Genomic DNA, 63504 nt, shown 5'->3' with positions numbered 1-63504 from the left:
TTCTAGTGTTTGAATCGGGTGATTATTTTTAATTTCAGATAACTTTTTGAAATTTATACATTGAAGGAATTATTTTTTATTATTGTAAAGTAAAAATTAAACAACATCATTTAAAGAGACAAAATATACTAAACGAGGCACAAGAAAGTATTTTTTGGGAAACTTTTTTGACCAAGGATTTGCCCTCCCGTAAATCTTGAAAAGTTACAAGAAATAAAAGAAATCATCTAATTCAGACACCTAAGGCAAAAATTATGGTTTTTTAAAGTTTTATGATAAAATTTCCAAAATTTTATTTCATGTGTCACGAAATCATAGGTTATAAAAGTCGTTGTTATCGTTGATAGCGACTTTAGTAGCCTATAATTTCGTTACACAAGGCACACTTTTGCAAAAAAAAGTTAATTTCTTTTACCACTAAACTCGTTCATGTGTCAACGAGTTTGGTGGCCTTAGGCAACGTGCCACATGTTCTAACCAAACTCGTTGGCAATTGCAACGAGTTTGTACGCGTAACAATCTGAAAAATAAAACAATAAAAATTTATCCAAACAGAATATACAATCAACAACAATAGTAATTTCGTAAATATTTATAAATTCAATGTATATCCAAACATCATAATATAGAACAAAACTATTCAAAAGGTCTATTTAACCAATAAAATATGGTGAAGTAGATTCAGGAGAGAGAGAGGGCTATTACAAGTTGTATAAAAAATTAAAATAAAAATAAAAATTAATATACTAGGCCAGTCTGAGAAGTTCTAAGGCCAAACTTTTGAATTGAAGTCTGAAGCCTTTTTATTAAACGAGTTTTTATACAAGTTCAAACCTGATTCCAACAATAAATTATAGGCATATAAACTCAAGTCTTTACGAGCCGAGTCAAAAATCTTAGTTCATTTATCACCCCTAAAAACAGCCTTGTTTTTTTTTTTTTGATAACATTAAGGGGCGAAGCCCCAAACAAAAACAAACTAACAACCAGAAACAAAAAATAACTATCCAGGGTCTATATCCCTACAAGAGGAGATTCCCTGAAGATCATGATCAAATAACTGAGCAAGGTGAAACGGCATAACTCTATGACTCCAGAATCCAGTATCTTTGTGAAGAGCAGACTTGGCTAACCAATCAGCACAGGAATTAGCTTCTCTTGGAATATGAGAAAGCGTTACCTCCCAATCCTGACCGATGAGTGCTTGTATCTTAGCCACTATACGAGGCTGACAAGCTGCATTGCAATCAGCAAGCAAAGAGAATACTTCAGAAGCATCTCCTTCTAGTTCCACCTTCTTAAATCCCAGTTGCCAAACCAATTCCAGACCTTTTAGAGTTCCCCAAAGCTCTGCCATTAAAGGAGTGCAAGCACCAATATGATACTCAAAGCCTCCCAACCAAGAGCCATCATCAGATCTGATAATCCCACCACAAGCAGCCACCTCAGTATTCCTTTCAACTGCCCCATCAATATTAATCTTCACCCAATTTAACCTTGGAGGTTTCCATAAACTCATACGAGTTGGATGAATGCTAGTAGTAGCCATAGCCTTCCTACCCATGCAGTTACGAACTTCCTCTATATACATAGCAATTATGTGCGTTCCATGGGTTGGATGCTTGAAGTTAGTATCATGGACACTTTTGTTCCTCCATCCCCAAATGAACCAACAAGAGATAAAAAAGACATCACGCCAATCATCTGAATTACTTTGATTCCAAGCTTTTGAGATATTATTTTCAACCCAATCTCTAAGATCCAAGCTGTAGAATAAGCTTTGCCGATTAGCTGAAACCAGAGAATTCCAAACACTTCTAGCATGCTTACAATCTCTTAGAACATGGAGGTTTGTTTCCAACTCACCAGGACATATTTTACAATGACCAGATTCCCCACTCCATCTAGATGTGCGGTCTTTAGTAAGAAGGCGGCCATGCATTATGATCCACATACAAGATTTAACACGTTGAGGCCCATGCCATTTCCATATGGTAGTCCAAGAATTTTTCAACGGCATGAGAGGGAAACCAAGCATGTTATAATACGCGGTTTTAACTAAAGAGCAGCCAACCTTTTGATTTCTCCAAATAATGCGGTCAATTCCATCCGATGCGCTAGGAATGAGAGCAGCTTGGATCCTTGTTTTAAATAACAATAATACCACCATTGGGCGGTGATGCCGTGTTACTAAAAATGCGCTCCTCGAGTGATTCTGGCTTTGAAAATATGCTATTTTGGGAGTGTTAACCCAGCTCCCACTAAACAATATAAAATCAATTCCGAGAGGAAATTGTTGGGTAAATCGAAGTCTTGAGATTTGGAACTGAATATGAGAAGAAAAAAATGGTCACTTCTATTGTAGCTATAAATTAGAGATTTTGCAGTAATTAAAATTATACTAAGATTCGCATCCTAGCATTCAAACAAAAAAAAATTAGAATCCGCACGTGTATTCTAATTTTTTATATGTTGTTATAAATTTTTTTTCTACAACAACAGAAGTACATTTGCTAAACAAAAAAAAGAAATTGTAATTTTCAACAGATAACAAAAAGCAAAGCTTTGAATGCCATATATATTTTTACTTAAAGAGAAACGGGAAATATTGTATTTATAAAATTTTTATTATAAACTCTTACAAACTATACTATGTCTTATTAGTAAGATACTTTTGAATGAAATCTTACCGATAAGACATAGTGTAATTTGTAAGTTTGTAAAAATAAAATAAAATTTGTCAATATAAAAATAAATACAGAGAGAATTATAGACAATGATAGAGCAAAACATTAGAGGAACCTTATTGTGTCTCTATCACTGGCGGTGAACATATATAACCTACGTCTGAATCAATACAGAATCCAACGCACATTAAATTTAATTTTCAAACTAATTTTTCACCATTACCTTGAACAGATATAGTGTACTATAATCCATGCCATCTCCAAGCCTCAAACATAAGCTTGTTCACATCCCTTAAGGCTTAATTCTGTGCATAATGATTACGTACTAAGACTCATTATGATGATGTCACTTGCGCTAATGTTATAAGTAATCTTGAAAATTAACATTCAGTAAAACCATTCCAAAAGGTGTCCAATTATTCGACACAGAATGTTTAGAAAGTTTAAGCATAAAGGTGTTCAATTATTTCCTTGGGTCAAAATTTCCCAAGCTGTGCTGAGCAGAAAAAAAAAAGGGTGGGGGGATGGTGATTACTCGCCACCATATGCCATCATTTGCTCCCAAGTAAATGCATCCCTACGAGAAAAAATAAAGATCTTAACATTGACAAGAAAGAAGGAAAATAACAGTTCCTTTTGCATCGGTGTATATTTAAAAATTAAGCCTGTTTCATTTTGCGTAGGAAAAATATAGTTATTTTACTAACAATATTGTCCCTCTTACCATTGGGATGATAGATGTGAGGTTTGATCAAAAGGCACAAATTGTGGCAGCATTGTGTCGGGTTGGCCAAACTCATAGTTTATTCCCATCACATGCTGCAAAGGAAGTAAAGGAAATTTCATTATTTAACCAAATTAATTTATCAACATATTTATGAGTAAGAATAATACACTTTTTTAAACTAATTTGAATTTAACGGAAGACATAGAGTTAGACTAAATATGTATAAAATCCAATTTACTTCATACTCACAACTGCCATATTCATGATAGGATTTCGCATGAAACCTGCAGTGCAGTGTAAGTCATGGCAGCTTGGTTTCCTTCTCTAAACATTCTAACATTCCTCTTCCTTTTATAGTATGCCATAACTTTGAATTAAACATATTCTAAATCTTAATAAGCCATGAACCCAACAATTAATATTTCTTGAGCACCTTATTAGGGGGAACTAGGGTGTAAATAGAGTAGCAGCCTATCAAGGACTTATAATCTGACCTCACTTATTTAGTGAAATTAACAAGGCTTAGGCCTAAAAATAAGTATATTTTAAAATTAAGCCATGAACCCACTTTTAAAAGACCTCACCTATAAGTCTGTAAGTCTATATTTATTTAAAATTATAACATGATTTTAAATAAAATAATAAACAATTATGTGATCTAAAAGGCTTGATAGGCCTATAGAGCCTCAAAGTTTAATTAGGCTTAAAAATCTGGGGGCTTATTACAGTTTTTATGGGCTTGAATGAGGTAATAGACCATATAAGCCTTGTGTTCTTTAAAAATAGATTAGGCTAATAACTCAGACTATGCTTAAAATATTTTATATATATCTGACTTATTTACATGCTTAAGGGAGTCAAAAGCAGAAGAATTTCTACCAATAAGCTAAGGAACAACATATTTGAACTGCAATAGTAGATTTAATAATTGTTTTATTCTCTACCAGAGTCTCTGAGTTTTTTTACTTTACTTAATGCATTTCTAACCACAATAAGATTTGATGAGAAGACACAAACATGGGAATATCATGCAGGATTGAGGAAATTAATGGTTTGTTGCCACCAAGTCTTGCGAAATAAATATAGGTGATTCCATTCATTCAACCAAATCATTTAACACATATATCAGTAAATACAACACACTTTTTTAGACTGATTTGAATTTAACAAAAGACAGAGTTAGACCACATCAATATGACATCCAATTTATTTCATACTTGTTATTGAAGACAGTGAGTGATGTTAAATCACTAAGAGGTTTGAACCCATGTATAAAGCAGAGGAGGAGGAGGAGGTAGATGATCAAAATTATCACTGTGCAATTATAAACAATTAAAAACAGACTTACTTGTCAGGTATTAGAGAAAGACAGAATGATGAATCAGATATGCAAAATCAGAAGAATATAATCCGAGCCCACAAAACGTGTCTCCTTAAGACAATTTGTCCCCTCACTGATGCCTAAGGTAGATGGACACTTGTCTCCTAGGATAGAACGGATTTCGTCTGAAGAGTGGCGGCACTACCAGTCAACAGCCCAAACAAACACAACAAAATGCCAGAGGAAACTACACCGGAGTATGAAAAGGAACATGCAAAACCGGAAGGAGAAAAATTGCAGCAGAGTTTCAGTGCAGAAAAATTGGATCCATTTTCTGAAGGTGTCAGTATCTATTTATAGACAACGTAAAGTCACGTTCCAAAAGGCACTTATTTGACAACGAAACAACACATCCGTTGGACACGAAAAGACACATTCGTTCAACACGAAAAGACACATTCGTTCAACACGAAAAGACACCCATTCAAGGATGAAACAACATGTCCGTTAGGATGAAACAACACATCGTTTAGGATGAAAAGATACATCTGTTTGTCGACGAAAAGGCACACCTTTTTACTACCAAACTTCTTATTCATAACCAATAGATTGTCTATACAATTTATATATATATATATATATATATATATATATATATATATATATATATATATATATATATATATATATATATTCCAACAATACTCACATTGCCCATATTCATCATAGCCGCAGGGAAGGGATTTCCTTCTATGAAATTTCCAGCCATAGGTTCCTGCTATAACAAGTATACCGTAATTGTCAATTACACATTCCGAATCTGAATTGATAAAACAATAAACCATGTGCTTGGGTAATTTACCTCAGGATAACCTATCTTTTCACATCATTTTTCTCACAAGATAAATTAAACATAAAGATCCATATACACACTAACACACATAGCTTAAGAATTGATTTTACCAAATAATCTAAATCATAATTAAACTTGTACTATTGGTGTACATAGATGTGTCCCATGGAGGGTGAAATATGTTGATATAGGGGGTGTCCATAGTGACAGAGGTAGAGACCAAAGCACTAGTGAAACTTTCCATGGTGCAAAAAGGGGGGGGGGGGTGTGTGAGAGTGGCTAGGATGACTCTCCATCGTCACAGCAGCTGGAGCTGAATGGAGGAGAAGAAGCCCCTTCCTCAATGTGAGAGGGGGTATTTAGAGTTGGAGCCTGGTCAACCTAGCTTTTTCAGGCTAGGCATGCTGAACCCTGCCAGTGTGCAGGGGCAGCCATGTGCCTTGAGAAGAAGGAAAATCCTAAGTATTAGTAGTGTTTTTTTAGATTGGACCCAGTAGTGGGCCTATGTATGTGGGCTATCCAAAACAAAACTAAATCTTACAACTTTATCGCATGCTTATATTCAAGGAATGCACATAAATGTAATGTGTGATAAATATAATGTAAAAAGGATGAAAAAGAAAGAAGTGACCTTGACAGCATAAACAAAGTCATGCACGAGGTCACTTGGAACAATATCGATCAGGAAATTAAAGACATCAGTTTGCATAATGGCCTTGAAAATGTGGCAAGGCTGCACGATACGCCTATCGTTCTCTTCAGCATTCATCCAAGCGCGAAGGGTGAGCTCCTCAATGAAAATCTCACATGCTTTTGACATCAGCATTGGACATTCAGCACTTACCATCTGCTTACCACACATTTCATCATAAAAAGTTAACAAAAGTATTACCCACATTTGCTTTCACAATCATATTTTCCCCTTCAAATTAGGAACCTTAAACAAAGTGTTGTGAAATTGACGCTGGACATGTCTTGATGTATAAACATGCTAATTTAATGAATTATTTAATAATTCACAAGTAAGATCTTAGTTGATATATTTGAAAAAGACGTTAGTAGCTAACATATATGTTTTGTGATGAAATTACAAGGGAGCAAAGTGACAGTTGAATAAATCACCTAAGATTAAAATGAGAGTTGAGGGACCGAAGCAAAACCGAATTTAGGCCTTATTTTTTAAGGAGAATGATCCGTTTACAAATTTTATTTATAAATTACACTAAATATGACCGGTCATACACTCTTAATTAAAGTGTAACCGGTCAGACATAATGTAGTTTGTAAACAAAAAGTTTGTAAATATAACATTTTTCATTTTTCAATAATAATGGGATGTGCAAGGAAAGATGGTAGGTGGCCTAGTGATAACCAAGTCCCTAACATCATCATTTCATCTTAATACTATTCAATTTAACTCTAATACACATATATATATGATTGGACTGGTTTAAGAGACACACAAGACTATGCAATTCCTCGTGTGAAAAAAATAAATAAAAACGATATGAAAGTAGAAACAAAATTGTAAACCTGGACCTCCCCGTTTGCTTTCATGATCTTTCTGATTCGAGAAAGAGGCAACTTGCTCTTATGTTCTGAAACATACAATTAAATTAAGTGGTTAATTGAAACCTATTTATTATTTCACTTAAAAACCAAAGAGATAGAAAGACAAATTAATCCAAGTTTGTCTTGGTCATCTGTTGAAGATAGAGAACCTTCAGTGAATTGAATATTAAACCATTGCCTCTCCCAAAATTGTTGGAGTATCATCTTCTGCACTTGTAAGAAAATAATAATAACAACAATCAAATTTAAAAATTATGTGGAGGAGTAAGTAATTGACAGTAAAAAAACAGGGAATGAAACGATTTTGCTAACATAAGCTCAAATGGCAGTCCAAGATTTCATTTCAGAAAAAAATAAAAATAAATTAGCATACACATTTAGTAAGTATATTAAATAAAACCTTTATTATATTATTTTTCAGAATACTCCTTAATTGGAGTGTTGAGATATATAGTCTCGTATTGATTGTGTGGGCAATTAGTGTGGTCTTTATAAAGCCTTGGACACTCTCATCCTTTGAGCTAGTTTTTGAGTGGTGTATCCTAAAGTTCTTTTCATGATATCAGAGCTTGAGTGACTATAAGATCACAAATTTAGATGCTTGACCTGAGTAGACCAAAGTACCAAACTGTGCTCCTTGGAATTAGCCAGGTTAGGACCTCTAATTAAGTTAAATCCCTTCTTCTTAACAATTGAATGCATTTTTCAAAATTTCTAAAACCAAAACCGCAAATGGAAATGAAAAAATTGAAGGAAAAAGAGAGAGGAGAAATGACCCCATTCCATCCTTTTTCCATTAAATTCTCTGCAATTAAATTTAGTCAAAAATTAAGCCTATGAGAACAGCTTGAAAATAGCTATCGCGTAAGCGTATAGATGTCCATGTATAAAAAGTACGAATAAAAGATAAACTTTTGCCAACAAAGACGGTTACAGTTAGTTAAGGATTTGGTCCATATTCCTTAAAGACGTAGGTTCAAACCCTACTGGTCGATGTGAGTACTTTGTTGGTGGATGATATGTAATTCCTCCCAGAAATTCTCAAAGAAATTGGGGGATCTTTCCTGACCCTAGTGAGATACCGGTGTCTCTGCCCACTCAATAACTTTTCTTTCCGGATTTCCTGAAATCCAAACACAGTGTTCCATTATTCTACCAATGTACTTTTTTTTTTCTTCTTCTCTGAATAATTGCTGCCAGTTTTTGCTTGAAATCTCTTTCCGACTTGGAAAATTTTAGGTCGAGTTGGGTACACTCTAAATGTAACTAAGTCTTAACCTGATACTGTCAATTTTTTAAACCCGATCCAAGTCCAATATATAAGTGGAATAGGTCAAACTTCACTCTAATAACTTGGGGTTAGGGTAAGTCTTTGGATAAAGCCACAAAGCCATGAGCACTCATAATGTCCCCATTTCACTATTCACATGATAAATATATTATCAATAGAGGAGATATTTTTTTGGGTCCCTAACATAAAATTTGATTCCCACTTTAGTCTTTTATAAAAAAAATTAGTCAGTTGGTGCTTATGAAATTCAAAGTGGATCCATTTTAGTCCTTTTGAGAGACTAATATGGGTCTGTTTTGAATTCGTGAGGGACTATAATTTTAACTAAATGGGTCCACTTTGAATTTCTTAGGGACCTCGAGTCTAATTTTTTTTTCCCGAAGGGACTAAAGTGGGAACCATGCATGTTTTTTTGTTAAGGACCAAAAAGAGTATTTACTCTATCAATAAATGATTTGTTAAGTTCGTAGCTTAATGGACTAGGCCCAATATGCAATGTTGCCCTAGTCGTTTGTTTAAAAAAATACATTCCCATTGTTGAAAACAAACACAGAGTAAGAGACACCTAAAGAAGAAAACCAGCACAATCATTGAAGAAAAGAGAAAAAGAGAGCCTATAGAGAAGGAATCTTACTCTATATGGAGGGATATCCTCTTTATGTGAGAGAACCCAAATTTGTAAGCTATCCTATTAAAGAGTGAGTTAATCCTATTGAGTCTGTTCGAGCATGTGTCAACTACACAAACACTTATGAGGTGTGGACAAAACTTGAATCCATGATTCACAAGAAGACGCCATGCAAAAAAGCTCACCTAGTGTCCGACTTGTGAAATTGAAGTACAGCGATGGACAAAGCATGATTGAGCAATTGAACACATAGAGGGGCTTGTAAATCAACTAACAAAGATTAATATAAAGATTGATTACAACTTGAAAACCCTCTCACTTCTTAGCTCGTTGCTTGAGAGTTAGGATGTTTTGGTTGTGACACTTAGCAACTCAGCCCAAAAAGGGACGATGACCATGGACTCAATAACAGACAACCTGTTGAATGAAGAGACTAGGATAAAAGAACGAGGATGAGCAACCAGTATGATGCAAACATCATCGAAAATCGTTATGAGATAAAAGTAAAGGCCGAGAATGAGATAGTCTCACAGTCGGTTAATGCCATTCTATTGTGGGAAACTGGGTCACAGGAGATCTAAGTGTCAAACTTTGAAAAGAGATAAGAAGACAAGCAATGTTAAGCAGAATCTAATATATCCTAGAAAGAAAAGACGAGAAGATGACCACATCCATACCAAATAATGCCAAGGTTGATGTATTCCTGATTGGCAAAAATAATTATCAAAATGTAGCATATGATGACTGTTTGTGGTTTTAGAGCATCATTTCGCTTCACCCCTCATGAACAATTATTCTCATTGTGTTAAAGTAGGGACTTTATTATCATGAAGATGGGTAACCATATCACCAAAAAAATAATTGGCATTGGTGATGCACCATGATAACCGACATGGATTGCTAATTAATTCTGAAAAAGATCAGACATGCGACTCATCCTCATCTTGACCGGTAAACTTGATCCAGTCGGATTAACGAACTACTTATAAATAGATAGAAACTCACCAAAAGGAGCTTGGTGGTAACTCGAGCAATAAAGGAAGGTTCTCTTTACGTTATGCAATGAAAAGTCGCAGTGGAGAGACTAATATTGTTCAAGATTATTCAAACCTAGAAATTCGGCGTATAAGACTTGGCCATATGAGTGAGAAGGGACTGTAAATCCTCATTAAGAAAGAATAGTTGTCAAACTTGAACGGCCAATTCCTAGATACTTGCACACACTGCTTAGCCAGCAAAAAATGCCGAGTATTATTCAAGAGGCCTAACCAACCTAGAAGAAAGGGGTATGTTATTCACCTAATTTACAGTAATGTATGTTCTATGTCAGACATATTTCTACATAGTGCATATTACTTTGCCAATTTTATTTATGACTACTCGAGAAGAATGTGGGCATCTTTGTTGAACATGAAAGATCATGTACACAAAGCATTCAAAGAGTTCCATTCTAGAGTAAAAAGATAGGCCAAGAATAAGTTGAAGGTCATCTGAGCCAATAATGGTTGAGAGTACTGAGGTCCATTTGAAACGTATTAGATGATGACATGCATAAAGTTGGAGAAGACGCATCCAAAGATGCCATAGCTAAACAACATTGCTGAAAAAATGAACCGGACAATTGAAGAGTGAGTTTGTAGCATGTTGTCTCATGCTAAGCTGTCCAAGGTGTTGCGAAGAGAAGCTGTGAAGATGGCGGTAGACTTAAATATGAGATTGCACACGAGATTTGGTGGGTCTGTAACCTATAATGAACCAAGCTCAATATGCAATGTTGCCTTAATCTCTTCAAATAGACACATTCTCGCTTCTAAAGACAAATGCAAAGTGAGAGACACCCAAACAAGAAAACCTATGAAGAAGAAACTCAACGCAATCGCTAAAGAAGAGAGTAAAAAAACTCGTAAAAAAAGAATCTTATTCCTTAATAGAGGGATATCCTACTTTTGTGAGAGAATATTATTTTGTAAGCTATCCCAATAGAGGTTGAGTTAATCCTAATAATGTCCTTTGGTTTTCGTACTAGAGAGATACGTTTATAATCCAATTTATCATAGTGGAAGTTTTCTGGACTAAGCGTATAACGTCCGGCCGCTTTAAGAATCAGTGACTATCCCCACATACTAACACGAGACTTTTCAGTATGCTTTTTTCTCACTCGCACACTTCCTAGGAAGTCTCCCAGGAGGTCTAATTACTGCAAGTCAAGCACACTTAACTATGAAGTTCTTCTATTCTGAGCTACCGAAAAGCAGGTGCATCTTGTTAGTATAGGTAGTACAAATTAATTCTTATAAGTTATCCCCAACTGTGCAATCTCATGCCTGCACAGTTTTTGGAATCTCTCTCTTTCGAGTATCGATTCGATTCATTCATGTAACCCCCCGCTGGAAGCTTGTCAAGAGCCGCTCCATATCTGTGCCTTTTCGCACCGGCGATCACTCCCCGCCCTCGTCCGCGCTCGGGATGTTACAAAGTTATATTATTTTTACTCTTTACATTAAAAAAAAAAATTCAGGTTAAATTTTTGTGTGTTTTCTAGACTGCTTCATCTCCATTTTCCCCCCTCGCTTATTGTTTGACACTTTTGCTAGCCAGACTCTAGGAGTTGGGCTCCTTACACAACATGGTTTGCATGCCTTTTCTCATTGAATTTATTTCTATTTATAGTTTATTAAATTCATTTAATATTTTTCTCACCTTCGCCCTTCTCTTGAAATTTCTTTTGCACTAGTTCTTTATCTTAACCAAATATCAAAATTTTCATACGACACAATATATTTCTCGTTAGCATTTAATTTTTTTGTGTATATGTAAAAATACTTATGATTCATCCATAGATATAAATATGATATGAATATATTACTAATTTTGAATTATTTCTTGTTGTCAAATTGCAATTCAAATATTGAATTGTTAAGCTAATTTTTGAATCATATATAACAGAATTTGTAAGATTTATAGACACAATAAAAAATAACTAGAAATATAACATATAACTAATGTATACACTCAATATAACAATTTTAAATTTGATATTAGTAATTGACAAAACAACTTCACTATAAATCTCGCAAAAACAAAATTGTAAGATATAATCATAACTTAATCAGTTAATGTGATCACATGAAGCCTATATTTTAGAAGATAAAAACAAGACAATAATATTGCAAAATAAGGTGCATGCATAAGTGACAAGGAATTACACTGATTCATAAATGTTTCATATGATTCAAAGCCATCTTAGATTCATAAGATACGAATCGCTGACTTGTTAAATCATAACGAATCAATTAACAATAAAGTAGGCATCATAAATATTTTGTTATATATGAAAATAAAGTGAGAGTATCTAGGAACAACTTCAAAATCCAAAGAAATCTCTTTATCGATATTCAACAAATAATATCTCTATTTAGACCTCATTCGTATCACAAAAAAACATAATGAAAAAATATTTGTAAATGATAAATTATTTTGCAAGAAAACAAGTGTAAGTGATTAAAACTTATAATTAAACTTTGAAGGGGAATCACTTCACCTCTCTATCTTCTGGATGATACCAAGACATCTGATAAGGGGGAATCGACATGAAATTAGGTAGCTGATTTCCTGACACTAGATTATTATTGAAATCCATTGCTGAATTGAAATTGGAGATCTGATTTGATGGAAATGGATTATTATTAAAATCCATTGCTAGATTGAAATTGGAGATATAATTTGACGAAAATGGATCATTAGTGAAATCTATTGCAGGATTGAAATTGGAGATCTGATTTGACGAAAATGGATCATTAGTGAAATCCATTGGGGGATTGAAATTGGAGATATGATTTGACGAAAATGGATTATTAATGAAATCCATTGGGGGATTGAAATTGGAGATATGATTTGACGAAAATGGATTAATATTGAAATCCATTGCGGGATTGAAATTGAAGATCTGATTTGACGGAAATGGATTATTATTGAAATCCATATCGGGATTGAAATTGTACAACTGATTGGATGAAAATGGATTTCTATTGTAATCCATTGTCGGATTGAAATTGCGCAGCTGATGATTTGATGAAATTGGATCACTATTGAAATCGGTTACCCTAACTTGTTAAGAGGAGGCTCTTTAAATAAGCCCGAACTTATTTTTTTAATCTCTATATTTAATTACGTTTGTATATTTTTTATTAATTAAAACTGAAAAAGAGTATTGACTACATTTAATGAAATAAAAAAATAATAATATTCTTTAGAATTAAAAAAATGAAAATTAAATATAAAATAAATGTACTTTTTATTTTCTCGATTGGTCATCCGTGTTTGTCATACTATAGCCAATTATGTCAAAAAAAATGAAAAAATCCACTGAAAATTAGGATGATATAAATTTTATTTTATTTTTTTAATAAAAATTTAAAATAGAGGGAAATCATTTTATTCTAAACATAGGACATGTCACAAGTTAGGGTGGCACTTCATGTTTGCATATCGGGTTCGTCCGATGTTATTGTTTGACATGGAGAAAAGTAGATGCAACCCAAACATGACACTAGTAATTCTTCGTGTCTAAATCCTCTAACACAATCTATTGATTACAAGGGTTTGCACAACATGATACAACACAACATAAGTAAATATATAAGTATAAAACTGTTTAATTTAAGCAGCTTAAGTGTGGATAAATATAAACACAAATATACCCCAAACAACAATATGAAAATTTGGTTTTCTGATCAATTTCATCAGCAAGCACGTCGTCGTTAAAGCTCGTCGCAACTGTAGCATTTTCTAGTAGTGTACCCCTAACTCCAATATGAAAATTTAGTGCTGCGTTGACGTATTGTAATCAAAATTTTCATCTCTAATCACAAGCGTTAGGGAGGGCTTACGCTTCTACTTGTAGCAAATTGTCATCCCTAATCATAAGCATTTGTATATAATAGTTTAAGCGTCAGTTTGGATGAGATTTTTTTAAAAAAAGTCATTACCATTATAAATTAGTGTTTGGATGACTACTTAAAAAAAAGGAGAAGTCACAAAAAAAGACAAAAATCTATTTTTTTATTTTGAAGCTAAAATTTCTAACTTTTAAAAAAAGCCAAATTTTAAAAGCCAAATATTTTTTTTTCAAAATCCAAATTTATCTCAACCTCAACCAATCTCTTATCCCCCGCTGCCATTGCCACTGTCCCCTCCACCAACGCCGCTAACACTGCTGCTGCCACCACCATAACCCCAGCCCAACCTTCACCTCCTCTAACACTGTCGTTGCCACCACCATATCAGAACACCCCATCATCACTACAACCACATTATAATTGTTGCCACTACTTGTACCACTATCACTACCACTCTATCACCACCATCACATTGTCGTTGCTACCACCCCGCAATCATCTATACCACTGTTGTCGTTGCCATTGCCACCACCACAAGCCCCACCGTCGTTGCTATAACCACCGCCTCTACCTTAACCAAGTTTGCTTCCATGATTTGTTTTCACATGTCATTTTTAGTAATTTTATACATGAATAATGCTTTTTAATTTTAACATACAAATAATCTATTTAGTTAAAAGTGTTTTCCATGTACTACATCCAACTGTAAAATAGCTTTAACTTTTGAAAAAATCATTCTATAATATGCAAGGCATAAATCACCCTAAGAAAAGTGGTTTTTAGAGCGGTTATATTTGCATTTTGAGGCGGTTCAAACCGCCTCTAAATGCTTGGTTCGGCGATTCATAAATCGCCTCGATTACCACCATCGCGAGGCAAAATATGACAATTTTCACAAATCGCTGGATAACCGCCTCTACTTGACAATTTGAGGCGGTTATTTTCTAACCGCCTCCAAAACATATTCGGAGGTGGTTATTTTAACCGCCTCCACAACTGCCTCAAAAAGATAATCTGAGGCAATTATCTTAACCGCCTCCAAAAGAAAATCTGAGGCGGTTATATTAACTGCCTCCAAATAACGTGTAACCGCATCCAAATAGTTAAAATTATATAAATTTTAAATTTTTAATATTAAAATTGTTATTTTTAAAAGTTAATATACTTTTTATTTTTAATATAATTTTCGATAGTGATTAGTTAATATACTTTTTTTAAAAAAATTATTTTTAAAAGTTAATATAATTTTATTAGTTGAATATGAATAACTTATTGAATTTTGTATATATGTGTGTTAGTATGGGTTGTTATATAGAAGGGAATGGAGAAGGAGGAACAAGTGCCATCCAATGTGGGACTTCAAAGTGAAAGTGAGATGATTTTTTTCAATGTGCAACAGTTATCTTTGAAAATTTATATATAACACCAGATAATTCAACTTAAAAATCAGAACGGTCAGATTAAAGTATTACAAGAGAAGAACACATTAACCAAATTTGAGGACGATCCAACGGCTGAACAAAGAGATTTTCCTCTTTGAATCTCACTGTCTGATAGATCATGAACCGCCTCTAAATATGCTTTGGAGGCGGTTATTTTAACCACCTTTAATGTATATTTTGAGGCGGTTCACATGAGATAGCCTCCAAATGTCTATTAGAGGCGGTTAAAATAACTCTCTCATTTCCATTCAGAGGCGATTTGCTACATTTAGAGACGATTATATGTCAACTGCCTCTAAATGATCAATGGGGTCAGTTATTTTAACCGTGTCTAATATACTTTTGGAGGTGGTTATGGTATAACCGCCTCTAAAAGTAGTAATTAGAGACTGTTTTAATGTAATCGCCTCTAAATGGTAAATGGAGGCGGTTGTTTTAACCGTCTCTAGTACACATTTGGAGGCAGTTTCACGTAAACCGCCTCGAATCAATTAAACCGTCGAAAATACCGCCTCTGTGTACAAATTGGAGGCGGTTTAAGTGAAACCGCCTCCAAATACCAGTTTTCTTGTAGTGAAAAGTCATTTTTTATAAATCTCTTCCAAATGGGCCTCAATTTTTCAAAATATTAATTATCCACATTATATTAATTTCTCTATAGTTAAATACCTATGAGTTTGATCTTAACTTTTTGAATTCTTCTTATAAAAAAATAAATTTTAACGTGACATAAATTAAGTACAATACACTATTGTATAAGTGATGCATTATATATATAGGGGTGTTCGCGGTCTGGATTAGATCGGTTTTTGAAGCAAAAATCATCCGATTCAATCCCTTCGGTTTGATCATATAATCATCCATTCGGTTTTGATTTTTTTTCAAATCCGATCCGATCCGATCCAATCCAATTTTTTTCGGTTTGGATTGGATTGATTTTCGGTTTTTTGAAAATCTTAAAATTTATTTCATGATTATTGTGCAAATAACATCTTTTGTATATATTGGCTTTGTAAATTTATTTTTTTTGAAATACAAAAGCATTAGTAAACTATAATATAGTTTTTTTTTAGCAATGAGATATGAACCTCTACAAAGATAAAAATTTTGTTGATGAGATGTAACTAGATTTTTTCTTGGGTTTAGAAATTTTTAGGCTATGATTAGGGAAAGACCCAAGTAGGTAGAGAGGAATTAATATATTGGATCTGTTTGGATTGGATCGATTTCCATCAACCCATCCAAAAACTGATCCAATCCAATTAAAATTTGCGGTTTTTAATCGGTTTTCGGTTTATTCGGTTATCGATTTTTTGGTTCGGTCACTGCGGTTTGAATCGGTTTGGATCGATTAATGAACACCCCTATATATATAAATATTTATTTCAATATGAGTAAAGTTATGAAAGCGATAAATTTGTGGGGACCATGAAGTGTACCTTAATTGTTTTAATGTACATATTTACTCGTCATTTTTTCCTTAGTTTAATTCTTTATTCAAAATTTAAATCAATTACATTATATGGAAATCTAATTATTGTGGATTTAACTCAATTAAAAAAAAATCACGTAGGGTTCAAATATATTTCTTTTCTTCTCTCTTCACAATAAAACTCATTTATTTTTATATGAATGTGACGAAAAAAAAAAATCAAAAATATTTTTGCTTAACATTAAAGCATCGGATTTCAACAAGCCAAATAATACATGTTTAATGCTTGATTAAGCAAAGGCTAACAATAAAAGGCTCCTTTTAAGGTAGACTACACCATGGAATCTCAAACTCAATAATTCTAGCACACTACCGAAAAACCTACTAACCAAGGAACCAATTTTACGATACATTTTTTAAATTTGACAACGTTTCTAAAGCACATAATTAAAATTTATCAATAAGGTTATGTTCACTCTTAGAACATGATGAACAAGCAACATGAAAATAAAGAGTTTCAAGAGGAAGTGGGGATGAGATTGTTAATTATGAGGCACATGTGAGTAAGAAATAAGAGAACTATATATGGTATATAGTTCATGATCAGAAGCTACCGAGGCCTTGGAAATCTTATATATGAGCCTGACCTCAAATGCATGACTCGAATATCCCTTACACACTTGGCTACCATTTGGAGCCCGTTAATTTCCCATCGAAGATGCAATATTGTTCGTGTTCATGGCTTTACATTTCCAGCATTCCCAAGCTTTGCCAACAGCTTCAATGGGGACCGAACCACCCTTCTCAGCCACCGAAGTGCTTTGAATCTGATCCTCCCATACATACGTGGGCTTCTTCTGATCAGCCGCTTGATCCTCATCTTCTTTCCACCGGTGGCTGTGCTGCCACCGCCGATAAGGTGGTAGCGCTGCCTTCTCCTTCCGCTGTAGGGTGGCTTAGGCAATAGTGTCTCCATTTCCATTTCCATTTCGATGATTTGAAGAACTTGGAGTAAGTGAAGGCAATATCCTTCTTCTAGTGAGGATTTGTGTTATCATTAGGCATTGCATGTTGTATTATTTCAAGGGATTTGCTAAGAGGAAGAGGAAGTCAACAAAGATCGATGGTTAATTAATTAACCCAATATGGCATGGCTCATGCATGACCCAATATACGGCTTGTCTCATGACCCAATAAGAGTGTGGTTTTGACGTATATTGATGGAATCTTAAACTTGAGGAAATGAATATTCTTCCTTGTGGATGAGGCGTGGTGTGTGTAATTATAGCTCGGCCAGCTTACACATTTTGGTTTAAATACAAATTTAAAATATTTATCTAAATTATTTTGAGCATGCCTAACTTGTATAATTTGATGTAGGCTAAATTAAAGGCCCGCACCAAATTTTGAAAGATTAATTTATCCTATGCCTATTAACTTATTTAAGCCGGTTATATTTTTAATACTTATAAGAATTAAAAAAATAGTATTATTTATTAATTAAATTATTTAAATAATTATTTTTCTTTATTTTAATTAATATAAATAATATGATATAGGCTGTCCATTAAACTTGTAGATTAAACCTTGCAAAAATAGATCCATGATCCGGTTTCTAAACAAGTATCTTGAAAATAAGCTCGAGTCTACTGTATATTTCGTAATAAGTTACTTGCTCTATTTACACCCACACAAATTGTCTCCTGTTAGTTAAGTTTGTCAATTTTTTATTTTTATTTTTGGGATACTTTACTTTGTGAACTATTAAACTTTTCATAAATTTTTGGTCAAAAATTGAAAGTAACAGTGAGGTGATAAAGATAGTCCATTTGTTATTAAATTATTAGTACCAAGTCAAGATATCTATCGACAACATTTCAAATTTGATAGTATCCGAGAAACTACTTAATTAAACTATATATTGGTCAAAGGAAAATACATTATTCGGGTAGGACTATAGTCTTGGTTATGAAAATTTCGTTACCCAAGGATTTCAAACCATTTGGCTGCTAACGGATCAAAACTTTCACGGTCATTTCTATACATATATATACTGTTACACTTGGGCTTTATCTTCTTCTTTTTTTGTCAAAATACTTGAGCTTTACTTGCTTATATATCAACATTGATCTATACCCTGAGAGATGAAGGCCCAACCTAGGAGCCGAAAAGACCCAAGAGCCATCGCTTAATGATGAAGAATATGCGCACATCCCGCGTAAAGGCCGCAGACATCTTACGTTCTCAGCTGACATCCATTAGCAAAGCTGCACAGGCAAATGGGACTTGATGAGATCAGCTCTTCAGAGCCACTTGACCACCACATAAAACTAATGAAAGACAACACCAGCTTGCCTCAACACAATTTGTGAAAGGCCACCGGCCACTCTTCATCAATAGGAATGAAAACCGTCATCGGCATAAGCAAGGCATCCATATTCACTATAAATACAGATGCATTCAGCTTAGGTAGGATAATCTATTATTGAATACTTGAAGTACTTAAATACCGAACTAACTTGAGTGTCGGAGTGTCTTACAAATACATCTCATCTCCTCAAATTGCCCAAATTAACACCACCACACAAGCCCATGTTGAAAATAATCAAGTGTGAGTGAGTAGTGGTGAAGTTCCACATAGGCTAGACATAGACCAAGTGATGACCATATAAGTGCAAAAGAACCGTAAACCTACAGTCTTAAGGTTTTGGGTTGAGATGTGATGTCGGTCCACTTTGTGGTTTATCGCTTGGCCCATTGATAAACAATCCTTTGCAAAGAGTTTTGGGCTCCCTCATTCCATTCCTAATAGCCCAGACATCTCGGCAACTATCATGTCGACATCATTCTCTTCATCAACATGATTTACCTCAATCCTGTGCAATCCAGCCCAATAATTATTGGCCGATCAAACATCAACTCTCTTAACTGTTGGTCATTCTAATTACTCTAGAGATTTATGTTTTGATGACTGATATATAAAATGGGTAAATTTTTTGATGACTGATATATAAAATGGGTAAATTTTTTGATGACTGATATATAAAATGGGTAAAATTGACAGTGTAATCTTAATGTAAAATGATCTTATATATATATATATATATATATATATATATATAGGGGTAAACAGTTCTACAACCACTTTAGATAAGGTTATCTATATCTACCCAAAAATTACGTCGTTTTGATTAATGAAAGGTGTTTCTGTAATTAAGATGAATTAATAAAATGTGTTTCCATAATTTTGTTAATTTTTTTATTATATGCATTTTACTGAAACACCCTTCATTCATTCACCTAAAATTACAGAAACACCTTTAATTAATCAACCTAGTTTTTGAAGTAGTTGTAGATAATCTTATCTAAAGTAGATGTAGAAATAGTTCGGGATATTAATCAAACTCTTATTTGCCTGATCCCGAAGATAACTTCACCTCAATCCCTTAAAGATTTCCGGCCTATTAGCCTTTGTAATGTTATTTATAAGACTATTACTAAGCTTATTGCTAACCGTTTGAAATTGCAGATGGATAAAATTGTTATGCCTAACCAGTGTAGTTTCATCAAAGGAAGGCAAGGGACAGATAATGTAATTATTGCTCAGGAAATTATTCACTCTATGAGGTCAAAGAAGGGCGCCAAAGGTTGGATGATGATTAAGGTGGATCTGGAGAAAGCTTATGACAGAATTAGCTGGGACTTTCTCCGAGATACTCTTCAGGATGTGGGACTCCCTCCAAATCTCATTAATCTTGTTATGTGGTGTGTTTCTTCTTGTTCGATGAATGTTCTTTGGAATGGTTCTACAACTCAGGAGTTTTTCCCATCCAGGGGGCTTAGACAGGGTGACCCTTTGTCCCCATATTTATTTATTCTTTGTATGGAGCGACTTGGTCATCTCATTTCCCATGCAGTTAGGCAAAAGTGCTGGAAGCCGATCATGTTGAGGAGAAATGCTCCTCCCATTTCTCACCTCTTTTTTGCGGATGATCTTATTCTTTGTGCGGATGCATCCTTTGATCAGGCCCAAACCATTTCCAAGGTGCTAGATGATTTTTGTCTTTCTTCTGGGCAAAAGGTTAACCATGAAAAAACAAAAATTCTCTTCTCCCACAATGTGAATCATATTTTGGCAGAGGAACTTAGTGGTGAGTTGGGCTTCTCAAGGACGGTGGATCTTGGAAAGTATTTGGGTATTCCTCTTCATCATCGCAGAGTTGGGAGGGCGGCTTTCAGTCATATCCTCGATCGAGTTCAATCTAGGATTAATGCCTGGAACCACACCAGTCTTTCTCTAGCAGGAAGAATTACACTTTCGAAAGCTGTTCTCTCAGCTATTCCAGCCTACACAATTCAAGTTTCTGTTGTTCCTCTCGGAATCTGCAATGATATTGAGAAACATATTAGGAGGTTTTTGTGGGGTTCTAATAGAGCATCTACTCGTCCTCATCTGGTTGCGTGGGATCAGTTGTGCATGGATAAAGATCATGGAGGGCTGGGTCTGAGGAAAATGAAGGAAGTTAACAGGGCTTTTATTATGAAAATTGGTTATGGGATCCTTTCTAATCCAGACGCGCTTTGGGCTAGAGTTTTAAAGAGCAAGTATAAAGTTCAGTCTGATTTGGTTCCTAATATTTCTGCTACTCGGAATAGCTCCTCTCTTTGGAAAGCAATTGTTTCGTCTTGGCCTGTGATATTACAGCATTCCAGAATTTTGCTAGGTAATGGAAATTCTACTCATTTTTGGGATGACCCGTGGGTTCCGGGTTGTGGTGCACTCTCATCCTATGCTGCTATTTCTGATCCCTCTCAGATAAATCATCAGCTAATGGTCTCTGATCTTGTCTCATCCTCCGGAAGTTGGATGTGGGGGGCTTTCCAGCATAGTCTTCCCGATCACGTCAATGCTCGTATTAATAACATCCTTCCTCCTTCAGATGTTAATGGTCATGACCGAATTTTGTGGACAAGGACATCTGATGGGAGTTTTTCGCTGAAGTCCGCTTATATGGCCATATCCAGGGGTAACGAGGAATCTACCAATTTACCTTAGAATCGCGTTTGGCAGTGGCATGGACCTGAACGGATTCGTACGTTCCTTTGGCTGTTGTTAGGAGATAAAATTTTGACAAATGAAAGGCGTTGCAGACGACACATGGCGGGTTCAGATATATGTCATATGTGCAATTGTTTTACGGAAACTTCCTTACATGCGGTTAGAGATTGTATTGCAGCAAAAAAAGTGTGGGAGATTGCAGTTAAGCGAGAGGCTTGGGAGGATTTTTTCTCTCTTAATCTTCAGCAATGGGTGTTGTCCAATATCTCTGAGGATCGTAATTGGTCCAATTTGCCATCATGGCCTCTTCTGTTTGGTATCATTTCCTGTTTCATTTGGCAAGCTAGGAATAAGAAAATTTTTCAGGGATCTTCTGTTCCTGCTTATGGCACTTTTAGAGCTGCTATGGTCTATGGTGAAGATTTTTCTTGGTCAGAAAACACGCTTCGGGTTGCTGGTCTTGAGACTAACTCGAATAAAGAGAAATTAGTTTATTGGGTTTTTCCTTCGGACCCTTGGGTTAAGCTCAATGTGGATGGGTCAAGTATGAATAATGGAGAAGCTTCTGCTTGTGGGGGTGTATTTAGGAATGCTAGTGGAAGGTGGCTTGTTGGCTTTTGTAAAAATCTTGGCTGTGGTAATGTTTTGTTAGCAGAACTTTGGGGTTGTCTCCTTGGGCTTGAGATTGCATGGAGGAAAGGTTTCCGTTTTGTCTGGCTTGAAGGTGATTCCTTAGTAGCCCAGTTTTTCATAAAAAAGAAGGGTGCAGCTCTCATCATCCAGCCTCTAACTTGGTCTTGCGCATAAGGAATATGCTGGATTGGAATTGGAGGGTTAGAATTTCCCATATTCATAGGGAAGGGAATGGGGTTGCCGATTGGATGGCCTCTTTTGCCTACTCCTTTGATTGGTCTTTACAAGAGTTTGACTCGCCTCCTTCTGGTTGTCGTGACAAACTTGAAAGGGACTATGTAGGAGTAGTTTGGTCTAGGAGGTGTTCCTAGTTTCTTTTTTTGTTTTTATATTTCCTGTTTGCTTTTCAAAAAAAAAAGTAGATGTAGAAATATTTTTTTCTATTTATATATATATATATATATATATATATATATATATATATAGAGAGAGAGAGAGAGAGAGAGAGAGAGAGAGAGAATTTGATATTAAAAGCCATATAAATTATGACGGAAAGGAAATTGACAAAAAAAAAAATGTGAACATATGGCTTATATATATGAACAGATTCCAATCAAGTGCGTTCAACAATGAATATAAACAAATGTATGAAGAGAAGGAAAATTAAAAGGTGAACAATTCTTGGTGATTCCTTAACATTTTCTGCGGAAGCACATGGGAACGAAAGAAAATTTAACAGGAAGAGAAAAAAGAGAAAGAACCAAAAAAGAAACAAAACATATGAAAAAAGACAATCACATGGGATATAGTTCATGAGAAGCAACCAAGGCCTTGGAGATCTCAAAAATGAGCCTGGCCTCAAAGGCATCGCCGGTATAACCCTTAGAGACTTCACTAGCCTTCGGAATCCGTTTCCCACCAAAGATGTTGTCAGTGTCCATGGACCTCAACATAAAGTTCATATAAACATTCTTAAGCTTTGTCCACATCTTCAATGGTGACCTAACCATCCATGTCAACCTTGGAACTGCTCTTATCCTCCAAGACCTACGAGGGCTTCTTCTCAACCTTACGGTCTTCATTTTCTTTCCACCGTTGTTGTTGTTGTCGCCGCCGCCGCCATCGAGGCGCTGGTAGCGCCGCCTTCTCCATGACCTCTTTATGCCACCGTAAGTTGGCTTAGGCAGTAGTGAATCAACTTCCATAGCTTTTCAAGAGCTTGAAGTTGATGGAGATGGAGGTGAGCTTCTCTTCTTTGTTTATAGAAGTAAATTACTCCTGTTTGCATCAGGCATTGCACGTTGGAGGATTTAAAGGGATTTGCTTTTGAAAAAATAAAATAAAATAAAGAAGTCAAGAAACTACGCTTTGACCTGAGATGGTGGGTGTGACCGTCTGAGTCAACATGTGCAACATAGCATTTTCTTCCTAACAATTTTTATTCTAATAAACTCCTATTTCCAATATATATTTATCTATCTATATTTTTTTCATAGTAAACTTTGATTGAGAGACAACTAAAATAATTAGCTAAACGTGATAAGGTCATAATACCACGGGTGTGTCCTTAAGGTTGCTTGAGCTGAATTTAATATTTTGGTCTCCACTGATGCAAAAGTTTAAAACATGTATTAATTAAATACTTGACTGTTAAATGAAAAATTTATTGTTACGAGCATGAAATTTAAATGGCTAGTGCAACCCATGGTAAGATAACAAGTATTATTATATGGGCAGATCGAAGCAAGGGTGAATATTTTTAAAGCATGAAATTCATTTTATTCATTTATTTGCGGTGTACGTCAAATTAAATAACTTTATTCATGAGTGCAACACGAAGACACGAGATTGCAAGCACCTGATCAGCACCTAGAAATTGAATCAGGAAAAGTAATATAAAAAAACGCATGTATCTAGAAGTTTGACTGCTCTTGAATGTGTTAGATTACTTATTAATCCGCCGAACACACATCAGACCCTGTTTTTATTTATTTATTTATTTTTGAAAACTAGAAAAGCCGCCTTGTTTTTGTCCTTATCTTGACAGTGTGTTGCTGGTTGACAAAATTTAAAAAGCAACATATTTCTTAATTACACTTACAAATTTTATGCAGAAATCTCATGTAATGTGATGTCAGAAACAAAAGGAAGAAAAAATTATACATACTGATCAGTCCAGTAACAGTTGGACTGAGGCTGATCACAAGATAAAAGATATTGATGAAGAGAAGTGTTGTTGAAAAGAGGGTTGGTGAGATGATGTACTGCTTGGTGAGATGGTTGATTCGGTCCGTCTGGATTTTGTGCAATTTGAGAAGACCGCAAGATATTCCAAAGCTCAAATCAGTTCTGAGTTTAATATGGTTAAAGTATTCAAGGATAGATAATTTTAAGTGCTCTGAAGCCTCTCCATTTATAGTGGAAGGGTGTCTTGTTTCCAGGGGTGTTCATAAACCGATTCAAGCCGATTTAAACCGCAAAAATCGAACCGAAAAATCGAAAACCGAAATAACTGAAAACCGAAAAAAATTACTGGATTGGATCGGTTTTCGGTTTTGATGTTGAAAACCGATCCAATCCAAACCGATCCAAACTTTTTTTTACCAAATTATACCTATTACCTATCCCAAATAATAGCCGGCCCAAAGTTTTAAACTCACTCGTGCGTTAGCCCATCAGTTTTAAACCCACCCAAAGTTCTAAATCTAATCCATCCAAACTCACTTTTGCCGTCCTCTTAGTCTCTCACTCTTCTCAGTCACTCACGCTCTGGCACCAGTAGCATATCTCTTTCTTCTCCAAATTCAACGTTTGTCTCTTCCGTTAAACAACCAAATAAACATATAACAAAGGTACTATAACACTTGATTTTATTTGCATCAAGGGAATGATAAAGGTATAGCAAAGCAGATTTCTAAATTTCTTCCCGTTATTCGTGTGATGAAGCAATAATATTTTCCTTCATTTTTCGTTGGTTTCAAACAATCGCTTTTTATTTTGTGTGGCTGTGACATAACGTTTTTAAGATCTCTCGTGTTCTCTGCAGTTCTTCTGCTTCTAATCCATGTGAACCAATTCTGATAACCGTTTCACGTAATCTTTGATTTTGTGTGGCTGTGACATAATCTTTGAGCCTTTAACTGATGTACAAGACATGTGAACCAATTCTGATAACCGTTTGAATTTTGAAATGTTTTGAAACATCATCACTTTTTTAAAAATAATTCTTTTAAGTTTTGTTTTTTTGGTTTTTCAAAAAACCGAAAACCGATCCAATCCAAACCGAAAAAAATTGGATCGGATTGGATCGGATTTGAAAAAAAATTCAAACCGATCGGATGATGTAATGACCAAACCGAAGGAATTGGATCGGATGGTTTTTTGCTTCAAAACCGATCCAATCCAGACCGCGAACACCCCTACTTGTTTCATACCGCCTTTCGAATGGTGGAGAATTATGATATCCTTTTACAAGCTATTCCTTGAGCAAGAAGCGTATAATCAAGCTAGTTTTGATAGATGTAGCGGCGAGTTAGTGTTGACAATAATTTATTGGATTTATCATGTAGAGGTCAAGTTGTCAGAAGAAGCTGCTGATCTTGACAATGATGTTTTCTTATATTCGAAGTCATTCTGGTTGTCAACTTGGCCAAACGCCCATGGTTCATACATGTGATAATGATTTAATTTTTTTTTAATTTTTTAATTATAATTGAAATTTATAAGATTTAAAAAATTTAAAAGGAAAATAAAAATTTATAAGATTTTAAAAAATTATATAACTTTTATCAAATACTTAAAATTACAAGAGTAAATAATTTTTTTAATAAATTCACGTATTTAATAAATCAGGGTTATTAAGATTTAGAGTATAATTTATATTGATGTAAAATTATCTTAATCCTTTAAAAATTGTTATTATGAAGAAAATAATTTTTATAATTTATTTATTTGAAAAGTAATATAAAAAGTGATTTACAAAAATATTACTTTATTACAAAATAGTTAAACCTGATATATATATATATATATATATATATATATATATATATATATATATATATATATGCTAATTCGTTATGATATAAATCTAACATATATTTCTGAAAGTCATACTAGCTATATTTTCATCAAATTTATAAGAATATTACAGTATTTCAAATTATTGTTTATAAGGATTATGGAGCTTAAATAAATTCAACCGTTGTCATCCACGTACGACAGAAGTCTTATAAGAAATTATTCTTTTTAAAAGAATATATACAATAATACAAACCGGAGTATAAAAAATATATAAAGAAAAGATTTTATAACAGTTATGTTGTAGGAAAAGTGAAGTGATCATATTCATATTATAAAGATTCGTATTTTGTGTCTTAGGTTTTTTTTTTTTTTTTTTTTTTTTGCTTCAAAAAATATGATGCCACAAAATATTGTGTGTATAAAAAACTATCTATTTTTCCGGTTACATGTAAGATATAAATCCATAAAGAAATTATTTCCATTTCTCAGTCTTTTTCGTCTCTTTTTCGGAGCGACGTAATCCCTGACGTTGTCCACCTCCTTTATCTTCTTATCACCTCTCTTTCTTTTTCCACCTTCTTTCTTTGAATATTCCCACCACTTGTAGTTTATGACTTTAATCTACATCTTAGCAGCAATACATGCACAAGAAATTTATATAGTCAAAACAACCTTTTAAAATTCTTTTATTATTTAATATTAAAATATATTTAATAATTAGAATAATTATTTAGAAATCTGATTAGAAAATTTAAAATAACTCATATATATATGGGAAATGACACTCTTGTGATATTGGGAAAAAAAGTTATCTTATGTCAACTATTATAACTATGTATTTCGGGAGGTTTATAGGTATAATATTAAAGTTCTTTTTTTCTCTCTTAGAAGTTGTCAGCTGACGTGGGAGAGAGAAAAAAATATTTTTAATATTATAATTATGTATTCTCCGGAGTACATAATTATAATAGATGACATAAAATAAATTTTTTTTAGCAACATAAGAAAAAATGGACCCTATATATATTAAAAAAATTGTACATAATTATTTCATATTGTGCTCGTCAAAAACAAAAAAAATACCACAATAGGGCTTTTTTATAACCTTAAAATTGGATAATAAATTTTTTTTTTTTTTGAAAATTTTTCAATCGGTTCATCGCTTCGCGACTAGTTCGATTCGGGACGGATCCAGGATTAAGGCTTTAAACCCCTCCCAAAGGTGGTACTGGGGAGCATCCCAAAGGTGGTACTGGGAGCATGTGTTCAATCCTCCCCAGTACCACCTTTGGGAGGGGTTTAAAACCTTAATCCTGGACTCGCTTCGAATCAGATTAATCGTGAAGTGATAAATCGATTGAAAAATTTCCAAAAAAAAAAAAAAATTGGATAACCCTAAGTCACGCTTGTGGTTAAATTAATTTGATTTATAAGCTTTAAAAATGCCATTGAAATGTAAACAGTAAATAAAAAAAATCTTAACAAGAGTAATCTTTTTATAGCAAAAGACATTTTTTAATAATAATTGTTTTAAAATTTTAATTTATTATTATATAACAAATTATTCTTACATAATGAAAAGAATTTGACTATAATAATAAAATTTTAAGAAATTAAACTCTTTTAATAATATTGATATAAATATGTTCTAGATTTATAATATAATTTTTTTAACCAAAAATAATAATATAATTTTTTTTTTGTAAATAATAATAATATAATTTTGTGTGTGTAGAATTCTACATCCTTGGCTCCAGGGTGGACCTACACAGGGGCTAGGCCCGCTCCCTAAAATCTGAAAATATGTTCTATTATATGAGAGCTTTTTTGATGCTGTAGGAGCAAGATGTTACCTTTCAAAAATAGAAAAGGGAAGAGATTGAAAGAAAATTATGAAAAAAAGGAGATTTAAATGAAATCACTTTTTTTTATTTTGGAAAAAGAACCACCCAAATTCAGTGGTCTTGAAACATTAAAAATTCTCTCCTACTATATATACGATATACAATATGATATGGGAAAAACAAAATTTTGAAAGTGTTTTTAAAAAGTGAAAGATAAGCGATGTTATTCATAAGAAAAATGCTCAATCGTTTATTGCAACTAATTGGAGATAACTATTATTTACTAGATTCAAGATGCCAGCATATATGTCAGGTTTTGTTCTTGGTCTGCTATCCTCTCCAATCAATGTGGAAAGCTAGCTTTTCAGCTGTATACAAAAAAGAATGCAGTTAGTAATGCACAATTACTCTACCTATCAAATTTGTCTAGAATTTGATTTTATATTGATTGATTATCTAATTTTCTTTTTATAATCATTTAAAAATTTGTACATATTGTCATGTCAGAACTTAGGAGAAGAGTAATTAAGTTTTGATTTTGTTGGCAAAGAAAAAAGGCTTTGTACTATTTATCAGTTATTAATTGGGACCAGATGCTAAAAATAAATAAGATGTTAATTAATTTAATGGTTCTACTAAATAATAGCTAATTGAGAAAAATAAGATTACGAAGAAATCAAAGAAAATGCAATTATAATACCAGAAGGCATAAAGGTAAATAATAAAAATTTGATGGTAAAAATAAAATATAGGATCCTAAGGCTAGTTCTGTATTGGAATAAATGGTGCATTGGACCACACTCATCGGAGGCAAGAAATTATGATACATTTGATGAAAATTATAGCAAAATTTTTTATATCTAAAATAATTCTATAATTTTATTAGGTTCTTTCTAGAAGGTATTTTTGTATTCTTAGCGCGATCATAACTTACGAATTCTATATGATATCCTTGGTTCATCATAACTTTTGTGAATGATTCAACATCTCAAGGTTGTCCACGATTCATATTTCATGACAGTTCATGCATCCTTGCAAACAATTATAGTCATCACACATCATGGAATATAGATCAAATTAAGAATCATACTTTTCACCTGATAATTTATATGTATCATAATTTTTATAATTATATAGTCTATAGTTTAATTTTGTTTTATTAAAATTATTAAAGATGCAATGTAAAGCTATTCACGTATTTTCACTTAACAATTTATACTTTAATTTGCGGTAGTAAGTTGACAAGAATATGGAACAAATAGTGTTGGTGTTAGACCTATAGTAAAAATGAAGTCAAATACCTAATATTTAAAAGAAAAAGAAAAAGAAAAAGAAAAAAGAAACTCAAGTACCCAAAAGGAGAGAACTAGGAAAATACTTCTGCTTTCCTCGTTTGTTAAAAACATAAAAAAGAGAGTGAGTTTCCATCATAATTTAATGGGAGAAGAACTTCTCCTGCTGATAAGTTCTCTCTCTTCCAATAGAGACAAGAAAATGCAGAAAGAAAGTAAAATAAGGAATGAGAAAATAAAATATGCAGCCCCACTTGTTATTTGTATCTGCAGCAAAGTGTTATTTTTTTGTGTGTGACACAAGACATATATAACCCTAATATAATTGAGGAAAATGTGTTTTTCATATTGCATGAGACATTATTTCATGCAACAAATAAAAAAGTGAATGAGACCCATCTTTTTTCTTTCTCTCTTTTTTCAAAGTGAACCCTACTTACTTTTTTGTGTGTTGCATGAAATAGTTTTATCTTATGCAACTTGAGAAAAATCAAACCCTATAATTGATGGAAGGGAAAAACTATTGGTGCTGTTTGTTCAGTACTCATGACAAGGACCACCTCGGGACAAAGTCGTTTGTTGACTTTCTTCCTCAAAAGCAGCCACATTGAGCAAATTAAATTTAGTATTTTAAGAGTACGGATTTCTGGTTTCTCTTATATGTAATATGGTTGAAGTAGCAAAGCCTAGTGCAAGCACAATCTATTCACTCTAATAAGCAAAACATGGAAATTGAGTCACTATTGCCTAAGAGAACCTATGGTGGCATAAAGAGGTACTGGAGAAGGAGGCACTATCAGCCTCTCAACCGGAGTGGAAAGAAGATGAAGATCATACGGTTGAAAAGAAGCCCACGTAGGTATTGGAGGATCAGAGCAATACCAAGGCTGAGATGGTTGATGAGTTCACCATTGAAGATGTTGACAAAACTTAAGAATGCTTATATGAACTTTATGTTGAGGTTGGCTGGTAACATAGGCGCCATGAACACTGATAGTGATAACATCTTTGGTGTGAAACGGATTCCAAAGGCTCGTCAAGTGTATAAGGGTTATTCCCGTGATGCATTTGATGCCAGGCTCATATTTGAGATTTCCAAGACCTTGGTTGCTTCTCATGAACTCTATCCCATGTAAATTGTTTTCTTTAATTAATTCTCTGTTTTTCTTCTTCTTAATGTCTAATGTAAAATTTTTATATTTAGCAATGAAAGGGTTATAATTAGGACATCTGATCAAACTTCTCATCCATGTTATGGTTGCTTGGATTCGATTCTCAAATAAGTTGATTGGCTTGGAGTGGCACATTTTATAATTAATTTTAATGGTCGATCTAGCTACTTACAATCTAATAATTCTAGTTAAATAGAAGTAATTAATTAATTAATAGATGTAATTCAATTCATTAGGGCCAAATAAATCAATAATTAAAATTGAGTGTAAGAATATTTACATCTATATTAAAATAAATTGTTCTTGATTAATTGAAAAAAAATATATATGTATTCAAAAATTCTTTATAAAAATATAAGGAAAATTTTGTATTTTAAATGACACAAGGACAAAAAAGATAAATATCCACAAAAAAGCACGACTTTATGTTATTTTAAGTAAAATAATTGCATTTTTGTGGATATTTATCTTTTTTCTCTTTCACAATACTCTTTCTTTCTCTCTTCTCTTTATTTTGGGGAAGAGAAAGAAGATAAATATTCGTAAAATACAATTGTTTCACTTGAAATGATATAACATATGATAAACATTCTTTCCAAAATGAAAAATGTTATATTTATTATCATTTTAGCCTTACTACTTTTACTATCAGATTAGTTACTGTTGAATTTTTTAGTTGTTAATTTCAAATTAATCCAATAATAAACCAATAAAATACTAAGCTTAAAATGATATTAAGTATAACTGCTTTAAAAAAAAAAAAACAATTTTCCTTAAAATTTAAACACAGCTGCACTAAATATTCTATTGGCTCCTTGTTGGGCTGGTGAGGCAGAAAGTTATAAACATACCCAAACATTAGAAGTTAGAAATCCTATCCATTCGCAGCCACCGTAACAACCCTTTGTTTTTGTCCTAATTTTCTACGCAATGGAAACCAAAGCTGATGCTGACTCATTCTGGACTTGGAATGACAACAACAGCAGCAGCAGCAACCAGCACAAATTCTCAGTGACCAAGTTCCTTGGAAACAAACCCCACAAACCTCAAACATCAGTGTTGGGTCCTGGCTTTGGTGCTGGGATCGGGTGCGGCGCGGGTATAGGCTTCGGTTTGGTTGGTGGCTTAGGGTATGGAGGGTGGCCCTTCAACCACCTTAACCTCGTTTTTGGTTTGGGAATGGGTTGTGGGTTAGGTGTTGGGTTCGGGTTCGGCCAAGGATTTGGATACAATTTTGCTCTCCAGACCCGTAAGGCTAGAAAATCCAAGAAAGATTTTTCAGATTCCAACAAAACAATTGTTATTCAGATATGATACTACATGTTGTTGCAATTTTCATTTTTGCTTTGTTTCACGAATTTTTTCTTGTTATTGCATTGTTTCTGCTTTTGTTGTTGAATTGTGAAAATTGACACATTTGATTGTCCTACGGCGCACCAAATTTGTAATATGAGATGCTTTATTTGATTTAATTCATAATGTGAAACTCATATGAGCATTACAATGTCAATGTCTTCTGTTTACATTGAATTAATTCAGTTTGGAACTCCATGTGCATCGAGTATGAGTACTAAAGATTTACTCCACTTAAAGGTCTGTTTGGAACACCTGATGATAAAGAAGATAGGATAGGATAACTTATCATATTCTACTTTTATCTTTTAGCTTATCCTGTTGTCTCATTTTATCCTATCCAATACATGATTTCTTATCTTACGGGGAAGTTGGGTTAGGATTCAACAGGATAGGAAACCAATATTGGATACCCAATTTATTATCACGTTACCCAATATATTACCACGCGCTACCCAATATATTGTATTTATTGCATTATATTTTGTTTTTTCTTTCTCTTTTCTTCTTCTATATAATCTTATGATATTGCTAATCAGGTGCTCATCAAACACAGTATATGATATAGGCTTATCAGCCCCATATCATATCATATCCTACCCTTATTTTATCATGTCCACCAAACAAGTCTTTAAAGATGGCACAAACATCTCAATAATTTATATCCTTGTACTAGTGTAGAGTAGTTTATTGTTTATATATTTGTAAATGTAGGCCTAAAGCATTGAGGTACAACATAAATAAAAAAGCAAAAGAAAAAGAAAAGGAAAACTACTTGCAAGCTTTATGCATACAAATACCTAATACCACTCCCTGTCAAACAAATGCCTACAACTTGCTCCCTTTGTTTTTAAAAATATGTTGTATAAAGATGATTGCATGTCAAGCAAGTTTTTGAAGGCTGTAATTCTGTAAACACTTGTATTGTGGCATTTTTAGGATTATCAAAATGAAAGAGAAAAAATTGTGATTAATGTTAATGTTGAAGATTTGTAACTTTATCATCAAAAGTTGTGTTATAATCTTATTTACGGTGAAATCTATCTCTTATCATATACTGATATAAACATTTTGGGTCAAACTACATTAAATTTATGTGATTTTGGGTACGATAGTTTTTTCCCCCCTTTAATTATTTTTTAACCAGATAGAAAAAGAGATGTAATATAATATTCCTTTACAACAATATTCAATCAAATTAAAACAATTAGGCATAGTTTGTCATCATCAAAAGTTATAAGGTCAGAAGGGAAATCGGGTCTGATAGAAACTAAAATATTGGGGAAAAAACCCATGGAGATTCTTATATACCTCGTATCATTGTTATATTAATCAAAATACAATTGATCCAAACATACCAATTCCTAATTTTCAAATATCTTGATAACACTATAATTTTTGTTTTATTTTTCAGGATGAAATTATGTTTCAATAACTCGGCTGTCCGGGATATCTATCTATAGAGGATCTTCGATCAAAATATTTCGTATTTCCTCATATCCACAGATTCGCAAATAAAGAAATAACAGAGGTTGTCCCAAATCTAACTCTTGTATGCTTCATATTTTTTAAAGATGGCGGTGACTAAATGAGAAGAAATTCATTCAGCAAAATGTGTTAGTCAGTTTTAAATCCTGGTTAAATCCTAGGACACCTAACATATGTCATATGATTCACAAAGAGCAAAATCATGTGATGTACAGATTTTATCCCCTCCCAGATTCAATTTCATCCAATGTAGAAGTATGATCACGTGATAAAGTTAACCCCAGACACCCATGGTGACTTTGTCCCTCTGGGTTCTCAACCTGAGTCTCTGTTAACTGGTCTTGACCAGCATTTTGAGCATTAGGAGCTTGTCTCATCCCTCTTGATTCTTCCAACATACTAAAATAAGCATAAGGTCCCCAGCCTGCAGAGAAAAACAATACATATAGAGAGCATCAAATGATTGGCAGCATGCTTCATAACAGATACAAATTTATCAGCTTGGTAATTTTTAACAAGAAATTATTTAAAGTGAGTCATGATTAATTGTTTACTAAGAATAGAAGCTTAACTTCAAATTGATTTAACCATAAACAAATGTCAATTCTGAGCAATGGTTCTTTCCCTGGCAATAAATGTAAATTCTGTGCTCACTTCCCATTGTTATAATACAAACATGTAAAAGCCCTAACCAAATAGCTAATAACGCAGGCAAAATTCTTTGTATTGATGACTCCCACACCTAGATACGTGGTTGGTATCTAGAATCCAAACCTCTACGAAAGATGTATCATCAGAAGAAAAGTTCAAAGCATATGTGAACAGAATATCAATGCACAGAAAGACATACAAACTAGCATGTGTCAATAAGTTATACTACATACTAAGTCGTCTAACAGAATCTGCATTGAAGCATACCTTCAGAATGATAAGGAGGAGGAAAAAACTGCAAATAGCAAAACATAGCTACTATAAGCCCTGAAAGAAAAAAATTTACATAGTCAACAACAGTGGTAAGTTCTTTTATTGGGTTGAACAGGAGGCCTAGTTAATTAATGACTAATTTACATATTAAAGATGAACCAACCTAAAAGACCTCCGGCAAACACGTCCTCCCAGTGGTGCCAATAGTCATCAACTCGAGAAATGCCAACAAGTGATGCAAAAAGTAGTGGTAGAAAAACAATGCAAAGTTTTGCAACATGGCCTGTGCGATCAAATGCTTTTATTTTTCCAGATAAGTATAACGATAAAAACCCCAGACCAGCAAATGACCCTGCATACAAATTGAAATTATTTGATAAACATGCTTTGAGTTAAACTAATTCCACCATCCATTTCTCTTGAAACTAAATTACAGCAAAGTTATGACTTATGAGCATGGCAAAACCAGTCTTTTTTTAGACATTTATATAAACAGCATATAAAATAAATGCTACGTACACGAAGTATGGCCACTTGGGAAACTCTTATGTCCTTCCTTTATGACATTCTTGTCACCATGACAAATGACATTTCCCCATTTATCATAAACCTGACAAGAAGCCGTTAATCATTAAATACGCCTGCTATTAAGAATCAATAGAATTGATAAACATAAACTTGCCTGCACTGGAGGACAAAATCGTTCATACAAAAAAGAAATGTAAACCTAACATTCAAGGACGACTTACATCCTTTCCATCTGGAAAACATCGCCAGAAGAAGTCAGGTCGAGGTCGGCCTACTGCATTTTTTATTGCTTCAGTAATTACTCCTGTTATTAAAATGGAGAACAATAGACCTGTGCCAGCAAACAATTTCCTGTCACAATTTTTAACTGTTCCATTTTAGCAAATAGAATATGCTTCATAGTAATTAAATACATGAGGGGAGTTAATACCCAGTATGGCATGATGAAGATCATAGATATCTCTCCTTCGGATATAGACAACAAGAAAGATCACCATAGGCAATAAAACTGAATACATCTAACCATGACAAAATAGTAACAACAAGATAACCATGTTAACGTAATTATTAAAGAAAAAATACATTTGCCCAAGTTATGTCTGAAGCAGTAAACTTACAGGAACAGCCCAAAAAGGAACTGTATTACTCTTCAGGGGATATTTGAGATCAGTCATCATATCCTTCCCAACAAAACGATAGAAAGGATGGATAATGTATAGGATGATATCAATCAACACAAGGAGCAATAGTATAAGCCAATCATGCTTGTGTGTTCTCGCAACTGAATATCCATGAGAACTCATAGTATGTGAACCTAGCTGGACTTCCGTCGTCCTGAATTCCTAGGGCAGACAAAAACCACAATTGAGATTAGGAGTAGTCAGAAATGAACATGTTATCCTTCTCTCATAAACACCAACAGATGTCCATCATGTATATATAACAAAAAACAAACAACCAAATTTAATAAAAGATGAGTCATCCCCAGCAAAATTTGCATTGTTGGCATTATGTTGTATATCTACATGTACTGATACAAGGGTAAGGCAATTAAAGGCATTATGTTGTATATCTACATGTACTGATACAAGGGTAAGGCAATTAAACCCTAGTAGATTTGTTCCATGAATATAATGTGAATTAGAACATTTAAAGAAAAGACGGAAGTCCATCAGGAAAGTGGGCTGGTTCTTAGAAAAGACAATATTGATAGAGTTAGACAGGGAATGCCTTCACTACTAAAAAATCAATAAGCATTTCAAAAGTTGCCTGAGTGCTATGTCTAGGAAGGAGCTCAAAAAACATTGTGAACAACCCGATTCAACTATACTCTAGTAATTTACAGCAGTTGAAAAGTGCTGACAGAAAGCAGCAGTTATACAGACAGTATTATTATACTTAAATGATTATTAAACTGAAGGTCAATACCTCTGCCACAATTACTTGTCCAAGAAAATACTAGAAACAGGTTATGTACTCATATATATCTTCTCGAAGCCAATATTTTAATGGCCAAGCCTGAAGAATCTACTTTAGGTATTCAAGAAAAATCTCAATTAGATTGTATACCTCTTCATTCTTTGTGTCTATCAATGGAAAACTAATGGATGAAAAGTGGGCACCAGTCACAGCAGAGATTCCCAGCCTCCTCATTGATAAATCCTAGGTAACCCCAAAGAAAGCAATTTCAGGGACAAATATCTTGAAAGTACCCTGATTTGCTTTGCTTCTCTTTAAACTTTTAGCTGTTGTCTTTCTAAAGACACAAGTGATATCTATTAAAGTTAAACAAAGCTGCAAAATATCCAAATTAGGGACCTAGCAAGTCCTCTATGTGTAATTCACAACTATCTTAAGTATTACTTAAATTTTAAATCTTTATTTTCAGCATGAATGCCAGCATCTCTGGCTACATATGCAAGAGCATGTGTCCATCGTAAGTGTGCAAACAGTAAACACACGTAAAGACCAACTAGGTTCAGGATTCAGGAAAATCATCTCAAAACAAGAAAAAGAATTGAATTTAATCTACAATGGTGTAAGCTTCAAAGTTAAGCCAATCAATCAAAAACAGATTACACAGCCTGCTTAAGTGGAAATGATACAGAAGGCATATTGGCTCTATCCTTAAGTATAAAAGGGCCAAGAGAGGAATAAAGCGTCGGTTGACATGAATCACAATTCTAATGAAAGAGATAGATAGTTCAAAAGAGTTATGAGCCCAAGCCAAGAATTCATTTATCAAATCAGCAGCTTTAAATTAAATGAACTGACATGACTAAACAAAAAGCATGCCTGCATTAGCTTATATTCGTCATATAAAGATCATAGCACAATGAACTAAAGGCATGCAATTGATTAATCATCTATTTTCTATTTTAATAAACTAAGTGTAGCCAGAAAAAGGACAATATCACACAGATACTTATGTCAACCACAAACATCAGCCGCACATGCTCTCACAATACACCTGATCACTCTTTTATAGTTTATACATACTCTTATCAATTTGCAAAAAGTTGGCTCTTACATGGAATTATCTGTTCTGATTTTGCATCTTAGAGTTATCTCACAAGAGACTCTATGGAAACAGTCCCAAAAAAGAATTATCCATCATAAGACAAGCATGGCATGTACATCCTAGCAGTTGCAACTATATTTAAAACATGGATTATCATACAGACCCATCCCCATCAAGATGTGGACAAGCTATATTATACCCCAAATATATATATATACATCTAATTTATAACTTGATACCATGAATCACAGCTTCAAGTTCTGATTTTTAGAGTCTCAAGCCAGTATCCAGAGATATATAACATTCAACAAAGTATAAAAATGCATGCCCATGTGAAGATGAAGTAAAAGAAGAAATGTGTAAATGAGAGTGAAGAAGAACGAAGTTGTTGAAAGAGAAGGAAGGGATGCTTAAGGCACTGACCTGAAAGCGAGTCCTAATAGAGTGAAAACGAAAAAGGGATCTTAAATCCCACCAAGCCATTGTGTGAAGCAACCAAAACCACTAAAAGGAACACACACGCACAGAGAGTAACTGGTATATTATATCCCTCAAATGAGACCTGCAAATTAAGTTAAAGATAAAGGGGTTGCAGAGAAATGGCACAGGAAAGCAAAGCAAAGCAAAGCAAAGCAAGTGGGTTCAATTTCAGTTTCAATTTGTGTTCACATGAGAAAAGATGCAATGCAACAGTTTTAACGTGAGGTGCAGACAAACAGTCTAACAGAATAAGAATAAGTGAGAGAAAAAGTGATATATTCGACACCATAAGATTAAGCAGCGTTTACCTGATGAGTAAAGGCACTTGCTTTAGCAGGGAAACTGGAATTCCAATACCCAGTTCGGTCACATCATCACGTTATGCAGAGGCACCGTAAGAAAAAAAAAAAAAAAAGACACATGTAGCAAGTTGAGGCTCCTCAATTATTGCACTAATATGAGTGTTTTTTTTTTATGTGTCAGAAAAATTTATCCGTAGGATATAGGGGTGAAACTGGCCGGGCCGACTTACAGGAGTCTACGGCTCGGCCTATGTCAGGTCAGACCTGACCTAATATATTTCGCAAAATAGGCCGAGTTTGGGTTATGAAAAAACTTGTTTAATAAATAGGCCATAGACCGACTTTCACAAGGCCTGGCTTATAAACCTACAGGCCGGCCTATATTGTACTATTTGTTTTAAATAAAATAAAATAGAATAAGTATGCCTTGAAAAAAAAACAAGACATATAAATTTAATCAATTGTAATTATTTAAAACTCAATTATATTTTAATAGAAATCTGACTTTATTTCTCATTGCACCTTGAGGAAACAATATCTCAACATATTAGATTATGTATATGAATATATTAAAAGGTTTTTGGGAGAGCTTATACTTACTACAAGCATCATGATGTGTTCGTTGGATTCATGTAGTTATTTTAATTTACATAGTATGAATTTGTTTGTTGGAGCTGATGAAATATATGTTATTTAGTTTGAGCATTTTGCTTTTGAAGGTGACTTAAATGCAGATTATGATGAATTTTGTTGTGATTCATGATTCTGTTTGAACGTTGAAATTGTGATTTTTGGTTTAGCAACAAAATTTGAGTATTTTGTGAAGTTGATTCATGGTTCTACTTGGAAGTTAAAAATTAACAGGCTAATGGGCTAGGCCGGACCATTTGTTTTTTTATAAACGAGCCAAGTCAGACTAACAGTTAGACTTGTACTAAGCTTGGGCCAGGCTAAATTAATTTTTTTTGGCATAGACTTAAGCTTTTCAGGGCAAAACTTAGCCCAGCCCAGCCCACTTTCACCCCTAGTTGTTGGGAATGGTACGGGGAGCCCAAAACCCATTACAAGGGATACAACCATGGGCCAAGCGATAAACCACAATAAGTGGGCCGACACCACATTTTAACCCAAAACCTTAAGGCTGTAGGTTTATGGGTCTTTTTGCACTTATATGGTCATCACTTGGTCTAGGTCTAGCCAATGTGGTACTTCATTACAACTCATACTTGAATACTTCTAACATCTTCCCCTCAAGTATGAGACCCAACATCATGCTCCCCCTTAAGGGCAACTTCTGCGGAAGTCTTTGTTCTTTAAGTATTGGAGTCACATTAGCCTTCTGCGGAGGCCTTGAAACATCACCATCTCTGAATACCCAGCCCAGCCAAACCTTTGATACCACTGTTGGGAATGGTACGGGGAGCCCAAAACCCATTGCAAGGGATACAACCATGGGCCAAGCGATAAACCACAATAAGTGGGCCGACACCACATTTTAACCCAAAACCTTAAGGCTGTAGGTTTATGGGTCTTTTTGCACTTATATGGTCATCACTTGTCTAGAATATCTTCCACATATTTATTTTGAGAAATAAAAATTCCATCACTTGATTGTGCTACACTTATGCCAAGAAAGTATGCATCATACCAAGATCAGTCATTTCAAACTCATTCATCATAGACTTTTTAAATTCTTCAAACATAACATCACAATTTCCAGTGAATATAAGATCATCTACATATAAGCAAACAATAAGCATTTTTCCTTCATCACCAGTCTTAACAAAGAGTGTATGTTCATAAGGACACTTTATAAAACCAGCCTTAAGAAAATAAGACTCAATGCGACTTTTTTTTTTTTTTTTTAACCAATGAATAAAAATGCTGAATCCCGCATAACAGCACTATCTGAAAAGCTAACCACTATAATGATGTAGAATTACTTTACAATCCAGGAAAAAAGAGAACAAATCAAGAACCAATTGAAATTTGAAACACAGGTAGAAATACCATGTAGAATCTGGAAAGCAGTTACTAAAATTTTTAACATGCCTTGCAACTCCTTCTACAGTACCCGGGTAGGTCTGAAGATCCAACCATATACTCAGGATTGTTAGTGCATTCTCCAAGGGAAGCCCATCTCTCACAGCTTTCATGCTGATCAGAGCAGTCCCCTCCAGCTCCCACCGTCTTATCGAATGAGTCTACATGAATCCACTTTGTTGCTGACCATTTCTCACCTTCGATTACTGGGCATCCTGCATGGAGACTGCTAGTGTCTGGGGTAGTATTTGTGTGAAGACTGAAGAAAAGAAGTGCGTCCCCTCTACGCGGTTTCACCATTGTCAATAAAATGCGAATTCATGGAGGCAGGATAGAAGAAATAACTGTCATAGAAAAAATTCTTCGATCATTAACAGCAAAATTTAACTTTGTTGTTTGTGCTATAGAAGAATCTAAAGATATAGATGATTTGTCACTTGATGAATTGCAGAGTTCATTGGTGGTGCATGAACAGAAGTTCAAACAGGAAGACACAGATGAGCAAGCATTAAAGGCTTCTACCGATACTCGTTCCAACAATTTTCCAGGAAGGGGTAGAGGTAGAGACAGAGGCAGAGGCAGAGGAAGGTCCACTAATTTCAGAGCCAATAATGATCAATTTCAAGGCAGAGGCAGAGGAGGAGCCCCTGATAAATCCAAGGTAGAATGTTTCAGGTGTCATAAATTTGGTCATTATCAATCTGAATGTTATACTAAGCTGCTAAATAGCAAAGAAAAAGAAGAAAGTTCAAACTTTGCAGAAAAGGAGGAAGGTGAAACCTTATTGATGGTTGCTAAAGATGAAAAGCAAATTGAGCCAGATGTTTGGTATGTGGATACTGGCTGTAGCAACCACATGAGTGGTAGTAAGTCTTCTTTCTCTCATCTGAATGAAAATTTTCAATCTACTGTGAGTTTTGGTGATCATTCTACTGTGAAAGTAATGGGAAAAGGTGACATTAAAATAAAAACCAAGAATGGTTTTGTGGAAACAATATCTAATGTATTGTATGTTCCTGATTTGAAAAGTAATTTATTGAGTGCTGGCCAATTACAAGAAAAGGGTTATGTGATCACTATTAAAAATGGTGTTTGTGAAATATATGATTCTGTTAGAGGTGCTATTGTTGTTATTCAGATGAGTTCAAACAGATTGTTTCCATTAAAGATTGAAGGAATCCAATCTAGTTGTTTGTGCTATAGAGGGGACGCACTTCTTTTCTTCAGTCTTCACACAAATAGAAGATAATGGCTGAAATGAAAGATCCTTCATGGTTGTGGCATTTTCGCTATGGCCATTTGAGCTTTGGTGGGTTGAAGACGCTCCAACAGAAAAATATGGTGACAGGCTTCCCTCAAATCACAATTCCTCATTCCTTAGTATGTGAAGAATGTGTTGTTAGCAAACAACATCGTTCTGAATTTGCAAAAGGGAACTCATGGAGAGCAAAGGGAATTTTGCAATTGGTGCATTCAGACATTTGTGGTCCAATAAATCCAATTTCTAATGGAGGTAAAAAATATTTAATTACCTTCATTGATGATTTTTCTAGAAAAACGTGGGTTTATTTTTTACAGGAAAAGTCAGAAGCTTTCTCTACATTTAAAAATTTCAAAGCTCTGATACCACTGTTGGGAATGGAACGAGGGAGCCTAAAACCCTTTGCAAAGGGTGTACATGCACCAATGAGCCAGGTTGAGATGTGGTGTCGGCCCACTTATTATGGTTTGTCATTTGGCTCATTGGTGCATGTACACCCTTTGCAAAGGGTTTTGGGCTCCCTCGTTCCATTCCCAACACTAGTCACGTACATATATTTATCAGCATTCGTTTGCAACGATATATATTTTTGAGTAAATACCCTTTTTGGTCCTCAGCAAATTTCACGATGTCCGCTTTAGTCCCTAGCAAATAAAAAGGCTCATCGTGGTCCCTAAGAAATTTAAAATGGATCCATTTAATTGAAATCGTGGTCCCTCACAGATTCAAAAAAAGACCCATATTAGTCCCTAAAAGGACTATAATGGGTCCATTTTGAATTTTCTAGGGACCACGATGAGCATTTTTATTTGCTAGAGACTAAACCGGACATCTTGAAATTTGTTGAGGACCAAAAATGATATTTACTCTATATTTATTTTTAAACAAGGATCCGACATGATATCTTCGTAAAAATGTGTTTACGAAAAATAAAATTTTTCTGTCGCAAAAAGACAAAAATACTTTTGCTGTTTTTTTCTCTAATAAACTTATAATAAAAATTGTTGAAATTATTTTGATTTTGATACAAAGGGAGGAATGTGGAGAGAACAATAAAGATGATAATATCGTATATTCATATATAATATGATGAGATATAAAATACAGAGTATTAATTTTTATTTAAATTAATTAAGGATTTTAAAATAAGGAAATAAATCATAAAGTATATAAAAATAAGAAAATTAATCTTAAGAGCTCATCTACTAGACTTTAAACTATTTTAAGATATAATTTTAGAGAGCGTTATACTTATTACTGAAAAATTTGATAACTGTTACTACTAAATTAATTAAAGTTTATTTTCTTCAATCTAACGATTATAATTTATTGAAAATTAATAATTAATTAATAAGTGTACCCAATAAATTATAACTATTAGATTTATAACTTCTCTCATAATTTTAATATTACATTATATTTTTTAGTAGTAAGTATAACTTCTCCCATAATTTTAATATTACATTATATTTTTTAGATATTCTAATTTTTCTTTTTCTTTTTAAATATAGCAGGCTTCCCTTAGCTGGTGCCTAGATGCCCCTACAACTTGTTAACAGAGCCTTGGAAATTTATCCTTAACACTACTTAGGTAAACATATCAATAATCATATCTTAAAGTTTCAGACAACGTCACTTTTATCTGACACCTCATATAAATTAGAATTTTTAAACATAAATAAGAGTGACAAATAACATTGAGAGCGTAATATAAAATGATCCTTGCCCCGATATTGGAAAAAAAAACTAAAATCGTCCAGTTATAATTTGTACATAACATTATATTAGATCCAACATCATACCTTATAAATTTGATTTAATATTTAATACCATTGTATAAGTCTCATATTATGTGTCTTCAAGAGAGTAACGCCTCGTTACACAAGAAACAATAAATCTTTATTTTTAATGGAACAAGTTATATTTATAAACTTTTTTGTTTACAAACTATATTATGTTCTTCCGGGAGAACATAGTGTAATTTGTAAAAAATTTCAAAAAAAAATTTGTAAAGAGATTCTTCCATTTTTAATTATATAACTTCATTCAACTTCATGTGTATTAGTCTAGATTACGCCTTGAGCATGCATGGATTATTCATTTGTCAATGCATTCGATCAATTGCAATTCTTGATCATGTTGAAGCAGGCTTATTGTCTCCTCAACAAACTAATTATGCATTCCTCGTAACTTGTGCACGAAGGGGATTACTTGAATTTTTCTCTTTTTATTAAGTAAATTTAGTATTACAAGTAGAACAAATCAAAGTACTTTCTTCTTTCAAACACTCAAGCCTTGTGGGAATGACAATATGATAGAGGAAGAAAAGTGAGACAGAGTGAGAACATGAATTCTGTAATGTGAGTTATACACTAATAGACATGTTTGCCTCACACTCTTCCATGCTGCCAAACTTTGGCAGTGATATATATGAAGTCCTATCATTATCTTTTTTCTATTTTGATTTCACTATGCAGTCCTAGTGTTTTTCTTGCCTCTAAAAAACTTTGCCAAATTTGGTATCACCTTCTTTCTCTTCTTAACAATGAAAGGACTAACATGCCGAGTTGCGGGTGAAGCAGACTTCTGAAACTTGGTTCTCTTGGCAGGAGTTATAATGCCATTGGATTTGATGCTCTTTCTAGACATGGTTCTATGCATGTTTTTGGATGAACTCTTCTCACGTTTTCTTGGATAATAATCCAACTCCTCACTACCAACTCTTTTTGAAAGCAACTTCTCTTTGGTGTAAACCTCCACCTCTTCCTCTAATTTCATTTCTTTGAGTTCTCTCTGAGCTATTTTTGTTTTCATCAGTATTTCCTTCTCACTGGCCTTGAGAGCTTCAATCCATGCCTGAGCTGCTGCAACCTTTTTATCAGCAACTTCTTCTGCTGCGGCTGCATGATTAGTTAGATACTCATATTCAAATTTTGATATAGTAATCTTGGAACTATGCTGTGCTGTTATAGCTCTTTCTCTCATGGTGGTCTCGGTAAGGGTCTTCAGCTTCTCTAAGGATAAAGCTTCGGATGTTTTGGCTACTTCTAGCTCTTGCTGTAATCCTTGCAATCTTTCCTCAATCATGTCTATCTGAAACTCAGTTTTTTGAGTCTCTGCCTTTGTGGTTTTAACCTCTTGGCTTATATGCTCCTTTTCCTTTCTTGCTGCTTCTGTTTCTGTCTTCAGGTTATCAAGAGCATGAGATAGGCTAATGACTATTGATCTGGCCTTTTCCTCTGCAGTAGATACAGCTTCTAACTTACATTTTGCTCTCAAAAGCTTGGAATTTAGATTTTGAACTGTTGAATCCACTTTCCCTTCCTTCTTCTTCATGCTAACTGTCTCAGCAGTAACATGCTTCAGCTCATTTCTTATAACATCCATAGAGGCCATAAACTGAAAACCTTCTTCTCTAGTCAAAGCTAGTTCTTTCTTTGCTGCCTCCAATTCTTCTGTTATAGTCTGTAAAGTAGTAGAGTCTCCTGATTCCTCCTCTTTCCTGAAACTTCCTTCCAGTTGCTTCATACTCTCATCTCCTTGAACCCTTTTCTCCATTTCTTTAACTAAGTTCAACTCATTCTGCAAGACATCAACATCTGACATTGTCATAGTTAATTTCATTTCAAGCTCCTGTGACTCATCTATCTCTTCCATGGCCTCTTTCAACTTTTTCCTCGTGCTTTCCATTTTGGATGAAAATTCATCTGCTTCCTTTTCTCTCTGGGCTTCAATATCTAACAATTCTTTCAAAGCCTCAATCCTGGCCACTTCAGCAAGTACTTGTTCTTCATTGGCTTCCTCAATCTCCTTTCTAAGTGCTTCTGCAGTTCTTGAACTAGAGAGCATCTTCGAGCTTGATGCTTCAATTTCTTTCTCTGCTCGGGATTTCTCTTCCAACACAGAAGCCACATCAAGCTTGAGCTCGAACAATTCCTTTCTAAGACATTCTAATTCTGTCATCACTTGTGCATACTCATGACTCTCATTCCTTTGTGCAACCATTGTCCCATGTTGGTCCTTTCCCAACATCTCTAGCGTTTCTATATCTCTTATCTGTGCCGTTGCCTTGTAACTCGATTCCTCAATCATAGAAGAAAGTTGTTTAACTGTCTTCTTTGCATTAGAAAGCTTAGATTCTGCTTGAGCTTTTGTAGATTCTGCATTCCATCTGCTCTCTTTATACTTGCCAATATCCCTTCTTGCTCTGTGGAGTTCTCTTGTTCTTGAAGAGGGCTTCTGAGAAATATGTGAGGAAAACAAACAAACAAAAGACAGAAAGATTTAATAAATAAATGCCACAATAGTGTAAAATTGCAAATACAATAAGAGGGGTCTCTGAAGCTTGAACATACCACTGAGAAGTCAATCTTTTTCTTCAATGAAGGACTATCAGTATCATCAGCAATCCTATCATCAAACAAGTTAACGGCAGCTTTAACTGATCCAACTCTTCTTCTGCTACCAAGCTCAGTACCATCCATCTGGTTTTGCTGTATTATTAACAAAATGTTGCCAAAAACTTAAGACTTAAAAAAAATTCAGATAATCAGAAAATTTCACTTTTAGTTTATCCTAAGATAGCATCATCACTTTGTATTAGAAGTTTCAAAACCAACATGAAACAAATTATTGTAGTCTTTCTGCTACCTTAACTACACATCATGTGACATTTAAACAGTGATATAGGAAAACATCATAAAGGAAGCAAATGACATACCCGAGACAGTGCTTGGAGGCAGGTTAGCTGAAAAATCAAAATTTGAGGTGAAAGTTGTGGTTGAGAATTCTAAGCTCAAATGGCCAAACAAGAATGTTTGTAACAAGAAAGAGGGAGTGAGTCCCGATGACTGGTTGTTATTGGATACATCGCTTTCTTATTTCTGTATAGATTTTTCATTGCATTACAGGTCTCAATTTTTTTGTTTTTGCATTTATTTCTTGGGACCACCTACTTTTCATTTTCTCTTTCGTTTGTCTGTTTCATAGCAACAGTCTTTTCTCGTAAAAATCGAAAATTCAATTGTGCCAACTAATTTTTTCTAGTAGAACATAATTTTCTGCTGTTATTTAAGATAACAAAGTTTTTTATTTGTCCTTCAACATTAGAGCATTTAATTCTATTCAAATATCATTATGAGACTCCCAATTTTTTTTATAAGAAAGAAACTACTGTAAAATAGAGTAAGTAAAATGTTTCTTTCACAGAAATATTTTTCATAGGTTGAGAATATATTAATGACGTTTAATATTTTTGTGTGTTTGTAACGAATCACGACTAACGCGTTGGGTGAAAACATTTTTAATAGTTTATATTATTCTTTAACACACCTTCTTACACAAGAGCTATTTAAGCTTGAAGCGTGGATATGCAAAGAGCCGATTTTTGATTTACCTTATACTTATTTAATTTCACAAGTGGAGGGCATGAGGATCAAATTCGTGATCTTATAGACACTGAGACTCTAATGTCATGTAAAGAACAACTTCAACTTAATAATTTAAGGCGTTGAGTAAAAATCTTTTTAATAGTTTATATTATTCTCTATTGATGGTCATGAAAAAAAAAACTTGGATTACCCATTATTTTTCAGTTATCAAAAGATTATAGAGAAAGTGAACATTGAGTAAGAAAATAAAGCATTGAATGAGAAACCGTACCTTTTATGTATAAGAGGAAAAATAATTACTTCCTCTATTTCAAAATGTTTATTTTATTTGTTATTTTAAAAAAAAAATTGAATTATTGTGTGCTGGCGGTGGTAACGTGGCTAATGATAATGGGAGAGACAGTATTGCTGTGTTCACGGTGGAAAAAGTGAAAATGATGTAAAATCATATCCCACTATTTTATTTGTTAGGATAGATATATTTCTACCAAAAAAAAATATAAAATAAAGTTGTTGAGATATATAGTTTCACATTGGTTGTATGAACAACTAATGTGGAGTTTATAAGGTTTTGGACACTCTCACTCTTTGAACTAACTTTTGGGGTGGTGTATCCCAAGGTTCTTTAAAAAAATAATTAATTTACACACACATATGTATGCGTCAAATATATTAAACTTAAACTTTGAGAATTAATATAGCTTCTTAATCGTGATATTATTTGAAAGATTAATCTTTCAACAGCATATGTGAAAATATTTCGATGGTCCAGTTTCTAAGAATGAGTTCTTGGAACGAACTATAAATAACGATTAAAGTGAATGCCAGAAAATGAACATGAGATTTAAATGAGTATTATGAAAGACTCAAAAACATTACATCGCATTGAAGCTGAACAAGACGACAATCGTGATATAAGAAGACGGTTTTTGTCATGGCTTTAGCACTCGTAGTCGTATCAATCTATGACACTTTCTAAAGTTGTCGCAAACTATAAAATTATTGCTTTGCCACACAAAAATATTTGGCCCAAGCATCGGCCACATCTTCAATTGCAAAACCATCGAATTGGGTCTCTTTATATTTATATTTAAAGGAATCTACGTTTATATACGTAGTATATATAAACTCTGTAGATTATACCGTTCTTTTAAATCTAAAATAATTTATTTTCACAAAAATTCATGCATAATTTTGTATTTATTTTATTTAAAACGATAATATATCACTCTTTTAATTACTAACTCGGTCTATATAAATTCTATAGACTGAGCGCTTTCATGGTAAGTAGCCCAAGATGATTTATTCATAGTATAAACATTTTGGCTATGAGCAAACAGAAATTAAAACCTAATTTTGAAAAGCCAAATTGAAGAACAAATTTATTTAAAAATGGAGGATAAATAACTTGTCATGTATAAAACCCAAAATTGCAAAACGGCGGATTGACCATCTTATCTCTATTTTAATAAAAAAGTATCACTTTACTTATTTTCTAACACTATATATCAATTTATTCCTCTTCTCAAATCATACACTAATATGTCCTTGTTAACTAAAATTTGACTCACATCACACTCGAGTAAATTACTTACCAAAGATTTAGAATTTGGTTAAGTTTTGATCAAATAAAGACAAATTAATATATAATTAAAAAGAGAGACAAATTGATATATAATCAAAATAATAAATTGATTTTAAAAGAGAGATAAAATAATCATAATCGCACAATTCATAGATTGAATTAAGGGGTTGTTTGGTACGAGGAATTTTATAAGATTGTTGGGAAAGTGAGATAGATAAAATATCTTAACCATGTTTGGTATGTCCTCAAATATCAAAATACCGGTATATTATGTCTCCCATGCATTTTGTTCTCAACGGGGCAATGGAAAAAAATTATGCGATTTCTAGTGTGGTATTTTTTTTATCCAACTAACGGAGAAACTCATTTTATGATTTATGCACAAAAATGCCCTGAAAAAAAGTATATGTGAGGTACAACTTCTCTGAACAAGACAGAAGTGATTAAAAATGTGTGGCTTAAACACGACATCATGAGATCTACTTTGGAGTAGAGCTTGTCTTCGTCTCCGTCCGCATCGTGTGGTTTGTTTTTCACCATAATAACTGTTGATAGCTTTGTACGGGTAGGGTCCCAGAAGAACCACCATAGTAACATGTCATGTTAAACAAAGAACCATCATAGACTACAACTCCTTTCATTGTGACAACCAATATCAGCGGCATCACTGTTGATACACACCCCATTTGCAGAACCAAATACACCCAAATGCATATTCAATAGCAACCTGTGCCAGAGAGAGTAAGGGGGGTTTCAGCAAAATTTTCTGAAGCAAAATTTCAAAACTACAATGCAGTGCTAAAACGTACGTTTATTACCGAAATTGATTATAATATTTTAACATTTTGGGGTAATTTCGTAATTTCATAACACATTCCCATCAATATTTCACCATCAACCAAACGTAGCATTAGTAAAAATTACTCAACTTTCCCGACAAACTTTTTGTTTACCAAACACCTTTTCGTAATTTACTCAAACAAAAATATTACCCCATCATATTCTGAGATTTTTTTTTCCCTCAGTAATCAAAAATTTCTCTCGTGACAAACGCCCGTGACTTAATTGTGAAGAGTCGTAATTCCGACACAACCTCGTTTGACTACAGCAAACATAGGAGAGGCAGAACGTGCAATTCCATAATAATAATAAGTTATTATCATATTTTAAGTGTTATCAATTAACAATTATTATTTTCACAAATCAAACTTATTAATTAATTATTAATTTATATTAAGTATAACTGTTCATCGATAGAAATAAACAGTTAAAATATAATAGTAAAATTGATACTAATATTATTTAACAGTAATAATATAATAATAATAATATTCTACCTCTAATAATAATAATAATAATAATAAACAACAGACTCATTAATTAATTATTAATTTATATTAAGTATAACTGTTCATCGATAGAAATAAACAGTTAAAATATAATAGTAAAATTGATACTAATATTATTTAACAGTAACAATATAATAATAACAATATTCTACCTCTAATAATAATAATAATAATAATAAACAACAAGTGAGATGTCACCTAACTATTTTGAAACTAAGGAGTCTTCGTCCTCTTCTCTTCAATGGCCTTAGATCAGAGACTGAGTCACACACGCAGAGAGAGATAGAGAGAGAGAGAGAGAGTATTAGGGTTTTGATCTGAGGATTTGGGAGATAGAAATGAACGTGGAGAGATCGTCGCTGTGCAATTGCGTGGTCAACTTTCTGTTGGAGGAGAACTACGTGCTCACAGCATTTGAGCTTCTTCACGAGCTTCTCGACGATGGCCACGACGATCAAGCCATTCGCCTCAAACAATATTTCTCAGATCCCTCACTCTTCCCCACTGATCTTATCTCTCGCCTCAACTCTCTCCGAGGTCAGCATTCTTTCATTTCCAATCCAATTTGTTTCCCTTTTTTCAATTCTTCAGAAACATGCACAGCCTCAATATTCCATATTCCTAATTTCCATTGGTTCGGTCTACCTGAAATTTGACAGCTCATTGTGTTGGTGGTGCCTATAGGACTGAGTCTTTGAATTAGGCTTGTACTACTAAGTATTTTGAGCATTGCACAATTAATTTTTTTTTGAAAAATAGATAAGATTTTTAAAATCGAAGGGGATGTTATACATATTTGATCAGAATATATTTGCATTTGAAATTAAAAACAAATATATAAAGAATTTAAGGATGATTTGTGTCAAATTTTTGTTGGAGAATAGATTAAGAAATTTAAGTCATTCTGAAGTTCACATACCATAATTTAATAGATAAGGGTGGTCATGACATTTACGATAGATTGAAGTGATGTATATCAACTGTGTTAGGTCATTTTATGCAACATACTCCTTGATATGTTCGGACCTTGGCTTCTTATAGTAGGTGTGCATTGATGAACAACTGTACTTTTTATCAGAAATATTGATATGCCAGGTGGTTTAGAAGGCATATGTATTGTATTTGTTTCCCATGCCTGATGATATTTTCTCATCATTTTCATTCTGGCAAAGCAGTGGCAGATCCTCAAAGTTTGCTGGAAGAGAAAGAAGCAGCAGAAGAAAAGTTAGCTATTAGTGACTATGAACTGCGTTTGGCTCAAGAAGACATCTTAAAACTCAAGAATGAATTGCAGAAGAAGGAAGAAAATATTAGTGAACGAAATGGTATTTTTCTTGTTTTTTAAGATAGTTTTACCTCTTTATCTTTTTATATTTAATGTGATATGCATTTGGCCTTTATTGCCACAAAATTTTACATAATTATGTACAATTTTGTTGGAGACCTTTTCCTTATGAATATAATGTGTTAAGTTTTTTTTTTTTTTTTTTTTGGATAGAAGAAGAAATATTATTAGATAGGAAACAAAGACACAACAGAGGATAAGGTGTCCTGCAAAACAGGCAACATAGTTGAAGGAAAACAAAAATTAAAGCCCCCCAAAAGAAACCACAAAACAAACACATCCCATATTCCCATGTAGATTAGAGAAAAGGAAAACACCACAGCTGTGCCAAAATTTTCCTAGGGAACTACCTCCACAAACACACCTGCAATAAAAGTGATAAACTCATACTAAAATAAACACAACCTTTTCCTTAAACAAAGTAAACAACTTCATTGCTTCAAAAGAACCTAGTTAAGCCTTCTACGCTGCTGAATATCAGTTTTGGTTTAGTCTTGCTTAATATATTCCCAAAAATAACAATGATTTGTAGAGTCAAACCAATTTGTAGTTTGGTAGTTACCATTACCTTTTGGCTAATAATGCAATTTAGCTTTATAGGAGGATGTCTTATATACTGTGCTCTTAAATACATTAGTTTTTCTCTGGTAGAACTTCTCTATATGCATAGGATACCAAAATATTTTAATTCGTGCATACTTCTATTTTGGATGCAGCTGCACGGTTAAGTGGAGATGTTTCAGGGGATGATGTGCAACAAATTCTACAACAAAAGAAAAACACTTCCTTCACTGATCTGGGTTCATTAAAGGAGACTGAACGTCGAGATCTTAATTGTGCTGTAAAGGAATATTTGCTTATAGCTGGTTACCGTCTTACTGCAATGACATTTTATGAAGAGGTTGGTATTGCTGTATTAGTTTGTGATTTGTTTAGAAAGTGATGGCTTCCTTCTTCTTTTGAGATGCACTTTGCTGCATAACTCTTTCAGTTTTCGATTTTCTTGTCCAATACCTGATTCAATTAGCAATTGGGAAATAAGTAGTTACAGTGGCAGCAGTGGCTGTAGTAGCTTCATGTATGGATCATGAACCACTCAAATATTAATAAGTCATATATGACATGTATAGAGGAAGCTATGCTCTTTTACTTTTTATTTCTAGAGTGAGATGATGGACCTTGGAATGGATAGTATTATCAAAAGTGCTTGCCTCAGTACTAAGGTGAGGCAGGTTTTTGGACTAGCACCTCAGATATTCCAAGGTATCACAATGTTGAGGAAGCAGCCATGAGACACTACCTATTACTTGTGGTGGGATTGGGCAAGACTCCTGCCTCAGCAACATCATGGATTTTGATCTAAATGACACTTCTACCCTAACTTCATCACTCTTAATTCTTAACTGGTTGGGTATAAAAAAACCCTCTTTAGTCAATCCAGTCTGTTTAAGGGGAAATAAAGGAGAAATACAAAAAAAAAAAAAAAAAACCCTCACTTAAGTTCATTTTTGTTGAGAACTTCTCATACTGCTTGCTAGATGGATAGGAGGTTGCAATTCTGTTGATATTTGTGGGGCCTGTTTTGTATTTCTATGGTTCTTGCAAAAAGAAAATTTATTTTACTTTTAGTTAAAATCATTTCCCTGTGTTATCTCCTTTTCTTTAATTATCCTGTTTATTTGCGCTCCTTCACCCAAAGAAACAAAAGAGGATATTTAAGGAGGTTTCTGTTACTTTCTTTTTTTGGTATATCTTCATTCTCCTGCATTTGGATTTTGATTAAGATTTGTTCAACAGTCATTCAACAGTGAATATTACTGCCAACAAGGTAGAGAGTATTGCAACTGTCGAAATTATAGGAATTTGATGAGAAAGGAGAAGAGAGAACCTGGATAATAATATTAGATTGAAATCATGTGTATGTGTTACATATACAAACAAGTAAAACCTATTTATACTAATAATCTTGGTTAAGTTCTAATGTAGTACCACTAGTACTAATTCAGCCCAATAAGACTACTAACAAAAAAGACTCATAATAAATGAATAACCCTAATATTCCAACAACAACAGATACCACTGGTCCACAGAATTATCCAAATAAAAAACTAGATGTTTGATATGGATTAGTTTACTATATATATTTTTTCTAATGAGGAAATAATTGGTAGTTTTACTTTTAGTTTCAACACAATCTGAAAGATCTATAATTGCTATAATGGTTGTTCTTATGTTTGTAAAACATCAGAAATGCTGTCAAATTATATCGGGTGAACATATTTATGTAGTATATATCACTGTAGGTTGGCCCTGCCATTTTTGGTGCTTAATTTTAGCTATATTTAAATCTTCTATAACTGTTCCTGTAGGTTACGGATCAGAACTTGGACGTTTGGCACAACACACCTGCATCTGTACCAGATGCCTTGCGTCATTATTATTATCAGTATCTTTCATCGACTTCGGAGGCTGCTGAGGTGTTTTTTTATTTTAATTGTATAAGCAAGTTGCTCATTCCTCATTGCATACTTGCTAAATTAGTGCTGGGATTGTACCCCCCCAACACACACACACATAACAAAAAAAAAAGTTCAGAGAAACTGTTTGACTGTGTTTATTTTTTGATGTCTTTTCTCCAATTGACTTCTTCAGCTTACTGTTTTTGGGTTTTATATGTCTTGTATTATTCATTCATAGGTTTTATATGTCCTTTTTTCTTCTATTATCATTATGTTTTTTTTTTCTCTTAAGTTTATTTTTATTGATGATTGATGTTCTGAGTGTTAGAATATGTAATAGTTTATGGCCTTATCTGTTTAGGTTAGGATTACTATATGGACAGGGCCTGTCTGTATGACCCTTGTTCATAATCTTATCATAATATAGAAATATAAGAGTTCGGAGCCTAACAAGCTGAGTTGGTGTCCCTTTCCTAAACCCTCTCTCTCTCATAACATGGTATCAGACTTTCATTCTGATTTTACATAAACTTTAAATTCCCAATTTTCTGAATTGTCTCCCGAATATCCTTAAGTTCCAGTCATACATTACCCTTCTTCTGAGGTTCCTTTTGGTTCTTTTTTTCTTGTTAATGCTTGTCTAGGGTTATGCTTGATAAGATGCACTGCAGTTAGAGAGAGAATCGAGCGGTGGGTCTCACAATTTTCAATTTGAGGGATCCACTTGCTTTCTCTGTGTCTCTCTAACTGCACCAGCAAATCGGTCCAACCAATGTTTTAAAACTTAGCGTAGATGGAATGGTTCAACCAGTGAACTGGTCTACTGGCATGTCTGAGGCAAGTCAAGCATTAGATCGTTTTTGCGGTTAAACTGTTTTGACTCGAATCAAACCGGCTAAGCAACATAAAAGAGCAAGTGACTGTGGCTGCAACTGGGCTGATGGTGTCCACATCGGAACTAGTGTTGGCATTGCTGGTTTAGTTGTTGCCATGGTGGGTGGGTCATGCGACTCATGCCAAATCCTTCATGAATAAAAAGGAAGATTCTAGAAAGAAAAAGTTAAAGAGAGAGAGAGAGAGAGAGGGGGGGGGGGGGGGGGGGGGAAGGGATTGACAGTTTGTGAGTCCAAGACTCAGTCACTGCTCCCTAGAGATTCTTGAGTGTGGAGAGCTCTGGGTGGGTGCTTGAGACTAGAATATCATGACCACCAATTAAACTTAAAGAGAGAGGTGAGAGTGAAAATGAAGGATCTGACCTATGATACTGGAACTAAAGAGGAAGAGTACTTGTTTGAGAGAGAAAGAAAGTGATAAAGGTGCATTGTGAAATATAAAGCAATTATGGTAGGTACCTTTTGAAGTCTGATTTAACTTATTGATGAGAGAAATGAGGGACAGGTTTTGTTTTGGGAACAAAAGAGAGTAAAGAAAAAAAGGGTTGACCAAATATAATAATTGGCACTTTAAAGCTTTTGTCAGAAACCATGCAATTGAAGTAGAGTTTGATACAATGCCTGGAAATATTAGCTTAAATAATTTACTTATTTTTTGTTTTTATTTATTTATTTACTTTTATTATATTTAATTTTTGTCTAACTTTTAATTTGTTTTATTTTGTGCTGTTAGTGACTCATCAGTTGAACCCATGATCCATTGACTCAATACTTTGACCGAGTTAATGATTTGTTTGAATTTTAAAATTGTGTCCAACCCTCCAAACCTGTGGTCAGGTCAATGGTTTGGTGATGAATTCGCCAATTCAAACTTCAAATATAGTCTTCTCTAATCGCATGGTTTCTGTATGTTCTACCGGAGTCATTGCTCAGTTGACTAGTTCATTCGTTTTCTAGTTGAATTGGTTGGTCTATTTTGGGTTTAAAATTACACCTGTTATAAGGTTAGAAGACCTTGTATGGCTTTATCTTTAGGTCTTTATGTGATGCGTTATTATAGTTCAGACTTCTGAGACTTGACAATCAGCCATTCTGTTGCTTAGTGCTTTCCACGAGTTTCTTTTGCAATTTTGCAATTTCTTGTTGCTTTAAATTGTGAAGGGTTTCTCAATTCTCATCCTCATATTCCACAAAGTCTCTTCTTATTTCCATTGAAACTAAATTAGTTTCATAGAAATCATTTCCTTTGCAATAATATTTAAGAATTTCTGCTCTTCTTAGTAAGTGAAACTTCTTTTCTTGATATTTGAGGCATTGGTTGTTTTAAATTGACTTTTAATTGGTCTTTTGAATATTTATGTAAATATATTTCGCCAAATTAATCCTGTAATATTCATTTCAAATTACTGTATCTGCTGAATTTCAAATGCATGCTGCTAATGCAGGAAAAAATTTCTCTACTTCGAGACAATGAAACGTTGCTGAAAGCTAATGAGAGGCTGAATGAAGAAAAGGAGATCTTGTTGAAGAACAGAGATTTGGCAGATGCTCAAATTGGAGCATTAACTAAATCCGTGGATGCAATGCAGAAAGAACTTAAAGACAAAGAGAACCTGGTAGTTCCTTCTTATGTTTTAAGAGATGCTGTCCAACGATATTCGTATTTTCAAAATTATGATATACTAATTTTAACTTTCAGGTGCAAGTTTTAAAGCAATCCTTGGAGCACCAAAGAAAGGAGTTCAATGATTGCAGAGCTGAGATCACTTCCCTGAAAATGCATATTGAAGGGTCTCGCTCAGGAAATAATGTGGTTGTTGGTGATGTTAATAATGTTCAATCTCAATCTTTAGAGAAGTATGAGGAAGAAATTAAGAAATTGCAGATGGAAATTAAATTGTTGAAGGAGAAGAATATAAGAGCTCCTGAACCTGAGAATTTTGTTGGATCTGAAAATGAAAATTTGCAGACAGATGATAAAACAGATGACAAAGTGATTGAGATTCATGAAGACCGAGGTGCAATCTCTAACCCTGTTGCTGTGGCTTTGGGTGTTGTACACAATGAAGATGCTCAATCATCAGTTATTCAAACTCTTAATGAGTATGCTGATAAACATGAAGATTCGTTGCCTGTGTTATTTAATCCGGCAAATTCAAATAATGCTGATCAAAATATCAAAAATGTCTCTGAACAAAATGTTGGACAACAAGCAGAGGATCGCAGATTACTTGTTAGACCTGACAGTGGAAATGATGAAGCAATATCCGAGAAGATGGCAAGTTCATTGTACTCTTTGCTTGAATAAATTCTTAAACATCATAACGTATTGGTTTCATATTGCTTTCCTTTTTAGAATTTGGTGAGACTGAACCGTTGGGGCTGGTTTTCATAGCCAGTTACATAAAAAAAAAAAAACCACTTCCTATTAAATCCCGACTAGCGAGGGTGGGGTAAGGACAATCTTTGTATGCAGCCTTACCCTTCCTATATGCAAAGAGACTGTTTCCCGGATTCGAACCTGTGACCTTTCAGTCACAAAGGAATAGCTTTACCACTACTCTAGGCTCGCCCTCTTATCGGCAGTTACATAAAGTTTGAAAAATATAAGGATAAAATATTTGTTCCCTTTTTGTCGAAAAGAAATGAGGAAAAGTTAGAATGGCTAAATTTTAACAAAAGGGATTTGTCTTTGTCTACATCAGTGTTATTATGTTCTTTTGTCCTTATATATGTTCATATTTTGACAGGGATTAGGAACCATTCAGATACTTGCAGACGCTTTGCCTAAAATTGTTCCTTATGTCTTGATCAATCATCGTGAGGTTTGCTTCTCGATAAATTTATTTCACTTGTTCACTGTCCTACATAGGCTTCATTAGTTTTGTTTGATTGCAGGAGCTCCTTCCTCTAATAATGTGTGCAATTGAGCGCCACCCAGATAGCAGCACTCGAGATTCGTTGACCCACACATTGTTTAATTTAATCAAGCGTCCTGATGAACAACAGAGACGAATAATAATGGATGTATGTTACGTTATTTTCTTAACTTTTTTTATGAAAGGTTTTGGGTGCAATTTTGAATTTCCCTCTGACCATTTCAGGCATGTGTCAGCCTTGCTAAGAATGTTGGAGAGATGAGAACCGAAACAGAATTGCTTCCGCAGTGTTGGGAACAAGTATATTCTTGCCTCAATTTTCAACTTACTCTTTTCCATTCTGATTATGGAACCAGGTTTTCAGCTTGTTGGTGTTATGGTTTTTAGATCAGTCACATGTATGAGGAGCGTAGACTGCTGGTTGCTCAATCATGTGGAGAGCTTGCAGAATTTGTACGGCCTGAGATTCGCGATTCTCTTATTTTATCTATTGTGCAGCAACTAATAGAAGATTCTGCTACTGTTGTTCGAGAGGCTGCGGCTTGTAATCTGGCTATGCTGCTTCCACTTTTCCCAAACATGGATAAATATTTCAAGGTCAGCCTCACTATATTTGCTTCGAGGCAATCATGGAGAAGGTTTCTGACTTGAGACTTGGCTACAATGTAAGCTCTAGAAAAGGTTGACGAGACATGGTCTAGGGAATGGAGCATTTTACCCTTACCATAATATGACAACTTTTAAAGAAAAACAACAATAAAGATTATGAGTTGCTTCAAGTCTTTGTTTTTTTGTTAATAGGTGGAGGAGTTGATGTTCCAATTGGTATGTGATCCGTCAGGAGTGGTGGTGGAAACTACTCTCAAGGAATTGGTTCCTGCAGTTATAAAGTGGGGAAACAAATTAGATCATGTTTTGAGAGTTTTACTTTCTCATATTTTAAGCTCTGCTCTGGTATATGTTTTCCTTTGTACCATCACTTCTCACTTGTGACTGAAAATTTCATTCTTGATGGAAATTATTTTTGAGTGGAATTTTTTGCCCCTATCTGCAGCGTTGTCCGCCTCTTTCTGGGGTTGAAGGGTCTATAGAGTCACATCTTCGTGTCTTGGGTGAAAGAGAGCGCTGGAATATAGATGTTCTGTTGAGAATGCTAGTGGAATTGCTGTCTTTGGTGCACCAGAAAGTAATTGAGACATGCCCCTTTTCATCCACCACAGAAACTACCCAAGGGGTGTTATCTACTGCATTGTTTGAATTGTATGCTAGGTAAGCTTAGCAAGAACATTTGATTATGATATAATACCATTAGGGCATTTGAAAGAGCTGATGCCACTTTGAGTCTTGATGTCTCATCCGTCCACCCAATTCTTCGGTTCATGTTGTAATGTATATACATTCAGGACATGCATAGCGCACATATGCATACACTGAAAGACAAACTGTGCTTGACCACACTGTCAAAACTGCTACTGATCTTTATTGATTTCCATTTTTACTAGGGGACAAGTTGAATGGGATGCATTTGAATGGATGCATGTTGAGTGCTTTCCTAATTTGATACAGCTGGCTTGCTTGTTGCCACAGAAAGAAGATAATTTACGGAGCCGAATTTCAAAGGTCATTTGCCTACCTTTCAAAGTTGTTTTTTAATTGTTTTGTATTAAAGTTTGATCAAAATTATTTGAGTTTTTGCTGATATAACTTATGTAAATGCAGTTCCTGTTATCCGTTTCTGAAAGGTTTGGGGATTCCTATGTGACATGCATAATGCTACCAGTATTTTTACTAGCAGTTGGAGATGATGCCAATTTGACATTTTTTCCTACTGCCATCCATTCAAGAATTAAAGGTAACGGTTCTTTTTTTCTGTGAATTTTTCACATAATTGCTTCATATTTGACTGTTCGTTTGTAGGTTTGAGTCCAAGGTCTGCTGTTGCTGATAGGCTTTCTACAATGTGTGTCCTACCGCTTTTGTTGGCTGGTATTTTGAGTGCTCCTGGAAAACGTGAACAATTAGCAGAATATTTGAGGAAGCTGCTACTAGAAGACAATTACACGGAGAATCCATCAACCAAGCACACTCCTGAGATTATTCATGCTATCCGCTTTATTTGGTTTGATTATCACCACAAACATTCTTCAAATTTATTATTAATTTTTCTCCAATATTCATAATGAGTTTTCTTTATAATGCAGCATATACGAAGAAAACCATGGTATGATATTTAATATACTGTGGGAAATGGTTGTCAGCTCTAATGTGAACATGAAAATAAATGCCGCCAAGCTGCTGAGAGTTATTGTAAGCTTACTGTTTTCTTAATTTCTAGTTGCATCTCATACAAAGGCCAAAACTAACATAGCTGGCTTCATTAATAGGTGCCATTTATTGATGCAAAGGTTGCTTCAACTCATGTTTTGCCTGCCCTAGTTACTCTTGGATCTGATCAAAACCTGAATGTAAAATATGCCAGCATAGATGCGTTTGGTGCTGTGGCTCAACACTTCAAAAATGAGATGGTATCTGTTAATAGTATTTCTCCCTTGTTTCTGTTGAAATTATGATGTTAATGCATCTATACATTTCAAATTCCTGATAAATTGAATATTTTCCAGATTGTTGACAAGATACGTGTTCAAATGGATGCTTTTCTTGAAGATGGTTCCCATGAAGCTACTATTGCTGTTATTCGTGCCTTGGTGGTTTCGGTACCACATACAACAGAAAGACTTAGGGATTATATCCTTAACCTCTTATCTGTGAAATAAATATGTTTAGGAAGTGCTTAATGTCCTGACATTTTTATGTTTTATTTACTTAAGTCATTTGCATTTTTTGTTGGCTTTCGACATCTCTGAAATTGTGCTGTTTGTTTCTTTAACTTGACGCAAATCTTTTGTCCAAGATTTTCCAACTTACGGCTATGCCAAATTCAGCAAGTGATTTGATGCGTCGACGAGAGAGAGCCAATGCTTTTTGTGAGGCAATCCGTGCTCTGGATGCTACAGGTCTGCTTGTTTGAAAATTATATTAATCTTGCGTCCTTAGACCCTTTTGAGCTATATGGTGTTCAAGTTGAGGTTTAATTAAGCGTATTAATGTTCTGGACTGGGAACAGATAGATAAAATAGTAGTACAATTATTATTTACAACAGATACCACGAACATCCTGTGTACTAATGTCATAGGCTCCAGAGTTTCGATTGATGTAATCTACACCTGGAGCTACCAGTTTGGTCGTTTTTCCCTGTGCCTGTCCCTAGCCCAATTATTACCCGTTAGGTATGGAGCTGTTTAGCTGAATGACCTGTGTTTAATTAATTAATTGAATATGAATAACCAAAATTTTAGGAACAATCCTTACCTGGCTAGTTTTTTTTGGGAAGTGTATTTATTCATTTGATGAAGGGTCTTTCTTTTTTTCTTTTAGAAGAAAAGAAATATTACTAGATAGGAAAGGAAAATTACAATAGAGGAATCATAAGATATCCTCCAAAAAGAAATGCTGTAATTTTTTATCCATTATCTTTCCTTTTCCCATCATTGCTCATCAAAATTCTGGTACATCCTTCAGTCATTCCCTCTATAATGTCAAATCATTTGTAATTTTAAATTTTTTTCATGAACTATCCGACACTCAAAAGTCTAGAGTCTAAAATCGCAACATTATGTGTAAAAGTCATAGTATACAAGTTCTAATTTCCCATGGGAACTTTGTTTTGCTGGTTCTTAACTTTTCTATCTTCCCTCAATGTTTTTAATTCTTGGTTTCTCTTCTTGTAGATATTCCTGCAAATAGTGTTCGGGACTTCTTCTTGCCTACGATACAGAACCTCTTGAAAGACTTGGATGCACTGGATCCAGCACACAAAGAAGCCCTTGAAATTATTATGAAGGAAAGATCAGGGGGAACTTTTGAGAGTATTAGTAAGGTGATGGGTTCTCATCTTGGGCTTCCGTCATCAGTCAGCAGCTTCTTTGGTGAGGGTGGGTTGCTTGGAAAAAAAGAAACCACAGAGCCGTCATCAGAGGCAGCCGTGTCCCCCAAGGCTGCCACACCATCACCAGCAGAGGATACTAGATTCAGGCGCATCATGCTGGGAAATTTCAGCGAGATGCTTCGTGGCAAGGCAAAAACCCAAGAGCAAGGTGAGAACCAATAAAAGATGCATTTCTGCATAGTAATTTTCTGCTCTTTCTGATGCATCAGGTGAAGTTTCCCATATATACAACAATCTTTGACCTATCCCACTTGGTGGGATTGGCCGTTGTTTCACATGTATACGAGACATTTTTTATTTTATTTTTTTAAATCCTCTTACAGTGATTTTTCTGAGGTAGAAGATGAAAATATAGATAAAAAATTTATTGCAGTTTTGTTCTGTTTTTTTCTGGATATGATCTACTATGGCTTTTTAGCGGGAACAGGAGAGATTTGAATCGAGAGCTCAGTAGAAACAGTTAATTGTTCATTTATTATTGTTTGCTCTATATTTTGTGCTCTACTGACATTTTATGGATGAGTTAAGTTGTTCTATCTACTTATGCCTATCATTCTTTAGATTCTGATCTACGGTCTTTTAGAGTGGTAGGCAGAAAAAAAATTAGGTAGAATAACATATCCTTTCATAGATTGGGATATTTTTTTTTTTTTTGGATTAATGGATTGGGATATGTTAGAAGTGACACTTGCATCCTAAAAATATTTTTATTTGAGGGAACCAACAAGAGAATCGAGCAATTTTTTTTTTTTTTTTGGTAGACAGAATCGAGCATTTTAGTTTGAACAACTGTTAACATTTTCTTAAATGGAAACAGAGTGAACAATCTTAGAACTGGTCCACTGGTTCCTACTACTTTTTTTCAATCGTGGGCCCAATCACTTTCGGCCTATGTGTTCCTTAACGTCCGAATTAGGAAATAATGAGGCAAGGAAACATGTGGCTTCATTTTGTCCTTTTTGACCTCCATGTGCGCATCGTTTTTCTCTAGCAAAGCTTCATATTAGATGCTTAAATGATTTCTTTTAAATTCTCTTATCGGAACACTAAAATTTTTTTAGGATATGAATCCTAATGACAGAGAGAAAGAGAGAAATATGAAAGGAAACCAAGTAACGAAATTGTTATTCAATGCTCTTCAAAATTATAGACTAATATTTTATATCAGGAACTATACACAAGCCTACACCTGTGCACTACTATAGCTTCTGTACAACTAACTCTTTACGTAGCAACTTCTACAACTACCCTAACAATCCTCTAACAGAACTCTTAACAGATCCTGGAGGTAAAGTTTCCATATCTACAACTAACGTTTTTCTTGTGAGGTTACTAGGAATTGAACACAATACCCTATACTACACACACTCCTAACACATACACCCCACACCACTATATAACTAACGTTCTGTAACGTAATTATATTGCTATTTGATGCAAATTAATATATTTCTACTCTGCAATTTATCACAAATAATTACTTATTAGTTGTTCTCAAATAAAATCAATAATAATGTTACAGAATATTAAAATTAATTTGCATTGGGATGTTATAGAGCATGCTTTTTATTTTTATTTTTTAAAATATAATATTGTGCTATTATCAAAGTACAGTGTAAAATACAATCAAAGTTGATTTGAATGATATAAATATCCTTTACAAGAAAAATAAGAAAGTTTAACTTTTCCTATATATTTTTTGAGGGGATTATATTTACAAATTTTTTGTTTACAAATATAACTTTGTATTCCGAGAAATATATTTTTAAGTGTTTGTATTTTTGAAAATATATAATTAAGTTTGTAAATAAAAAATTTATAAA

At 34.0% G+C, this 63504-nt stretch overlaps 6 protein-coding genes across 8 annotated transcripts; 3 read left to right on the top strand and 3 right to left on the bottom strand.

The window, feature by feature from the left end:
- Positions 1-23283: 23283 nt before the first annotated feature.
- LOC133285201 (uncharacterized) lies at positions 23284-23878 on the bottom strand. Its single transcript, XM_061482390.1, has one exon. The coding sequence runs from the start codon at positions 23746-23748 to the stop codon at positions 23338-23340; it is 411 nt and encodes a 136-aa protein (XP_061338374.1). The 5' UTR covers positions 23749-23878; the 3' UTR covers positions 23284-23337.
- A 6517-nt stretch (positions 23879-30395) lies between these two features.
- On the top strand, positions 30396-30883 carry LOC133285200 (uncharacterized). Its single transcript, XM_061482389.1, has one exon. It carries the CDS (start codon positions 30428-30430, stop codon positions 30836-30838), a length of 411 nt encoding a protein of 136 aa, XP_061338373.1. The 5' UTR covers positions 30396-30427; the 3' UTR covers positions 30839-30883.
- Positions 30884-33705: 2822 nt separating this feature from the next.
- LOC133285155 (lipid phosphate phosphatase 2-like) lies at positions 33706-38553 on the bottom strand. 2 transcript variants are annotated; one of them, XM_061482332.1, is made up of 10 exons: positions 38477-38553; positions 38112-38250; positions 36737-36829; positions 35785-36009; positions 35598-35685; positions 35389-35498; positions 35159-35249; positions 34803-34991; positions 34634-34693; positions 33706-34139 (listed from the first exon to the last, which is right to left on the bottom strand). In XM_061482332.1, exons 2-10 carry the CDS (start codon positions 38169-38171, stop codon positions 33934-33936), a joined length of 1122 nt encoding a protein of 373 aa, XP_061338316.1. In that variant the 5' UTR covers positions 38172-38250; positions 38477-38553; the 3' UTR covers positions 33706-33933. The 2 variants fall into 2 exon arrangements, with proteins under 2 accessions (XP_061338316.1, XP_061338317.1); XM_061482333.1 differs by lacking the exons at positions 36737-36829; positions 38477-38553 and having other exon boundaries at positions 38112-38450.
- A 2270-nt stretch (positions 38554-40823) lies between these two features.
- Positions 40824-41762, top strand: LOC133285140 (uncharacterized). Its single transcript, XM_061482315.1, has 2 exons — positions 40824-41174; positions 41280-41762. The coding sequence occupies exons 1-2, from the start codon at positions 40824-40826 to the stop codon at positions 41760-41762; spliced, it is 834 nt and encodes a 277-aa protein (XP_061338299.1).
- Positions 41763-44030: 2268 nt separating this feature from the next.
- LOC133285173 (protein PLASTID MOVEMENT IMPAIRED 2) lies at positions 44031-46578 on the bottom strand. Its single transcript, XM_061482360.1, has 3 exons — positions 46495-46578; positions 46130-46267; positions 44031-46013 (listed from the first exon to the last, which is right to left on the bottom strand). The coding sequence occupies exons 2-3, from the start codon at positions 46256-46258 to the stop codon at positions 44244-44246; spliced, it is 1899 nt and encodes a 632-aa protein (XP_061338344.1). The 5' UTR covers positions 46259-46267; positions 46495-46578; the 3' UTR covers positions 44031-44243.
- Positions 46579-50340: 3762 nt separating this feature from the next.
- On the top strand, positions 50341-62184 carry LOC133285154 (uncharacterized). Of its 2 annotated transcripts, none has more exons than XM_061482331.1 (20): positions 50341-50635; positions 51274-51423; positions 52187-52344; positions 53813-53920; positions 56241-56411; positions 56495-57073; positions 57546-57620; positions 57694-57822; positions 57900-57974; positions 58062-58271; positions 58476-58628; positions 58729-58943; positions 59177-59294; positions 59394-59526; positions 59592-59793; positions 59876-59981; positions 60059-60199; positions 60296-60419; positions 60572-60688; positions 61464-62184. In XM_061482331.1, the coding sequence occupies exons 1-20, from the start codon at positions 50437-50439 to the stop codon at positions 61841-61843; spliced, it is 3543 nt and encodes a 1180-aa protein (XP_061338315.1). In that variant the 5' UTR covers positions 50341-50436; the 3' UTR covers positions 61844-62184. The 2 variants fall into 2 exon arrangements, with proteins under 2 accessions (XP_061338315.1, XP_061338314.1); XM_061482330.1 differs by having other exon boundaries at positions 52160-52344; positions 60296-60421; positions 60574-60688.
- Positions 62185-63504: the final 1320 nt, after the last annotated feature.

Source organism: Gastrolobium bilobum, unplaced genomic scaffold (genome assembly GCF_033153095.1).
Source record: "Gastrolobium bilobum isolate Gb01-03AN ecotype WA unplaced genomic scaffold, APGP_CSIRO_Gbil_v1 utg7917, whole genome shotgun sequence".
Taxonomy (NCBI): domain Eukaryota; kingdom Viridiplantae; phylum Streptophyta; class Magnoliopsida; order Fabales; family Fabaceae; genus Gastrolobium; species Gastrolobium bilobum.
Note: the sequence above shows the minus strand (reverse complement) of the source record. Positions and strands in the feature narration are given on the sequence as shown.

Coding starts and splice junctions, on each gene's coding strand:
- LOC133285173 (XM_061482360.1), bottom strand. CDS start 46,258: ATGGATGGTACTGAGCTTGGTAGCAGAAGAAGAGTTGGATCAGTTAAA. Junction 46,014..46,129: donor AAAAGATTGACTTCTCAGTG/GTATGTTCAAGC, acceptor CATATTTCTCAG/AAGCCCTCTTCAAGAACAAG.
- LOC133285140 (XM_061482315.1), top strand. CDS start 40,824: ATGCGAATTCATGGAGGCAGGATAGAAGAAATAACTGTCATAGAAAAA. Junction 41,175..41,279: donor GAGCCCCTGATAAATCCAAG/GTAGAATGTTTC, acceptor TTTGCAGAAAAG/GAGGAAGGTGAAACCTTATT.
- LOC133285200 (XM_061482389.1), top strand. CDS start 30,428: ATGGAAATTGAGTCACTATTGCCTAAGAGAACCTATGGTGGCATAAAG.
- LOC133285201 (XM_061482390.1), bottom strand. CDS start 23,748: ATGGAAGTTGATTCACTACTGCCTAAGCCAACTTACGGTGGCATAAAG.
- LOC133285155 (XM_061482332.1), bottom strand. CDS start 38,171: ATGGCTTGGTGGGATTTAAGATCCCTTTTTCGTTTTCACTCTATTAGG. Junction 34,992..35,158: donor CCCAAGTGGCCATACTTCGT/GTACGTAGCATT, acceptor ATTTGTATGCAG/GGTCATTTGCTGGTCTGGGG. Junction 34,694..34,802: donor GTTTGCCGGAGGTCTTTTAG/GTTGGTTCATCT, acceptor TTTTTCTTTCAG/GGCTTATAGTAGCTATGTTT.
- LOC133285154 (XM_061482330.1), top strand. CDS start 50,437: ATGAACGTGGAGAGATCGTCGCTGTGCAATTGCGTGGTCAACTTTCTG. Junction 50,636..51,273: donor TCGCCTCAACTCTCTCCGAG/GTCAGCATTCTT, acceptor CTGGCAAAGCAG/TGGCAGATCCTCAAAGTTTG. Junction 57,074..57,545: donor AAGCAATATCCGAGAAGATG/GCAAGTTCATTG, acceptor ATATTTTGACAG/GGATTAGGAACCATTCAGAT.